Genomic DNA, 72,089 nt, shown 5'->3' with positions numbered 1-72,089 from the left:
AGAACCATGTAGCCAACATGGGATCTAACGGGTCATTCTTTTAAGATGATCACGTAAGTTAAGCTAGTGGATCCACTAAATTAAGTAAGGTCCTATATCACGGCAAGGTATAGGATGGTCCTTGGGCAACGTGAGGTAAAATGTTGTATCATCAGTAGGGCTCATAGTGGTGGTTGTCGGTTAAAGAACCTCCCACAAAAGTTATATTACTTTTATATTTAAGTAAAGTTGAGATTGTTATTGCCTTATCTTTAACGAACTAAGTTGTTTACACTGTTTTACAAGCTTTATATATTGCATGTGTCTTATTGCTTGATATTGAGTTCGGTTATTCATGAGTTGAACAGAGCCAAGGTAAGTGTTCTTTTGTACTCCTTTCAAGCTTAAGTTGTTGTTTAGCTTTCCAACTCACATACTCGTACATTCAATGTACTGATGCCAGTTGGTCTGCATCTTATGATGATGCAGACGCAGGTACCCAGGATCAGCATCCAGTACGCCGTTGATTCAGCTGAGCATTCCAGAGTCAATGGTGAGCCTCCTTGCCTTCCGGAGGACTCTGTTATTTTGTGTTCCTAGTTTTGCTTTATTAGGATGTTGCGGGGTCTGTCCTAACATCCATCTCAGTGTTATAGAGGCTTCATAGACAGTTAGTCAGTTAGTATTGAGTCTCTCATCTATGTATATATATAAATATTCTATTTTGAGACACGAGTTGCCTTTTTGGCCAGTTTTCATCAGTTAGGTGGTTTTATGACCTTTCATTGCATGAAGTTATTCTATTGAGTTAAGTTTCCGCTGAGTTAAGTAGGCCATGCCAAGGGTTCGCTTGGGGCCAGCAATGGTCTTCGAGTGCTGGTCCCGCCCAGGGTGTAAGCTTGGGGCGTGACACAAATGACATTGTTTCTAGAATAGAACAATATCATAAATAGGAGTAAGAAGATCTGCTGAGATAACAAATGGCTACCTCACAAAATCTCCAAGAAGCCTCGGAAAAGAAGAGAATATATCACAAAGGTCCGAGCTAGTAACTTACAAAAATAATGTAGTAGCAAGGGGTGAGTACCAAACCACACGGTACTCAGCAAGTAAATCTCTAAACACAAGCTAAGGGGATAGAATACGGGTACTCCTTACACCCTAACCGAACCTCCACAACTACAAACTGCATAAAATTAGCCCAACCTAACAGTTCACAATTCACAAGCACATATCTCAACAACAACATTCTAACAATCACATATTCTCAACAACAAGCTCAATATTCATCAATTACAACCTCCACTACTACAACCTGTATAAAACCAGCCAACCTAACAGTTCATAATTCACATAGCACACATCTCAACAACACTCTAACAATTACATATCCTCAACAACAAGCTCAATATTCATCAATCAAAGCTCCATAGAAAGGCACTCACAAGATCAGCAAAACACAATATCAAGTTCACTAATGATAAATATGTGCAATGCAATGGAATGTAATGTCAAGTATAGTGATGCATGTCTAACCTAGTGATACACACCCGATGTCTCTCAATCCGGGATCCATGGGGGACATATCTGTCCATGCATCCATCACGGCGCACGATACGACCCTCGATAATAGTAACCATCGCGGCGTGCGATACGTCCATCGAAATATAGTATCCATCGCGGTGCGCAATACATCCCTCGAAATGGTACATCCTTTTTAATTTCTTATTTTTTTCTCAATTCACATAACACTCATCACAACCATGTATCAGAACAATGCAAATGACATGTTCACACAAATAATGATGAGATGACCATTTTCATAACATTGCACAATTCACAACAACACAATCATGATACAACATCAACAATGATTCAACAAGCCTTTCAAACCATTCTCAACACATCACACACAAACAATTAATCACATTGTCTTTTATTACCCCTTTTTCATCATTAGAATTTATCAATGTGGACAAGTCAACCCATCACCAAGTCTCGTTACCCCCAAACACATATTACAAGGAAATACACGAATTCCATACACTTAACAAGAGTTTAGAAATCCACTTGCCTCAAATAGTCGAACAATCACTCCGAGACTTGAGTCTTCCCTTTCGTTGAACTTCCAACTCAAAGCAATCTATTCACATTAATAATTACAATAAGATTTTGAAACTAACCACACTCAGATTACTATAGGTCTAGCCTAGACCCAAAAACTCACTCAATTTATAATCAAGTTCTTAATCTTGGTGTCAATTCTCATGTTTTCCAAATTTCAAGCCTAGGGTTAAGTTTCAATATTTCCAAATATCATAAATATAATGGTCTTCATATGATATCATGCACCTAATATTTAATTACATGTCTCAATAGCTCAAAGCTTGAATCATATGTGATAATTATAAGAAGGAATTGGAGAAACGCTAGAAATCCAAATTTATGAACATCGCGATTTTGTTCACGGAAAAACCAATCCAGAACGGTACATATTTCTACAAGTTATATTCCTATAATTTATTCCCCAACAATTAAATATTCAATTATTGGCCTATAGGTAGGTCATTATTAACCATAGCTTCAACTATCCATAATACATTCTGACCACATGTTGCAAAACATATACTATATTCCAATTCCTTATCTGCTAACATATTATTAATATATATTAGTATGATATATCTCATCAATTCAATCCTACAACACTTACCACTAATCCCCATAAACAATTATCGATAGCAGCAAGAACTTGCCCTCAATTTAATATGCCGACACAACACTAAGTCTCAAATCCAATTCTATTCACGCCAAATACATGATAATAGCAATAATAACATGACTATCCATAATCATAGTACAAGATTTTGGTGTGGTGATGAATTACCTGCAGCAAAGCGGTGTCTTCGTGTTATTGCCGCACCGTTCGTGGATTAGCGGTTACTCCTTGTGTTATGCAAAATAGTAATAAACCTTTATAATGTAATTCAGTTTTACACATGGACTTGGCCCATTAACCACCAATTAAAATTAATTATTTAAAAATCACCCATCCACTAAATAATTGTAATTAACAAATAGATCAAAAATTTCCAAACCAACTCCACCGATTTATCAAAATAATTGACTCATACAATTATCAAAAAGGGTAAAAATGATAATTTATATGATACTTTCCAAAAACGACTTTACGGGTCATTACAAATTTATAACTTTTAAATTGATTATCTTTGACCAATAATAAGGGATAAGAAGGAGATTTGAATTAGCCCAAAAAGTAACAAATAAAAATCTCTCTAACATTAGACAAATATAATTTTTTTTCTTTACAAAAGAGTAATAAATAACCATAAGGTTTCAATAAACAATATGATTTTACATCTTTTTGAGACAGTTGAAAAAAATTCAAGGATGCGGTGATGCACCTTGGTCAAATGATCATATTAATTTTGGTTAATGTAAACTAAAATTTGTAGGCTAAAAATACTAAGGTGATACAATTGAGAGAAGAGAACAGTTATGCTTCTAAGTAATTAAACCTTAAAAATTGAGAATGCAGTTATGCATCAGATTTGAGATTAATAAATTTTAATAATAAAATATGTGAGCAAACTGTAGCATGTAACCGTATATCCAAAAATATTTTAAAGCAAGTAGTATGAGTTAATAAAAGCGGCCGTGCTAGAACCACGGGACTCGAGGGATGCCTAATACCTTCCCCTCCATCAGCATTATTTCTTACCCGGTCTTTTGTTTTCGCAGGCCAAATAAAGAGTCGTTTTCTTTTGATTAGGGATTCAAAAGAGTGACTTGGAACACTATAACTCAATTTCAAGGGGTGACTCTAAAACAAAAATAAACTAATCCCTTAATCAATACCGTCACTTAAATTGGAAAAATCATTTCCGCTGTCAAGAAAAGGGTGTGACAACTATCAACAATGGAAGATCAATAAAATTCTTTTTTTTTTTTGAAGAATTGCTCCAAGCCAAACTTGAATTTCAAGAAAAAAAACAAGGTAACTGATTCACAAACTAAGTGTCAACTTGTAGTAGATGTTTATTTGAAGATAGAAATTTGATTTCCTCTTTCAACCCTTTTTTTGTTATTGCGTTCTTTCTCTTCTATTTCTTACTTCCGATCAAAGTGAAACACCACTTTAAAATAGGGAGTAAAAGTGGTTCACCAGTTACCCCGTAACCATTGTCATTTCTTTTTTCAAAATTGTGTTTATCTTTATTTCAAAAAAATTATCGGGTTTGGTTGGATAGGACTAGATTGGATCCATATGGGCAATCCATGACCCAAAACTTATATGTAGTATCATATAATTCTTTGTTATTTTTCATGCTTTTTAGTCGATTGAATATCATGAAAAAAAGTTGTTTTGATATTTTGATTTGAAAAGTTACTATAGAGTATGTTTTAATAATTGCGTGTAGGCAAGAATGTTTAGTATTACTAAGTAGTTTTAGCAAAGGAAAGCAAATCCTTTTTTTTTTTTAGATAAACAGATGTATAGATAGTGGTCGGAAACGATATTTGACATGATTACCAAAAATTTCTTTGTTAAGTAGTATCATAAAACTCTTAGTTATTTTAATGTTTTTTGATCAATGTACTATCATGAAAAGGAAAAAATTGTTCTGATATATATGTGTATATAATATATTTCTTAGGAGCGTGCGATCAAGTATTAAATTTTACCTATTTACTCCTTTTATGAGAAGGTACTTTCGTCTCAAAGATCATAGCGTTAAATGACAAACCAATTATATAAGATTAAAATAAAAGAAATTAATAATGGTTCGTTAACTTACAATGATCTTACTTTATTAAGATTAAGACATTTCAATTTAAGTGTATATTTGAATATTAAAATGTGTGAATCTAGAATTATGGATACACATCTGATTTGTTAAAATATTGTATTAAAATTTGAATACTTAATAAAATAGAAGAGACGAGAAGAAAGAGGGGTTCCTTTACAGGAAATTATTTTAGTAACTAACTTCTTAAAAGAACCCTAACTAATTGATCGTCAGTATATTACCTAAATTGATTTTCAGAGTACTATAAACACTATCTAATTAAGGAAATATTATGTAATTAATTTATATAAGCAAAATAAAAGTAATATTTTAAAGTGTTGTCATTGGTTGATAAGATACTGTTAACTCCTTCCAACCATAATTAGCGTATGTTAATATTTCCATTTTGGAACCGGAAAGTCTTTTTCATATCAAATTACATTAATCCAATCCATATTATAGTTGGTCAAGGATTTCTTACTCTCTATAAATCAATTAACCATGAAGCACCCAACATATTTTCAAAGAAAACCTACCTACAATTTTCATAATAGTCTTTTCAGTATGAGTCATCGTAGTTACTTGTTTGGTTATTGTTGCGATGTCAACCAACTTTCCGAAAAACAATCTTCTCATGATCCATCTTCTTCTAATTTACCCCTTTTAAACATTAGCTCTTCTTTGCACATTCGACATGATAATTGGTATTCAAATAATGTACCACAACTTTACCGTACAGGAGTAAGAGAGGAAACAATATTGAAACATATGTCTTTCTTTCTCACCTCTTCAGTTATCTTGTCCTACGACAATTTTTACTTTGTTATTTCACAACTGTTTGGGAATTGGAAATTAGAGTTTCAAGATGTACGTGACTCTTTAGTAGGAAATATAATGAGTCAGGTGCGTAATATTGTTGAGTCTAACAAGGGTTATTGCGGAGTGTTGGAGTTATCTGTGGATGTAAAATTGGTATCTCGTGATGTTATTGAGGAAAGGATTTTGTTTCCAGGAGAAGATTTATCATCACAGTATGGTATGGTGCCAGCTAGTGAGTCATCTATGCAATCGTTATTAAAGAAGATGGAGATCGATGCAAAAAATACCAAAGGCGATGAATGTATGGTGTGTCTAGAAGAGCTTGTGAGGAAACAAGCAGATAATGAGATTCTTAGCATGCCTTGTTCTCATATGTTTCATGGAGAGTGTATCACCAAGTGGTTAGAGACAAGCCATTATTGCCCTATTTGTCGCTTTGAGATGCCCGTGGAGGAAGACAATTAAATTTTAGTACCTTTTACTATAGTGTGTTGTGCCCATTGAAGAGCACTTACTATATAAGTAGTTGTAGCAAATCTTGTTTTGAGATAAAAAAGATGTAAAGATAGCGCTAGAAAACAATATTTGACATGATTTCTTGAAATTTCTTTGTTATGCAGTATCATAAAATTCTTAGTTATTTTTCATGTTTTATTAATCAATGGGATATTCATGAAAAAATATTGTTTTGATATTTTGATTTGAAAAGTTACATTAGTTTGTTCTCGGTTTCACATACCAAAACTACCTACAATAACCTGAGATTAATTGGAATGACACTCTCAAAACTTAATTTGCACAATAGCCACTTAATTTCTTTTTGATTTAATTTGTAGGGTGGTTAGGGCTAGAAAAAGTGAAAAAGTGGGGTTGGATTGTGGGGTCATGGGCCTTTTCATCACTTTAAGAACTTGGGATAAAAAAATAAGTATATAAAATATCATTTTCATCCCAACACTTCAACATTAAATAAATGCATCCCTCCAAATAATTATATTACAATCTCCAGGAATATAAAAATTATTTAATAAAATAGGGTAAACATTTTCCGAGGAAACCTCAAAACACGTTATTAGAGAATGCTTCGTCTTCCATCAACCTGTTTTACCGAAATCATCAACCTTCATAAAACTGATCATTCTCCAACACAAGTCTTCCATCTTCCATTATTGAAAATATAAAGAAAAAAGAGATCCTATAATCATTCCTGAAAAACGAAGTGGAGTTTGTCTATTTTTCATCAATCTTCTTCCCAAGTTCAGTTGAAGCTTTTTCAATCTTATTCCCAAGTTCAGTTGGACCTTTTTCAATCTTCTTCGTCTGTAGTAAGTTTAATCGTGTTTTCAATAACTTTTAGCTTATTTGATTTTTTTATTGCGATAGTGTAGCTAAGTTTAGATGTTTGCTTAAAGTTCTGAAAATCTCACCTGTTTTAGTTCATTCTTTTTATTCGGAATCATTACTGACGTTTTGCTTTGGATAATGCATAGAAATTTTTTATTTTTTATGTTTATCGAATTTTTTATTTTTTTATGTTTATCTGGCCTATCGATTTGAAAGTTTTTACTGTATTTTGGTCGACTTTAATGGTGTTTATGTCAAGGGCATTGTCGAGTTTTGTTGGAACTGGTACTTTTTTTCATATTTTTTTAGCATTACTCTGTTTGTATTAATAAACTAGTGGTCGATATTTTGATATGAACATTATGTTTTTGTACATAATACAGTATGGCTAAAACTAGAGGCGGTATTATTAAAGGATCTGTTCCTAAGCCTTCTACAAACAAGAAAAGAAAGGCTGAAGAAGTTTCAAGATCTTCAAGAAAAAAAAAATTAGTTGAAGAACCTAAGTCTAACTCAAATTCTGATACAATGGCTGAGATCGATAACTATGAGGACAGTAGTGCCCAAGCTACTGATGATGTTGAATCTAGTGAAGATTTAATTGACAGTAGAGATGAAGAGAGTAGTAGAGATAGCTGAGATACTAGAGATGAGGATGATGATCCCCTGTCCTTGCCAATTTGTGCAAGAGAAATCTCTGGTAAGTCCTATAATCTAACTACATGGATGGATGAGTTAGGATCTTTTCCAGCGAAAATTTTTGTGAGAGCAAGAATGACTCTTTATCGTGATTTTAGAAATGTTTTAGTTCAAGAAAAAAATTATAATGACTTTAAAGGTACTTGTTTTGGACATTTAAGGCATATTCCAGAATATTACAAGTTCAATGGACAGATGGTCCATTATATGTTGTTGATATGTGTCAAAAATAATTTTTAAAAAAAATTGCATGAGATGTGGTTCTGTGTGAATGATAAGCCTGCTTGTTTTGGCTTAAAAGAGTTTGCATTGATTACGGGGCTGAATTGCTCAGCATACCCCCGTGATGCAAAAATGACAAAGTGTTTCAGAAAGGTGAGAGATTTTATTATAAAGTGACCAAGAATAAGAATATCACTGTTGAGTTTGATTAAGGGTACCAAATTGAATAAGGAACAGAAGTTGAAGTGTTCCTTAGTTTGGTTCGTCCACTCGATGTTGCTTGCCCACGATCGATCTAAGATTGTGGATTCCAACCACATTGAGATGGTCGATGATTTAGATTTTTTCAAGAGTTATCCCTTGGGGAAAGAGTGTTTCGATTTAACAGTAAAGTATTTGAAGAAGCAGAGTGAAGTGTACAATGAAAGAGGGAATGCATTATATGCTCTATATGGCTTTCCATGGGCATTTCTGGTACTTATTATCAATTATGTACTTGATTTATAATAAACTCTTATATATTTATATAGTATTTCATAGTCTCTGTTTATTTATTTATTATTTTATTAATTTCAGGTTTGGATATATGAGGTTTTTCCTCATCTTGAAAAGTATGCAAAGAAGTCATTGGATTCTCCTTTGCCCATTTCCCGTTTACTTAGATGGCACACGACAAAGAGCGATAATATTATCGAAGGTGATCCATTTAAGTACAAAGGGAGAAGTACAGAGGTATAAACTTATTTATTATTATCTAGCAATATTTGTAAATTAGTGAAGGTCTTGTACTATTTATATATATTTTTTTGTAGGTTGTGTATCCATACCTCATACCTAATATCCGTGAGATAAAACAAAATTAATATGGCAACATTAAAGTCATATACAGACGACGTGAAGGACACAATCATTGATGCCTTAAAGGAAAATTTGAAAAGTGTCATTGTCCTCACTTCTGCAGTAGAGAACGAGGAGGATGAAATATTTTGTGAGAACAATTCCAAACAACCTTGTGAGAATTCTGTTTCGAGTGGACAAAAAAATAAATATGATAATTTGTGTGAGCGTGTTACATCCCTTGAACTATCAATGATGGAAGTTGTTGCTTTTATACGAGATGAGAAATTGAGGAGAGCTCAAAAGAACAAGAAAAATGAAGGTAGACTAATTTATATACTATTTGTGTAAAATAATTTATTTGTACGAATGTTAATCCACTTATCTTCAGCAGTTAACGAAGACTATACAGCACCAACAATTGATAAAGATGGTGTTGCAGTTGAGGTTAATGAAATCCTTCCATTAGCAATAGTCGATGAAGATCTTGTTGCAGTTGATGAGTACTTTGGAGAAGAAGTTAATGAAGTTGTAGAAGAAATGAAGGAAGGAGATAAAGAACAATAGAAGGCGAAGATGGAGGAAAAAGAAGAGAAGCTGGAAGAGAAGAAACAAGAGGAGGAGAAGATGGAAGAAAAAGAAGAAGAAGAAAACAAAGAAGAGGGGATCGAAGAGAAGAAGAAGAAAAAGAAGCGGAGAAGCAGGAAGAAGATCAAGAAAAAGAAGAAGAAGAAAAAGAAGAGGAGAAGCACGAAAAAGAAGAAAAAGAAGAGGAGAAGTAGGTAGAAGAAGAAATTCCAGTGGACGTGATAGGTATTGTTAGAGAGCTCAATGGTGATGAGTAATATATTGATTTTTTAAGACAAATTGTTTTGAAGTGGGTTTTAAGACATTGATTTTTGAAATGGTTGATTTTTGGTGGTTGATGACTAAGACAATTGGTTTTTTAAACAGTTGGTTTTTGGTGGTCGACTATTAAGACAGCTGATTTTTTAGATAATTATTTTTTGGTGGTTGAATATTAAGACAATTGGTTGTTGAAGTAGTTGGTTTTTTAAGTGCCTTTTAAGATAGTTGGATTATGTAAATGTTATTTTTGTTTTGATGGATATTGTTGACAGTTATCAACTTTAAATTGTATATATAATGCATTGTCTTACCATAAAAGAAAGACTTCATTTTATTAATAGACTGTAATACCATATGAGTAAAAGATATAAGATTGTACTACTGTATCCCTTTTACACATTTCCAAAAAGCAATCACTAACAACAGACCATACAATATTATTTTAGGCCTTTCTCTTTTTCTTCAGCCAATATCAACCTTTGTTTTAGTTGATCCCTATCTATTTTGGTGTCTTTTAGCAATCCTTTAAAGTGATCTCTCTGCTCTTCGGCTTCTTTGAATAAAGTCAATAGCAAATTCCTATTTTCTTCGGAGTTTCGAAGCCTTTCTAATATTTGAAATTTGGTATGCCTTGAAAATTTGATATCTCGAGTGTCGAACTCAATTTTGATGGGCTACTCGTTGATGAATCATTTTCAAGCCACTTTAAAAAAGAGCATGCATCAATTGCACGGTTAAAGAATTGTCTACCTTAATTTGCATCGGTGTGTGAAGTCCTTAACATAGCTGAATTACCACAACGACAAACGTAAGACTTTTTTTGCATTGGATGTTTGAGACGCTTGAGACATAATTAAAAGAGATGTTTAAGTATTTTAAAATAGAATAAGATGGAGGAGTTCATGAATCCTTCTTTTTATACACTAAAAAGGCAAATGTTACCGTTGAAAAAGTAGCAATTTGTACTTTGTTACCGTTGTAAAATTTGGATAATTGAATATTGTCATTGTTGGTCAAAATATATAGCTAATTAAGACAGTCGATACTTGTTCATGTACTTGGTTTATATTGTAACAACGACATCTACACTTCAACAGTAATAAGGTATATACGGGTTGATATCATGATCCAAAAATGATCTATATTGCACCTACTAGAATATGACGCTTAAATATAGACCGTAGCTAATATAATTTAAAAGGGAGAATGATTAACTAATAACAAACTATATTATTAAAATTTATTCAATTAAATAAGTCTAAACAAGTCATTTAAGGGTCCACATACTATAACATCTGACAATTTGAAATAGTTATGAAGAGGCTTAAAAACCGGAAATAGTCATTTTTGGAAGGAATTCAAAATCTGAAAAATTTGGCCAAGTGTGGAAATCAGTGAGTTTTGGCCAACTTTGAGCAATCATAACTCCTAGCTCAGGATGAGTTAGGAGTAGTTCCAATTATTTTTAGAAAGCCCTTGGAATGATCTTTCCAACCCCGCTGAGTTTGCTCAATTCCGAGTTCGTATAAGCGAGTTATACCCTTTGAAAGTTGGGCAGTTGGCAGGGGATCCGTTCGGAAATTTTAAGGGCATTTTGGTCTTTTCCCTAGTTTTTCTTTTGGGTTTATATTGTGTGTTAGGCTGATTTTGGATCATTTTTATCCCATTTTAAAAGAGAGAAAGTTAGGGCTTGAGTGAAGAGAAGAAGAGGAGAAAGGGAAGATCAAGCAAAGATTTGTCAAGATCATCGTGGATTTTCGTCGGGGGTGATCCCTATCAAGGTATGTGAGTTCTTAGCGTTGGGTTGATCCTTTCCCCCACACACCAAACTCATTTTATTATTGAGAAAAAGGATTAGTTGTGTGTTGAAGTTGTTGGTTGTGTTGTTGTTATTGTTGATTGTGTTGTTAAAGTCCCTTGTGATTTGGGACATGTTTCCGGTTGGTTTTTGAGTTGTAATCTGTTGTATATAAAGGGTTTTGATGATGCTAAGTGTTTGGGGCTGGAAACCTTGGAGTTTAGAAGGTTTAGAGTTGGAGAAAAGAGGGAGAAAAGTCGGGTTTGGGGCTGGCGCGTCGCGCCTGCCAGCGCGCCCCAAAGGGGACTCTGAAGTCCAGCCCTTGGGGCGGCGCGCCTCTCAGAGCGCCAGCAGGTGCCTTCTGAGCTTTGAGGGCTGGCGCTCCGCGCCTTGCAGAGCGCCAAGGACGCCATGTTCTCCCTTTCTTTCCACACTTTCTCATGCATGTTCCTAGGTATTGTACCTATGTTTCCTAGTTGTTTCCAACACTCCAAAGTATTTCTAAACATCCCGAACCCATTTAAATACGTGTGATCATACACCTTGAATCCATAGTTCAATCCGAGGCAAGTTAGGATTGAAGTCAAAGTGAAGTTAGAGTCAAGTCAAGTAAAGTTAAGTAGTAAGTCCAAACAAGTCCTCCAAGCTTTTCAAGAGTCGTTATTGAACGTTTTAACTTCGTTTCAAGTTTCAAAGTCAAGCAAGAGTGTAGAGTTCCAAGTTGAGTAAAGAGTCTCGAGTTTCAAGTTAAGTCAAGAACATAAAGTTGAGTCCTTTTTCTCAAAAGCTACTAGGGAACTAAGTATTCCCAAAAAGGTTTGTAAATGTTTTTACCTTTGAGTGAGAAGGGAACCATGTTTTCCAAAAGAGCCTTCTTGGCTAAGTTTTGAGCAATTATCTCAATTAAAGAAAGATGTGTTCAAAAACACTTATGAGCCAAAGCATTTTTGGGAGTAGTATTGAGCACCGAATTGGGGACACGAGTTCATATTAACTCAACTCTCCATAAGAACCATGCGCCAACATAGGACTTGACGTATCATTCTTTTTAGATGATCACGTAAGATTAGGCTAGTGGATCCACTAAGCAAAAGTAAGGTCCTATATCACGGCAAGGTATAGGATGGTCCTTGGGCAACGTGAGGTAAAACATTGTACCACCACTAGGGCTCATAGTGGCGGTTGTCGGTTAAAGAATCTTCCACTAAAAGTTATACTACTTTTATATAAATAAAGTTGAGTTGTTATTTCTTCAATCATTAACGAAACTAAGTTGTTTGCAATGTTTTAAAAGCTTTATATATCACATGTGTCTTATATATATATTAGTTAAGTTAAGTTATTCTTTTATATATTGAGTTCAGTTAAGTTATTCTTGAGTCGTACAGGGCCAAGGTAAGTGTTCTCTTGTATTCCTTTCAAGCTTAAGTCGTGGTTTAGCTTTCCAGCTCGCATACTCATACATTCCATGTACTGATGCCAGTTGGCCTGCATCTTATTATGATGCAGATACAGGTACCCCGGATCAGCATCCTGCACGTCGTTGATCCAGCTAAGCACTCCAGAGTCAGTGGTGAGCCTCCTTGCATTCTGGAGGACTCAATTATTTTGTGTACTTAGTTTTGTTCTATTAGGATGTTGCGGGGTCTGTCCCAACATCCATCTCAGTATATTAGAGGCTTTATAGACAATCAGTCGGTTAGTTTTGAGTCTCTCTTCTATGTATATATGTAAATATCTATTTTGAGATTCGAGATGCCCTTGTGGCTAGATTTTTATAAGTTAAGTTGTTGTGTAAACTTGCATTGCATTAAGTTATTCTGTTGAGTTAGGTTTCCGCTGAGTTAAGAAAGTCAGGCCAAGGGTTTGCTTGGGGCCAGCAATGGTCTCCGAGTGTCGGTCCCGCCCAGGGTGTAGGCTCGGGGCGTGACACATACATTGGGGGTGGAGATAAATGATGTATGAGAAAGAGTTTTAGTTATACAATCAACATCCTCAATGTAATGTGTGAGAAAGCACAAGTACGTTGAGAGAATGTTGATTGTTCAACCACAATGCTTTATTGATCACCACCCATACATTATTGATCACCACCCTCAATTTGTATGGAACCTTACATGATGTTTTGGAAGAGTTGGGGTTGAACAATCACTACAACAAATGTGATATTTAACTACGAAATTATTAGGTACGATATTAAATTTGTCACTAGTTATCACTTTTTGTGACAAAAATTGTATTTCGTGTTTAAATGTATGAGCGAAATACTTTTAGTGACGAAACACACAATTTCGTAGCAAAGTTTTATCCATTTAAGTTTCCCACCAAAAAAAAATTGGCACCATTTATTAAGTACTATTAGTGACGCATTCTAAGTTATAAACGACAACTTATTTTGTCACTAATAATACACCCAATTTGTGACAAATTATTATTTGTCTTAGATGAGTTATAATTTTGGACACGAAGAAATTTTGTCCCTAAAAATATGTTATTGCAATAGCGACAAATTAAAATTCATAGTCAAATGTCGTAAGCTTTAGCCACAAAATTTCATATTTGATTGCTATCTAAATTTTAGTCACTAATAATATAATCAATTAGTGACAAACATTTTCTTGTCTCTAATCAACTTGTGACTTAGTGACAACATAGTTTTGTTAAAAAATATGCAATATTTAAATTTAAAAAATTAAAATTTGCAGCTAAATAATTTAATTATTTTCTAATTTTATTTTTAGCAAAATATATAATAATCTTTGATTAGGCTTATTATTTACAATTGTAAGTAGCAACTAGCAATATTTCTGTAAAGCGTTTTCTATAGGTAACAACAAAAAAAACTATAGAGTGATATAATGATAACGTCGAACTATACCTTAAGTAAATTTAAGTGACAGTGCTAACATAAGATCTAATGTGAGTGGGATTGTGATATCACAGAGAGCAATTATACAAAGATAACATCGACTGTAAGTCTATTTTGCAAAAGTTTTAAATATTTTATGGATATTTAACTAACTATTTTCTATAATTACTAAAAATAAGTTCAATTTTGGAGGTCTCAAGAACCCCAACTATTTGATTTCAATAAAATTATGATGTTTGAATTTAGATACAGATCTAAATATTAAGATGTGTATTTAGATCTAGATGTATAAATCTAATTATGCATCTCTAAATACTAAATAATTATGATTATTATTAATATATTAATATGTAAAATTTATCTTTATTTAAAATAATAATAATAAATTTAATAAAATGTAAAATTAATCTAATACTATATCAATAATATATATTTTTCCAAAAAAAAATTAATCGCAGTTAGTGGTGATGATGGCTAGTTGTTGTGGTTGTGGGTGTAGAGACTCTATTTTGACCAAAGATATTTTAAATTAATTAATCAATTCTTTTTCTTTTAACTTAGTTTCTTGAATTTCAAACATAGTGAAATAACTATTAATAAATGTCATTTTATTAATTTAAAAACTACTTTATTTATTAAAAAAATAAGTATTTTAAACGAGTATGTTTTTTATATTTTCAAATTAAAGCCAACTGTTCTTTAATTATGATCAGGACCCTATTATATTATTAATAATTACTTTATTTTGCTAAATCAAAAGGATTTCATTATTAAATTAATTAAATGATTATCTCAATTTTAATACATATTGCCTTTGTTTCATAAATATCTTTAATTATAAATAATTGAGTAAATTTGATTTTTACTCAATAATTGGTCACAATTGCAACGCGAATCGGTTATGTTTGAAATAATAATGGCTATAACTTAAAGATGATTGATTAATTTTTATATTTGGGTCATTTTCACTCTTAAAGATCAATTTTTTATCTTAGCTTTTTTCAACGGTCAAGTTTAGTAATGACCCTAAGATGGACTGATTTTGATAATTTTTCCCTTCTAAAAAAATTCTCTAAAATGATCTCAGTAACGGTGATCTTGATTTTTCAACCCCGCTTAATATTATTTTTCTAAGAAAAAATTATTTTAGAAAATTTTAACTTTTACCCATAAGACAAATGATTAAGATATTTTAAGACACTAAACCTTCTCAATTGACATAAAATTCTACCTAGCAGAAAAAATTAAAACTCATGTATGATATCCATCAGACATGGGTTCTAACCTTTTTTTTCGCAAGACATTTTAAAATAATAATTTGCTTAATTCAAACTTCGATCAAGGTAAATTTAATTTTTGATTTTTAAAAATACTATTATACAACATATCAAATTAATTCAATATGATTTGATAATTTTAAATTTTTATTTTGATATTTTGCAGTATGCATGAAACATTGACAACCATAGTTGGTTCAACTTTGATTTATTTATAGAGAATTATGACTTCTACTTTTAAAAAAAAACAAAAAAAATATATCATATTAACACCTTACAATCTTATATGTGTAGAAATATATGTTAAAAAAGAAATGACAAGCAACTTTTTTGTTAATCAATAATTTTGGTATTTGTTTCAATATCAAAAATTTGTAGTCAAAATTTAAACATCTACACATTTAATTTTGTACTAACATTAGGTTGTATGATATAATACTATAATTTTTTTATGTAACTACACATTTCGATATATTTATAAATACCTAATACTAAAAAAACTTAAACTGCATATATATATATATATATATATCATAATAGTGCAATCACAGTATTAAAATTTCTTACTTGATATCTAATGTATCATGTGCACCATAATATTGTGCGTTAACTCATTTAATTGGGCTACAAATGATAGATTATATCACTTTGTCAAACCCAAAATTTCATCTTATTCTAGAGGTCTAGTTCGGTGCTACATGTCAGCTGGTGTGGTACACCAAATCAAATAAAAGAGAAAATAAGATCATGTCACATATCAAAATGACATAGCATTAAATTCGATGACAATGAAAATATACAACCGCAATTGACATGTTTCGATAATTAAATATCACCATGTCATTTGAACCTGATAATTGTTCATCTTATAATTATAAATAGGAGGTCAAATTAAGAAAAGTCATTAGAATTTCAAAAAAAAAACTCATGGATCAAAAATTACAAATTCCTATAAGTTGCAAGCATTCAAACATTTGTGTACATATTATAAATACTTGAAAATAAAGGACAAGGATAAATTAAATATCAAAATATTCAGATCAAATTCACTTGTTTGTGGAAAAACCTGTTTAAGGCGGACATCAAAGTACTTATGAGAAATCAAATTCAAATCAAAATATATATCAAATCCAACATAAATTCAAGATCAAACTAAAAATGCTTGGATTGATTTTGAAAATGAAGAACTAGAAGATTTATACAGTAACACTCAAAATATTTTTATGTCTTAATTATTATTTCTTTATACACAAATTTTATTGTTGTAGCCATAAATTATGGGTAATATAATAAATATAAAGTGTGAAAATAAAATGAAACCAACACATTTCCCTGCATGACTACTAAGTGTCTTTATATTATGATAAATACTTAATTTTCTACCCAACTTTTTTTTTATATTTATAATTCCCTTTGTTTTAATTTATTTTCCATACTCCTTTTTTAGTTTATTTTTTAAAATGATTTCTCTTCCCTTATTTTGGTAACTCTTTAATTCTAATTTTTCACATGACATATTTAAAATTAGAAGATTAAAAACTATTTTTACACATTCCGCATATTTTTAGTTTAATATTACACGATTCAAAATTTTTATTTACTTTCTTAAATTTTATGTCAAGTCAAAATCAAATAAATTAAATTACTTTCTTAAATTTTATGTCAAATAAAAATTAGATAAAGGTATTTACCAAAATCAAATGAAGAAATTAAAAGAGAGTATTCATTTCCAAATTTGTAGGAAAAAAACACACGTAATTCTCTCATTTCCTTTTCCTTCTCCACAAACCTCTCTTTTAGTTATTAGCCACATCCACTCCTTATCTCCCCACGTAATACTTCTCTCCCATTATCTTTATTTTTATTTTTTATTTTTATTGAATTTTCAGTGTTTTATCATGAGATGCATACTCCTTAAATAATATGAAAATATGCAACTCTCTTTACTTTCTGCTATACCTCACTTGAATTTTCAGTGGGTTTCTTAAATTTATTTTAATTTATGAACTTTGTCTCCCTCACTCTAGTGTATTTTTAAAAAATATAGTATGATAATTTAAGCGAGTTACTTGTGTTTAGCCTATGAATTTGTTCAGCGTTAGAAATTTTTAGAAACTTTTTAAAAAATATGATTCTTGATTTTTTTTTTGGTTTGCAGACAAAGCTCAAGGTCTATATCCTTAGAAAAGAAGGATTGGCAATTTTACTGTGGAATTTGAGTGAGTATCTTTCCTATTTATTTCTCATTCTAATAGCAACTTTACAATTAAAATTTTATAATACATCATGTTTAAATCAAAATAGCAGTGAGTACACATTAAAATTATATTTTTTTCCTTTTCACACAGGAACGTTGAAAAATTGAATGAAGAGTAAAGTTATTAGATAAGTTGGCTACATTAGCATATAAGGAGTAACATTTTTATTTTCTTATTGACGACTAACATTATGTACTTCCGTTAGGATCATATAAGAATCTTTTAATGAGATTATTTCAATATTATTTTAATTGTAAAATATATATGATCATGAGAGACACTTTTTGTTATTATGTTAAATGTTTTATTTTATTGTGTTGAGTTTATATTATTATATGATATCCGCTAAGTTTAAATAATAAAGTTAATATTTGTCATGATGTTAATTTAATAATTTTTCATGTTACATATTATGACTTTAGACTTTTTCTAGTAAATTTTTATATTGATGAATTAATTAATCTTCTAAAATATGAGAAAATTTGTCACCATTTATAAATTATCAAATTAACGAGAAATTAGTGAATTATTACCATTTACAAATTTGAACATCATCAAATGTTTGTTGTTTTTAATGCTATGATAATGGATGAATTTTATGATTATTTGAGATATTTTTCTTATTTATTTTTCAATTTATGTATTCTAATTTAAAAAATAATATCAATACGAAATAATTAAATGTCATCGAATGTTTGTGAGCATCAAAAGATTAATTCATCAAAGGTAACTTTTAGCAACAACTAAATCAAACTTTTCAAGACAAATATTTCTCTCACAAATAAATTATTTCGTCATAAGTCAACTACATTTAGTGACAAAATATATTATCACAAATCATGATAATTTATAGTGACAATTATATCTTGTCAGTAAAAACTATACTTTTCGTGACACAGTGATAAATTTAACTACGAAATTGTTAACCTTTTTATAATGATAATTTTGTCCCTAATTTATATTTTAGGACGAAATAATTTTTTGTATATAAAAAACAGTCATTAGTGACAAAATTACATTTGTTCAACTACGAAATAATATAACTTTAGAGACAATTGATGTCGTCACTGACTGAACTAAATAAATAGTGACGATGTAATTTTGTCAGTGAAAATAACCTTTTTAGTGACAAAATCATACTATTAACTACAAAAATTTACACTTTTTATGACAAATAAATTCGTCACAAATATCGACACATTTGGGGACGATTTTTCTTTTTGTAGTTAATATAACTTTTTAGTGACGATGCACTAAATCGTCTTTGTAAACTTTTAGTGACGACTGACTGACGGAATTTTTTTTTGTCACACAAAATCTTTGGTGACGAAATATGATTTATAAGTGACGAAATCATTTGTCTTTGATAGTCAAATTTGTTGTAGTGAATCAACATTCTCTCAACATACTTGTGCTTTCTCACATATTACATTGAAGATGTTGATTGTATAACTACAACTCTTTCTCATACATCATTTATCTCTACCCCCAATGTATGTGGACCCTAAATGACTTGTTTAAACTTATTTAATTGAATGAATTTAAATAATATAATTTATTATTAGTTAATCATTCTCCCTTTTAAATTATACTAGCTACGGTCTATATTTAAGCGTCATATTCTAGTATGTGCAGTATAGATCATTTTTGAATCATGATATCAACCCGTATATACCTTATTACTGTTAAAGTGTAGATGTTGTTGTTACAATATAAACCAAGAACATGAACAAGTATCGACTGTCTTAATTATCTATATATTTTTACCAATAGTGACAATACTCAATCATCCAAATTTTACAACGGTAACAAAGTACAAATTACTAATTTTTCGATGTCAACGTCTGATTTTTTGACAATTTTTTAATGTGTTGTTTGGTGAAGTGTATATCTAAGTCTTACTTGTATTAGTTATATGTTTGATTAGTTATGCATAGGTTATTTATTATGCATTTTTTTTATTTTGGGCATTAAAAATAACACGCATGAGGAAAATTCATAGTTTTAGTGGGGAAAAAAATATTAAAATAAATGTTTTAGAAAAAATTACATTCTAATGCATACATTAAAATCATTGCATTACCATAAATTTCCATATATTAATTATACACACCTTAATACACAACGAGTGAACTCAATAATAAACATTAATAGACAGTGTACAAAATGTATGTCATCTGTATAAGATCATGAGTAAATTCGATAATAATTGGCATTACATTGACCAAAATATTGGGGTCCAAAATAAACAGAACCTTCATATCCAGTAGCTTAGTTACAAAAACATAATTAGTCAAATCTATCTAAGTTTTGTTGTTGTTCATACGTGTGGTTCTCTTGTGTCCGGATCTCTTACAAATTGAACAGTTGTTCCTCATCTTGCTTTTGAAATTTCCACCGACACCCTTGACACGTTTTCTTTTCTTCCTTCCAAGCCTGGTATCGACAAGGACTGGAAGAATATTCACGCTTAGCAATTCTTCTGGCACACACCATTCAGATTCGATAGGGACAACATTAATAGATTCAGAGTATGCAAGGATGTATGTTTCAGCTGTATATAAAGGCGAAGAATATTCATAGATGCTCATTTCCATGCTTCGATCTTAAAGAAGCCATTGTGTAAGCGCGTATCTTGACCAAGTCATATTCCCTACAAGAACATGACTTTTCCAGTAGGTTCACAGTGGAAGTAGAACTTGCGCCGAACACGGTGAATTGATTTTCATCCCCAGTTATGTTCTCTACGTACAAGGAGTCGCCCTCGATCATTTTTTTTTCTTGCGATCCTTTCGACAGCCAGCAGTATTTTATTACCCTTTGATTTAAGGAAATATGCATGCCTCTCCCTAGATAATTCTCCAAATCTCTTAGCAATCGAATTAAATATGGATGCTACGGGGTACTCTCTCTCATCGATCAACATAGCGTTGAGTGACTCGGCAATATTTGTGGTCATCACATCATACTTGTTGCCTGGGAAATATGCTCTGCTCCACTTTTCAAAACCAACATCATGCTCAAGGACAAAGGCTGCTTCGGAGGATTTGTCCTTGAATTTCAAAAAATGATCGTTGAACTCCAACAAAGAATATGCATTTGCTGCGTTGTAGTATAAATAGAGGGAATATCCACATTGGTGATTTACCCGAAGATTTTTACCGAGGTGCCTCATGCAATATATGTGATGAGCATGATTGTAAACTTTTACAATACCGTTGGCAATGCTCTTGTGTCTATCAGAAATAAAACATAAATCTGATTCATCGAGCACAATATCCTTCAACTTTTCAAAGAAGAACGTCCAAGATGTATAGTTCTCTTTGTCCACGACACAAAAGGCAATTGGATAAACATGATTTTCCGTATCTTGTGCAACAATACTCCCTCGTATTTACCATGTAAATGAGTGTCGTCGACCGCAATTACCTTTCTCATGTGGGAAAATCCCCTAATGCAAGCACCAAAAGCTAAGAAGTAATACATAAATCTATAAGTATCTCCGCTTACCATGATACAATAGCTAGAACCAACATTAAGAGTGTCGAACATATATGAAAAGGCCGGTAAGCATGAATATTCGTGCTCCGCTGTCTCTCGAACCATTTCTTTGACAGTCACACCTCCCTTCCAATATTTCCAATAGCTTGGACTACAATGAAAAATATTAAAAATAGTTCTCTGAATCTCTTTAACATTTGGATCCTTGCTATCGCGATAAAGATTCACACAAAGCGACGCAATGACTTTGGTCGAGAGTTTTCTATAGTTGTTGATGGCATGTTCAACACCGCAACTATGATTGCCAATATACTTGTAGATACAAAATCTATCCGAACACTCAAATTTCTTTGCCCACAACATCCACGCACAAATACAAGACACAAATTTCACCTTTAAGTATTTACTACAACTCTTCACTGTAGCAAAATCAAAAGATTTTCTCGCCACTGCTTTAGCTACTAAAATTTTTAGCTCACTCTTGGTACTGAATTTTTTATACATGTAAAAATTAGTTCCATCAGAGAAAGAATGGCTGGGTTGTGATCTCAATTTCGGCTCTCCCTGATCTTCTTCAAAATGTTCAAAATCTTCCGCATCTACTAGCTTATCTTCAACATCTAATGAATGATCATGCCCATTCATTGAATCATCACCCAAGTTGTCATTTGATTGATCACAAAAGCTCTCATTTGGTTGATCACCCAAGTTCTCATTTTCAATCGAGTCATTATCGTTAAAAGAATCTGTTGGTTCAATCGAAGACCTCGCAATGACATTATTCTCAATATAGGCCTAGAGGCATCATTAGCAATATTCATCATGTACAAGCTCACATGCCTATCATTCTTTATGAATGTGGGATGTATTTTTTCCCATAGCTTATCACCAAGTTGCCTGGCTAGCAGGTTAGCTCACCAGCCTCAATTACTCTTGCAATCATATCGTCATATGAACCATTGCGACGCAACGCAATGGGAACTATAGTCTTACTAAAAGATTTCCAATACCAGCTTTTGGGAGTCTCCTCCCATACTTCCATATAGTCACCACCAGCAACAACAAATTCAACTACTTCCATATATAGACTACACTGATAGATACTAGATTACAATATCAGTAACTAGCGGTCAATGACTGGTACGGAATCCATACAAAATGCAAATGAACAAGAATGAGTTTAGATCAAGCTCGAAATGGAGAACATGTATCTATAGTCCTTCTAAACAACTAAAGTTTATCTAAAAACGAGTTATGAAGTGATTTTGGAAGATTTTTGCTAGCTTCAAGAATGGCGGAATTTTTTTTCTTTGAAGCTATTTGAAAGAAAATGATATAAAAATGGAAGCAATGACTATAATGATGATGATTTCACCTGTGAAAGCTAAAATATAGTCGAAAAAGTCGTCGAAATCAGCTAAATCGACTGCAAAAATGGGAGCATTTTGGCTTCTTCTTGGAGAGCTTTTCTCCAGTCAATTTTTTCAATAAATGAAAAAATAAAAAACAATTCCACATTTGTGTTGGATGAGTGGGGACCAAAGTGTAGTATCAAAAACTTGAGAGTAAGGTGTTGTATGTTTTGGAAGAATATTGAGTGATGTCATATATGGCATCTAAAGTACTAACTTTTAAGACTTTTGTCTAAATGTTCAATTAAGTTTGGAGAGTGACTATTTTGCATATTCTCCCCAATAACCTGCATTTGTGATTATTTCCCACGAAGCTAATCTTATAGCTGATTTTTTGGCAAATATAGCATCTACTAGTGGAAGAAAATCTTCTATGCTTCTTTTCAACAACTTCCGAAAGAAGTCAAAGGTTTTATTCAACTAGATAAATGACAACTTTCCTCAATGAGAAGGAGATATGATAAGTCTAAGTTTTTTGTTAGTTAGCTTTTTCTTACTTATTTGGAAGGATTCTTAGGCTAATCCTTTTCTTTGGTAAGTTTTTGTTGTGAAGGTTCTTGTTGGAGGTAAGGTCCATGTCCTCCTTCAATTTTGTACACTTTTTGGATTAATAGATATGGTAGGGGTCAGGCTTAAGCCCCTCATCAATGGTTCACAACCAATTGGTGATGGATTAAATAAAAAAAAAAAATACACTCCGAGGTTATGAAGGAGTAACTTAGTAGTGTTTTCACTTAAATGACGTTTTCTTCCTTGATACCATCAAAGTATATATATACTCCGATGGTATCAAATATCAAATCACTATTAAAACTAAAGTTATGTCATAAATGGTAATAAATATAAGTAACATTAAAAAGGGTAATTAATCAAATAAAATATATTATTTAAGTAAAAATTCCTTTTAATGGGATTCTTTATTTGCATTGGTGTAATGTATGTTCCCATACTAGAAGATATAATTACAATCTATTTTATATCTTTTAGGATTTATCTACTCATTTTAAACTTATATCTTTTTTATTTTCTTGAGTTGAAATTCAAATTGTGATTATAAAAGTTAAATAACAATATTTGTGCGAACCATGACCCAACATGATTTCTATTTCAACTCATTTTAATATTTCTAATTTTAACTCAACCTGCCCATTTGACACCCCTAATTAGGATAAACCCCATTTCATATCAAATGAAGAAGTTGACTTTGAAGTAAAAAATTTACACTAGCAATAGAACAAGATGCGGAGCAAGATTTATTTGAAACTCAACAAAAAAAAAATCCACAAAGCAAAACGAGGTATTGAATATCAAAAGAAGAGCTAAAGAAGAAACATACAAAAGGTATCAAAATATAAAATTCTATACAATACAAAACAAATGCTTGATATTTTAATTATTGAAATTGCCATGATAATGTTATGAGACATAGTATTAATTAAGGGCTATTTTTGACATTTTAATTTTTAAATATACATGCAATGATTCAATTTATTTTTGGCGGTTGATTTAATAAAGGAACATGAGTTTATTATCCCTTATAAAAGGTGAAGGGAGTATTATTTTCAAACCCAAAATATTATAAGGGGTTAATATATATTTAATTATAACACGTAGTAAGTAACATTTAACCAAAGAACGTAGCGTTAGTAGCGTATATAAAAAAAGATTCATGACAACATGTAGTATATTTTTCTATTCGTAGGTTGTTCATAGTGATGGTTAAAAAATCAAATCGAACAGCAATCTAAATCAAACAATTTTAAAAAATTGATATTTGATTTGGTTTGGTTAAGTTTGATTTTAAATTTTGAAAACCGATATTATTTGGTTTGGTTTTAGTTTTACTAAAAAACAACCGCAAAAATAACCAAACTAAATCAATAAATTAGATATATAATTTTTTTAATTATTTATACTTTATTCATAAATAAAATATAAATATTTTGTTAAATTTTGATTAACTTAAGTATTTAACTTTACCATTTTATCAAGTTCAACACTAAAATTTTAGCCTAACTATTACAATCCTAAGTCCAAGTCCATCAAAATCTATTACTTTAGTATTTGCCTACCCTAACTCACATAAGATAGTCACACTTTCTCTTAATTGAGTCACTTTGTTCATGGAATAATAATTCTAGTATAGCGTAATTGCTTAATTGAACCGACAATAACTTTTCTGTGGATTGTTCATGTACTAGTTTGTGTCTCTCGTATGTATGTCCTCAAAAAAATTATTACTTTCAAACCGAAAAATACCCAAAAAACTGAAACAAACTGACGGTTATTTTTTTCGTTTGATTTGGTTTTAGAAATTTAAAAAATCTACTAGATTAGTTTGATTTTGGTTTAAACCAATAACCAATCCAAACCGAACCACCAAACCCCTATATATGCACTATACAACCTATTTATTTCCTAATAAATAAATGTTACCATAATGGGAAAATTACAAACCCAGATATTATGGGAAAAACAGACGTTTTTGAATATGTACGCGATTAGAGACTAATCTTTTTTTAAATAAATTGAGTTTCAGAGTACTCTAAACATAATGTATTTAAGGAAATATTATGTAATTAATTTATATAAGCAAAATTAAATTAATATTTCAAAGTGATGTCATTGGTTGATAAGATACTGTTAATTAACTCCTTCCAACCATAATTAGCGTATGTTAATATTTCCATTTTGGAAACGGAAAGTCTATTCATATGAAATTAGGTTAATCCAATCCATATCATAGTTGGTCAAAGATTTATTACTCTCTATAAATCAATTAACAATGAAGCACTCAACATATATATTTTCAAAGAAAACGTACGTACAAGTGTGTTCATAATAGTCTTTTCAATATGAGTCATCGCAGTTACTTGTTTGGTTATTGTTGCGATGTCAACCAACTTTCCGAAAAACAATCTTCTCATGATCCATCTTCTTCTAATTTACCCCTTTTAAACATTAGCTCTTCTTTGCACATTCGACATGATAATTGGTATTCAAATAATGTACCACAACTTTACCGTACAGGAGTAAGAGAGGAAACAATATTGAAACATATGTCTTTCTTTCTCACCTCTTCAGTTATCTTGTCCTACGACAATTTTTACTTTGCTATTTCACAACTGTTTGGGAATTGGAAATTAGAGTTTCAAGATGTACGTGACTCTTTAGTAGGAAATATAATGAGTCAGGTGCGTAATATTGTTGAGTCTAACAAGGGTTATTGCGGAGTGTTGGAGTTATCTGTGGTTGTAAAATTGGTATCCCGTGATGATGTTATTGAGGAAAGGATTTCGTTTCCGGGAGAAGATTTATCATCAGAATATGGTGTGGTATGGTGCCAGCTAGTGAGTCATCTATGCAATCGTTATTAAAGAAGATAGATATTGATGAAGAAAATATAATAATACCAAAGGCGATGAATGCATGGTGTGTCTAGAAGAGCTTGTGAAGAAGGAAGCAGATCAAGATGAGGAGATACTTAGCATGCCTTATTGTTCTCATATGTTTCATGGAGAGTGTATCACCAAGTGGTTAAAGACGAATCATTATTGCCCTATTTGTCGCTTTGAGATGCCCATGGAGGAATAACTCATCATCGAATACAAGAACACCCTAGTATTACCAAGTAGTTTTAGCAAATCTTGTATATTGAGATAAAAAGATTTTCTGGAACTGGCAAGGAGTTTTATATAACTTCAAATTTTCTGCCTCGTCGAGAAATAGAACTCGACAATTTCCAAATAAAAAAATCAACTGATAGCAATGAGATCCGTTTAATGTTTACACAACGGTGCTTATATAATAAAATTAGAAAGAAAATCTAAACCAACACCAAGGTTGGCTTCTCTAACAACGGATGGATGGAATATCAACACAAAGTTCTCGATATGATAATCATTGAAATGAGGTAAGTCATCACTCCTATCATTCACCAGGGAAAGTTATTAGCAACTACAGGAGTGCTAATATTCGAAGTTTCACCAAGCTGATTATGAGGGCTCACAGGCTCACCACTGGACTCGCTTACAGTTCCAAGTGACGATGGACTTTTAGCCGCTGTTGATCCAGGGGGGTGCAGCAACGATGGCACGCCAAAACCATCAGAATGATCCAATTTCAACTGCTTTTGACCTTGCATACCAAAACTGCCTACAATAACCTGCAACAAATAAAGGTCAGACAAGATGACATTCTGAACTGTACAACTGTAAGAAACATTTTCAACATAATTATTGAAAATATGAGAGAAGAAAGTCATGTAACAACACCTGTACAGCCGATGCAGCAGTAAGAACTCCTGCCACACCACCACCTAGAGCATGGCCATCTGGTCCAGCTAGTAACACACTCAAACCACCTGTCCTGATGTGCTCGCCACCAGATTCTGATGGTAAAAAGTGACCAGACAGAGACAGGATCTCAAACTGTCCCTGAGGAAGTAGCAAAAAAAAACGCCTTCAGAAAGGAAAATATACATCTTTCAAGCCATGGGAAGGATATAGCAAAATGAATTATTTCCCCTGGAGGTCTGCAAAGTGTCTAACACTTCACTAAATGATTCACATCATACTAAAAAAGACAACACAGTTCAATGACCAATGAAATTTGTGTGGCAAGTTCATATTATGCTTTAATATATCAAAGTGATGTCCATTGTTTGACGGTATCATAAGATACTGTTAAATCCTTCCAACCATATAAGTAGATAATTAGCATAAACTGACTCAGTAATACGAACCTCATATGTTACATTTCCAACAGACATTGCTGCTTGTTGAAGTGTCACATTAGATATGGAGCCATTAGCTGACATGATGCAGACAGCTTGAGAGGTACTTTGAGAGAATGACATTAGTTTTGCCCATACATCCTGAGAAGCAAAAAGACACTGAATAAATTTTTCAAACATATAAAAGCAACTACATCAAGACTTCTAGTTTAAAGAGAATCACAAATACTGCCCTTCATCCCAATTATACGATGCCTTTTTCTTTTGGGACATTACAAAATATGTGAGACGATTCAATCCTATACAACTTTCAAGAATCCAACATTCCATTAAATGTTTTCCCAGTAAATCTATCGAGGATGATGTTATCCCAGTAAATATAACTTCAATCTAACTTCAACAATACTTTCTTAAAATTTGTTGCTGATAATGGTGGTGTCTGAACCAAACTTGTGTGCACCCCAACTAAGTTATCGGATACATGTATCTTTCCACCGATAGTCATACAGATACTAGGTATTTTGTCTACCAACACTTGACACAAATGGGAAAACATACCATAGCATTTGCCTTTATTGAGATTCAAATGTAAGTCTCTCATGGCATTCATTCCAACTTCATTGACCTTTAGGCCACACCCATAGGCCATTACTTTACAATTTTCTTTAACCAACACTAAAATTGATGTATTATAAACACTATACATATATAAGTCCATATCCTCTTAATTACCATCATTAAAAAGGATGAAGAGAGTCCTATGTTTATTTATCTCCCCTCCCTACCCTCTAAATGGTAAACTATCTAAGTGCATTCGTTGAATTAACACGGATGCATTCATTTTGGTTATAGTAACTCCAATTTAAGCTCACAAGTCACAACAACCGGTATCACTTTATAAATATAGAAGGTTGGCCATGTAATTTAAAAGCTTGCAAAGTATAATGGCACATTCCTGTGAGAGAAAATATTAACACCACATCTCCAAAAATCTTTCTCAACTTCTAAAAAGAGCAATACAAAGTGATAATATTACCCTATTTAGCCCTCAGAAGCATAGCTACAGAATGTCTAACCAAAATAGATACTCTGTTTCTATCTACTTATTCTAAGCAGCCCTGGACAATCTAGCATCGTCGTACTACACAAAATCAAATCTCCATAAAGGCCAAGATTTGGTTTAGATGCTGCTAGGGAAAAAAAACAAGTCATGTTTTATAATTTATGCATTGCTTATGAGTAAAAGGATCACCAAATATAATAGTCAGCAACAATTAAAGAAAATAAATGGGGACCATCCCAGAAAAAGGGAAGATGATAAAGCCGTCTGCAACGTTTCCATTATAATGATTAAGAAAGTATACAGGTGTAAAGACTACAAACTTTCCATTATTTAAAGAAAAACTACAATCAGGAACTAAAGGATTAGTCCCAACAGATCAAACTTCTACACGTAAAATGAATTTCAACTTTCTTTTTTTTTTTCTTTTTTTTTTTGAGAAATGGCAAGTGTATCATTGATATAGCACGAAGAAAGTGCTATCAAACTAAATGAATTTCAAGTAGAATATTATTGATTGTGAAAGAACATCAAACATTGTTAGATGTTTGAAACAGAAAACTGTTGAAGAAGTTGGAATGTACTAGTATGATACTGTTTTATTTTTTAAGGTATTTTATAAAGTATCAGCAAAGCATTTAGCATTGAAGCTTTATTAGCATGTAAATTATCGAATATGCAAAACAAAAAGACACCTTCAACTTGTTAACTGTATTATCTAACTAGTTCACCAAGAAAACAATACATTACCTTGTATACTAATATACATGCTAAAGATATATTACGAAGTTTGTACGGAAGCAGAAAGTCCTAAGAAATTGAAGTAGGCATTTATTTAGGTTAAAAGGGAAGCCAACGAACAACATCCAATGTACTTCAACAAAAAAAAAAAGATAGTGGGTTAGGAAGGTAATAAATGCATCTGTAAGAGAATAAACTAGGTGGTAGCATCACCTCTAGTGAAAAAAGAAAAGAGGGAGAGAAAGAAATCATTCAGCTATTTCCTTAGGTCGAAAGCTGCAGTGAATAAGAAAGTCTGAGGGCCTAAACAGTCAGATAAAAAGAAGCTCCTGAACTCATACCATCTTCAGTCAAATGGGAATTACATCCGCGAATTAAACACAGATTCTTCTGCTCTCTTTTGTAAATTAGTCTAGGATTAAAAGGGAGTGAGCATGAAGCAAAGACAAACAATACAAAAGGCAAGGAGCATCCCATCCCTCTCCAATCTACTAAACAAATGCAAAAAGAATAGCAATGCAGACATCAAGATAGAAAGAGATAAACAGCAAATTAAGGCCGCACACCTCCCCTGCTTGTACTGTGATAATATGTGGTTTGAATCCAGTCCCTGCACCTGCTGATCCTGCAAATAATATCTTATCAGTAACTCAAAATTTTAGTAAAATCAAAATAGCAAAGCAGCTGAACTATGAAGCATAAATTGGACAGGGTAAATTTCACAAAGGATCACATAACTATGACTTCTTTTCACCAACATCCCCTAACTATGTTCTAGCCCAAAAAACACAAAACTATCACCCTATCAACACAAAAGTCATAATTACCGGAAAATCCAACCTTCTGATGTGTGATAACTTTTTACTATATATTTTAACCTTTTTTATTTTTAATCTTATACATACATACCCAATTAAAAGAGGACTGACATGACCCGACCAAACTTTTGAAAACTGTAGTTAATTGAATATATATTGAGAAGCGTTACATTTTGTTGGATAGTAAGAAACTAACTTTTATGGAGAAACAGTTACTACGGTTGGTCATTAGTGCATTGAAAGGTTATCAATGCATCAAAAGTAATAATCTTGTGATAAATTATTTCCAATTCATTGACTCTTTTAGTTATCTGATGGATTAGAGTGTTTTCTTGAAGTAATCATTTTTGTGCTGCAAAATCATGTAGATGATTTATGAAAGAAAGCGTTTAACGGAGAAAAGGTTCCTCCTTTATCTTGGTAAGTTAGCATATGATAAGAATATTCAGTACAACAAGAATTGTGAACCAATATAAAAAGGGTTCATCCTGTTCAAGAAGTGCTCCGCGACTAGAATGGGTTCAATATTTAAGAGTGGTCTCCACGCCTCAAACACATTACTTCCAAGTCACCAAAGAATTAACTCTACCTCGACCAATGCTTATATTAAACAAATCATTAACCTCATTCTTGGTGTTTCAATTTTTTCTTAGGCTGCAATGGTGCTACCTAGAAGGTAAAAGCAAAAAGCTAAGGGAATACCTGGTATAATTTATTTTCTTTTCTTTTTCCATTAAAAAAACTAGTGATTATTTAATTAGATAAAAAGTAGTAGCAACAATTAAATAATATTCATGTCAGAGTAATCAGCTATTCATATAAACAATTGAAAGCAAAACAAACACAAAAAAAGATAGAAGACAACATACAAATAGAGCGATATATAGCTGAATTACCTAAATCACCCAATTGTTGTTTCCTCCCAGAACCAGGTGGTCTCCCCCTTCCTTTTTTCCGCAAAGGTACATCTCCTCCCTCCGTAGGCGAAACTCCACCGCCAGACTGCGCCGCCGACGGAGGAGAGACAATCCCCGAGTTGGCAGAACCATCGGGAGCATACTTCCTCGGCCTTCCTCGCTTCCTCTTAACCGGCTCAATTGAATTAGGGATTGTTATCACTGATAGATCGGGAAGGGGAACGGTAATGCCGGGGGTGGGAACTTGATAAATCTCCGTCGTCGGAGGTGGAGATGAAATCGGCGGCATGATAGGGTAGTAGGGCGTCGTAGCACCATCGGATGATACCAAGTGCTGCATTGATGCGTGAACTCCATTGGAATCAACAAAAGACATTCTTCTGTACTGTGTTTACTTTTAAAAATCCACTTTGTTTTCACCAGTCGGTAATCCTTGAGAAAAAATACTTTTTTTTTTATTCCATCAAGGTAAATAAATACTTAAACCCTAATCAAAATAAAACGTGGAAAATACCTCCACACATGAAAAGGCCCAATTGTATTCCACAAAAAAAAAAAAAAGTACACGTCAGAAATTCTATTTATTTTTCATATTAAGTGAATTTGTGAGGTAATGCAAACTTATTAAGAAAAACATATAATGACATAATTTCAACTAAATTTTCCACTATTACCCTTTTTGAAATCATAAATATACCTTTGTAAAGGGGAAGGCAAATATGGAAAAAAATTCAAATATCTATTTTAAACTTTGAATAATTCAACTATTTTGAACAATGAAAAAAGTCAAAAAAAATCCAGTCAATACTTCCTTTGTCCACTTTTAATTGTCATGTTGCATTTTTTGAAAGTCAATTTGACTAATTTTCAAAGTTAAATTAGATTACATTAATTCGATATTTTAAATAATAAATTTGGATATTCAAAAACTATATGAAAAGTACTATAAATTTCAATTTTTTGCATATCAATATGATGAAAAAATATATCGTAAAATGTCAGTCAAAGTTATTATCGTTTGACTCTAAAAAAAATGATGACAATTAAAAGTGAACGGATGCTACCAATGCAACCTCCATGATAGAACAATATCACTTGCACTATGCTAATGTTATATATGAAATATAACATTTTTATATCTGAAAATCCAACCAAAAGGGGAGATTTGTTAGGGTTTTGCCTTGATTTTCTTACCATAATTTAAGGTTTATTTTTCCTTAAAGAAAAAATAAAACATTACCATAAATGTTTTTACGTTTCTTGAAAGGAAAATATAATATTATTTTATATTTGGTTTATTCTCTCCTTTAGGACTCCTTTTCTAGTAAGAAAAGATTTTAGGACTCTATAAATATAGGTTTGTTTTCTTCTAACACAAAACAATAACATCCACAATGTAGTCGTTTAAGACTTTTGTTTATTGAGAGATTTATTCTCTCTAAAGTTTCAATGTTTTTCTTTATATTAGTTTTGATATAATAATATTTTGATTTTTAGTATAAGTTTTTGTTATCTAATTTATCGACTATATGATTTGCAATTGTAAGCTTCCGCATGACGCCATAATCACCCCTTCATAACCCAACAATATTCAGGTCCTTAACGCAACAACTGGGAGTACCAAAGCCAATTCACACACTCAGGGAGCAGAACGGAGTGACGAACATTCTAGCTAAGGGCGGAAGGAGATCGCAAACTATAAATACTTATATTTTTGAAGCTCTGTGCCTTTCAAGCATGGGAAGCAGACAAGACTGGACATTATTATGACAGGATTGTAATATTAAACAACTCTAATTCAGCTATCGAGGAACACCCCTATTTCTAATTCTATACCGATATCAGAGTCATTAGGCTTCAAAATTAATTATATATAACTATACCTATTTCTACAATATAATTGCTTTTCCTTTTTATTTTAACATCGTCATTTTGCTTTGACATATTTGTGATAATTATCGTGTCTGTCTATATATTATTTGTAAGTATTACATGATATAGAAAAATTTATTCAGTTTCTTTATGGTCATCTACAAAGAACAATTCTTCTCTATTAGAGACGATTCATTGCAATATGGTCTTGATAGTTTATTCTGATTTAGGATTTAGCTTTGATTGTTCGACTTCTATTGTCATTTCTTCAATGATTTTTGTTATATTCTAATGCATATTATCACCTCACATTGTATCAAGTTTAAGTAAATCATATTGTTCTGCACTCTTGCCCATATTCTTTACCAATTAATGTATAATAAATCTAAAAATAAATTTTTTTGAAAACTTAGTCGTTCAGAAAATAAAATGTATATAGTTAATGATCTATTCGTTTGTCCAAAAAATAAAATTATAAATTTATTTTACCATAACATATTATTATAACGTATGCTTTTTTCATCTAATGTCATTTCGTGTGAGTTTTGTCTAAGAAAATATTTTAGTCAAACGACATTGTATTTATATTATATTGTATATAAGATCTTAGGTGAAAATGTAAGAATATTAAATGAATAGGGTAGGAATAAAAATTATCAGTTTCTATTTTCTATTTATATGTAAAATTAGACCTTTCAAATAGGTAAAATACTTATTTGCTTCTAGTGTTGTCGCATCAAATCAATAATAGTTTAGTGATTTTTGAAGTACAAATATGTATTTATTAACTATAATTAAGTGATAAAAGTGAATGTTCAAACATACGTCATAGTTCAATTAATTCGGTGTCACATTTGATGCGAACAAATTTTATCATTCAGACATTGGATCTCTAGCAAATAAAAATATAAGCATTTAATTTAAAGAAAAAGATCAAACAAATACAATCAAATAATGAAATTTAGGTATAGACTTTATCTAATCAAAGATTAGGTCGTTCAATCTAATATAAATTTTGCTTTCAAGTAATGTTGCAATGCATGTTTGATTTGAAGACTATCGAATCTTTTTATTTATTTTTTTGTATATTTTAGTTGTTTTGCAATGATACAAACACAAACAAAATTAATATATTCATCAATAAAATTATCTAATTCAGGAATTGTTACCTTTCTTCTATACAACATATTATATCCGAATTATCACACAATTTATGAACAATGGCCTAAAAATATTCTGATTATACTCAAATTTTAAACTCCAGGATATTTTCATGATTGTCCTACGCAATCTAGAGTTTTTTCCATCATTAATTCAAGTCAAAACCCTCTTCCAAGAATCGAATTACTAAGTTAGGGAGAGGAATTACCTTACCTTTATCAAATAATCTAATGGAAGACCGTAGAAAAACGTCCTAGGTCACCCTTTATCTTCACAAAAACGAATCTGCAGAATAATGAGCGATTTTAGGACTTCTCTACATAAATTTGTGACTTACCCCGCTATAACTGCAGCCTCCAACCCATTGTAGTGGTCTCGCCATAGCGGAATCACACCCGCTATAGCGGCTTACACGGAAGCAAGAACTCAGAAATACTTTCAAAACTCGTCATTCACAACATACCCTCAAACCTTAACATCCTAAACTAACGTTTTCAGTGGCGGATCCAGGATCTTAGGCATGTGGGTGCTCACTTCTCTTATTATAAAGTTACTATAAATGCATTGTATAATTGTATAAGTGTACAACTATTTAAACGTTATAGTTAAAAATTCTTCATTTCTTAGAAAATCTAAGAAATGAGGTCCAAATTTTCCTAGCTTCTCTTACCAATTATAACTAATAATTTACTCTTGCAAACTTTCCTCATTTATTTTTATGTTAAGGAAATGAGCATTGCACAACCATTAAAAAATTCATCACCTATACTATTACGAAATTCATTTTGATGTACTTCATGGATGAAAAAGCTCGTTCCACAGAAACAATAGCAACACGAAGAATGAGAGTCAAATTGATAAGCAAATAAACATGTAGCCAAGATTAATGCAGATTTGACTTCACCAATACTTTAGCAAAGTCACTAATTCTCTTCAAGTTGAAGAACCTCGTATCAAAATTACGAGCATAAACTATAAAATTATCACGCTAACAACTGAGATCTCGAAGCTTATTGCTATCAAACTCATTTTTATAATACTCGGTCAATATCATTATCCTGTTCTTATCAAAACCACCAAATGAACTAACTGAATTCAAGTTAGTCATACCAAGTAAGTCACTACTCACAACATTAAAACAGTTATTAAGCTCTTGAAGATGTAAATTAATAAAGACATAACAAATATCAACACGCAAATGATGAGAATATATAACATCAAGAGATTTACGCTTGGACTTTCCTGGAAAGTATCTACCATTAATGAAAATGTAACATCAAGAACTGCTAATTGCCGCTAAAAATACACATTTAGCAGTAATTAAGCTATTATTGTTAATTAATTGTCGCTAAAGGTTATTTTTGTTTTTGTATCTATACATATTGATACATAATTTGCAAATAAAATTTTAAATGTTATATCAGATGTTGATCACCTACTGTTAACTCACGAGTCAGGCAAATCAGTCTTTGGTAGGGGTGGGCAAAATCAGTCCAAATATTCATGATTCGTCTAATTCATCTATGTTTGGATAAGTTAATAATCCTCTTATTTTATTATATGGACTCATTTGATCTGTTTATTTCATCCCATTTTAAATTTGGGCTACTATAATGCAATTCAAATTGATTCATGAGAAATTACAAATGTCTTTTTCAAAACATTCAAATATAATTTCTCATGAATCAATTTGAAATGCATTTTAATATGATATTATAAATAATAATTTATTTTATGTACAAGAAAATACATGATGTGAATGAGAGATATGTTTCTAAAGATTACTAAGGCTTCATTAATTAATTTTCAAGAATGAGATCTAACTTCCAACCTATATTATGTTGTGTGGTCAAATCCAGCTAAAAAAGACTATGGAAGAACATTTATGAATGTTGTAAAAGGTTGAGATCTAATTATGAAAAATGTATAATTTATGGAGAAAAAAATGGGTTGTTGCTGGAGAGAATCGATCCCTCGACCTACAGCCCGCACCCACGACATTTAAAACCGGGCCCTGAACCAAAGCACCCATCAATGCTTTTGTTCAAAATCTTAATGGGTGCTCATATCTATTATATATTCATTTTTGCAGATTTTCTATATAAATATACAAAAAAATTGTCGGGGTCAATGGGTGCTCAAGCACCCGGCACGCTCTATGTAGATCCGCCCCTGAGCGTTTTCATGCCAAATTCGATATCGGGAGTTCTACTCTCCCGATTCACTTTTGAAAGGCTATATAACCTCCTTAATGTCTTTGTTAATAGGAAAATCAAATCTTACTTGGACATTTTACTCAATACTCTCCTGAATTGTCATTGACCTGCCTTGATCAAATTTTGTCTGAAATCGACCTTGTCAAAAAATTTCAAGTCAATACCAAAAACAAATCTTACTCAATTCTTTCACCATTGATTCATGCATAACGATTGGAAGGGGTCGTCACAAAAGTAATCCCGACTCTTTTTTTTGTTGGAACTTCTTTAAGAAAAAGTGATGCTTTTATTCTTTTTATGGCTTTGTGTGCTTTTTTTATTTATTCTTTTTTCATTATGAAAATTATTTATTATAACTAGGTCTATTTGAAAAACTAGAGCATATTTGTCATTTACTTTAACGGAAGACCAAATAGAAACACGTGGTGCAATCTTACAGAGGGACCCTATTTGACCAATTAATTGTATAAATTATAGGAATCACATATTATAAGTACTAAATAACATCTTATCCCTTCTAGTTTTCTATTTACCAAAAATCCCTTAAAAATGATGTTTGCGGGATGCATAGCATTGTGCACGGGATACATTAGGTTTGATACATCCCACATAACGGGATACATTAGGTTTGATACATTTCACATAGCGGGATACATAACGTTGTGCACGGGATACATAGCATTGTGCACGGGATACATAGCGTTTGATACATTCCACATAGCGGGATACATAACGTTGTGCACGGGATACATGCGGGATACATAGATAAATAAGGGATTTTTGAAAATTTTAAAATAAGTAGGGATAAATGGATATTAAGGTAAGTAAAGGAGTGTAGTTAAGTAATTTGTCCTAAATCCAAAATTTAAAAACCACCCATATCCGCCCATCAACCTGGTTAACCCACCCGTATAACCCATTACTCAGGCTTAAGCTAACCTATCCAAAAACCTAAAAGACTCTTTCGTTCATCTCACAGACCAAAAACCCTAGTTCATCACACTTAAGCGACTTACTCATCCCCTTTCTATTCTTCATGGATTCACTCCGATTTGATCATAGGTACTCACAGTTTCACTTTGCTCATCTCAAAAATCGTTGTTTATGTTTGATTTTTGCTTGTATTATCATTTGTAGTGTGTAAGAAAGATGTTGAATTTCGATTTTCACTAGTATCTTTAATTTTTGTCTAGAATCTGCATTTTATAATTATTTTTAGGGGATTGTTCACATTTATCTTAAAAATGAATTGTGCTCATTCTTTCGTTTTCTAGGGTATTACGGTAGTGTCGTTATATGCGGATTTGTTAGGGGGTTTGTGCACCTTTATGTTAAAAGAAATATTTTTTCTTGTTTGTGTTTAGATGTATTGCTCTGTGTAGTGTCGTTTTCTGTGATTTATGACATTTTTATCATCTTCTTTTGTCGATTGTCTCCATCCCTTTCTTTATTCCCTTTGTTTAAGTCTTTATCTTCTTGTTTTGTCTATTTGTTGTATGTTTGTCTACTTGTTAGGGTTCCTTATTATTGAGTTCGAAGCCAAAATGGTCACTTTTTTCTTCCAAAATGCATAAAGGGCCATTGAATTTTTTTTTATACCAAAACGGACAACACACTACTGGGACAGCGAGATCCTTTCTCAATAATGCCGTTAGCAGCATCTAAAATACATTCTTTCTCGCTCACTGAACTATTTTTTTCTTAAATCGCTGCAGGGGCAGCAATTTCATCAGATTTTTAAAAAAATAGCTACAGAACCAGTTATATCTTTCAAAAAAAACTAAAAAACAAAACAAAATCGCTACAGGGAAAGCACTACAAAAAAAACTACTAAATTGTGGCGGTTAATTTATAGGGGTCATAACAAACCCCTACTACACATTCAATTTGTGGCGTTTGTGCTAACCTCTGTAAAATAATTCATTTTATGGCGGTTTAAGTGTGGAGGTTGCAAAAGTCCTCCTCTATAAATTCAATTTGTGGTGTTTGTGCCAACCTCCGCAAAATAATTCTTTTTATGGCGGTTTAAGTGTGGAGATTGTAAAAGACTCCCACTATAAATTCAATTTGTAGCATGTGTTTCAACCTCCCCAAAATTATTCTTGTTGTGGCGATATTCTTGTGGGGGATTTTGCACTACAAATGAACAGAATGATCCTGGCGATTTATTTCACATATAATGACGGCTTATAATTAACAATCATAATTTTTTTGCTATTGATAAATGACTTATGTAATTTGTATTACGGTGATTTAAAATCGACATAAAATGTTTATTTTATATAATATTATCACTGTATGAAATAATATTTTAACAAATTTGACCCTAAACAATCAACAATCATGTAGTCACAAATTTAGATCCTATTTTGCACTTTTTATGAAATCAATAAACATTCATAATAACTTTAACACTTTAGCCTCATTTGTATTCATTAAGATTAAGACGTCTGAATCTAAATGCACATTTGAATGATTAAGATCTTATTTGTAGATCTGAACACTATATATATATATATATATATATATATATATATATATATATATATATAAAGGAGAAACATAGACAAGGTGATGTGGCACCTCTCTATGGCCTCCATTTGCATTTATCTTTTTTCTCTATTTTTTGGCTTTTTAAAAAAAAATGTAATTATTATATTGTAAAAATAAATTACTAAATTTATTACAAATAAATAATTTATTAATGAAGGAACATTTACAACAAAAATTCTTTACATTCTTTTTTTTATTTGTTTGTCTCACTTATAATAAAGAAGAAACATAATTTATCTTTTTTTCCTCTTTTTGGCTTTTTTTTTTAAAATTCAAATTAATTATTGTATTGTAAAAGTAAATTACTTAATTTATTACAAATAAATATTTTATTAATGGAAGAACATTTACAACAAAAACTCTCCACATTCTTTTTTTATTTGTTTGTCTCACTTCTATCATGAAATGATAATAATTTTTTTTATATTTTAAGTATTTTTCTCTTTATTTTTTTAATTTATTCACAAGGAGATCAGCTATATTACCCATGACTTACCCCTCTTCAATTTTTACTTTTAATAATATTCATAACTTTCATAATTTTTATGTCTATAACCTCCAAACATAAATTTTGTCTATATAAATTCATATTTAGTTTATGAGGATTCACATACAAAATTATTATTTCTCTTCTTTATCATATTTGTTTGTGAATTAACTAACATGTAACAAAAAAGAAGTACACGAATGTAAGAGATATTTCATTCTCAACTCTTTCTTTTTATTTCTATGTACTTAGACATGCTTTTTTTTTTATATATTTTTTTTATGTTTGTATTATCATTCATCAAGCAAGTATGATTTTTAAAAAATGACTTTGTAATTCTTAACAATGATGTATTGTAAGTATGCAATTATTCTTTCTAATAGTCAGTTTTCCAAATATAATATAGTTTGATAATAATATTTGTTAGATTTCAAGAAATGATTATTATGTAGTATTGTTAGTACTATTGATAAAATCATGTACAAATATATTACATATAATTTAATTTTTTTGTTTCTTTTGATATAATTATTTTAAATCAGTATATAATATTTTTTTTATTCAATAGATTGCGTATTATGAAGAGTTTGACATATGGAGAAAAATATGGTGGCGGATCTAATTGCAAATGAAGATGATAGAAGAGGAAAAAATGAAGCATAATTAGAGATTATTTTTTTAAAAAAATTGACTTGTATTAGTAACTTAGCTACTTTGCTAGAATTTTTTTAAATTTTGGTTTGTATAAATAATGTAGGTAAATGTATTGTCAATGTTAATCATTTGATCCTTTACTATTCTACTTTTTCTTTGTTATGAAGCACAATTAATATAATTATCCTATTTGAACAAAAAAAAAAATTATGATGATTAGGAGTTTCATTTTTATTATACTTGCAAAAAAGTAATTGAAAAATAAAATGTTAGTTTCATGATGCAATTTTTTTAGCGTACGTAACAATTTATTTCTGTCACCGTTCTTTTTGTTTGAAATGTATTTATAATTTTTATGCAGTCACCAATTATTATTAATCTTCATAGTCACTAAGAGGAAGATATTACTTGGGAAATATCTTTGATAGATCTATTATATTTCATGTGACTTTTAACCAGTTGGCCAGCAGAGATAGCTGACATGAGAGATAGCTCACCAGCAAGAACAAATGTTTGGAAATTATTGTTAGTGTAAGTATTGGGGTGCCTATACTTAGAAACTACCTTTGAATATAGTCTTAAGACTAACAAATATTGAGGCCAGCACTAAAATATTGAGGCCAACACTAGATGTTTCGATAGAGGAGGTAGTTTTTACTTTTTAGTGTTATATCCAACATATAAAGATTAAGCTTTTACAAGACCAAGTTTCTAATAATTTTGTGGAGTGGTGTGGGGTTAAGACAACTTCATTATAAGAAAAAAGTACAAAATGGACAAAGATTCTAATAAAAGATATACAAACAATAGTGGAAAAGGAGAAACCATAAGAGTCCACCAAAGAGAAAAAGATGCAAGTGCTATGTATGAAATCTATTTGAGAAGATAAAATACACATTATGTAGCTCATAAACAAGAAAATCTGGTAAAATCAATTACTTCTCTAACAACAGATCGTCAAACACAAATGAGTTGCATTCTAATTTCCAAGTGATGCTTTCAAAAGTCGGAAATCTTGAATAGATGAAGGAATTAGGTGTTTACTAATTGTCAACTGTTAATAATGACTGAAATCTCTCTATAATGACACTAAAGAAATTTTAAATTATTTCTTTTCGTGCTAGGCAACTGAGGAAGCTCAACATCTAAAAATGTTGATACAAGACTATACTGCTTCTTTCATCAAAGTAGGAGATAAGGTTTGGTGCTTCTAAATTTCTAAAGTTCAAGTACAATTGTTTTCTATAATGTGTTTGTGTCCATCTAGTATTGATACTTAGCTTTAATTTTATGATAATTTGTTTGTGTCCATCGAGTGTTTGTTTAGCATAAGTACCAACATTAGTTGATCCTATTGATGACAAAATTGATTTTCTTGCAAGATCAATTTGTGTCCATCTAGTGTTGACAGTTAGATTTAATTTAGAAATAATATATTTGTTAAGCATAAGTACCAACACTAGTTGTTCCTATTGATGACAAAATTGATTTTCTTGCAAGATCGATTTGTGTCCATCTAGTGTTGATACTGAGCTTTAATTTAGGAATAATGTGTTTCTTAAGCATAAGTACCAACACTAGTTGATCCTATTGATGACAAAATTGATTTTCTTGCAAGATCGATTTGTGTCCATCTAGTGTTGATATTAAGCTTTAATTTAGGAATAATGTGTTTCTTAAGCATAAGTACCAACACTAGTTGATCCTATTGATGACAAAATTGATTTTCTTGTAAGATCGATTTGTGTCCATCTAGTGTTAACACTTAGCTTTAAATTTTAGAAATAATATATTTGTTAAGCATAAGTACCAACACTAGGTGATCCTATTGATGACAAAATTGATTTTGCTGCATGATCAAATTGTGTCCATCTAGTGTTGAAATTAAGCTTTAATTTAGGAATAATGTGTTTGTTAAGCATAAGTACCAACACTAGTTGATCCTATTGATGACAAAATTGATTTTCTTGCAAGATCAATTTTTGTCCATCTATTGTTGACACTTAACTTTAAATTTAGTTTTGACTTGTTTAGTTGGTAGATTTTGTTGTTGGAATTAAGTCAAAATTAAACTAGTTAAAGTTAAAAAGTTGTTAAGTTGTTTAAATAAGTTAAAATAAATAATGTGGTTTAGTTGGTGGATTTAGTTGTTGGAATTAAGTCAAAACTAGTTAGACTTAAAAAGTTGTTTAAATAAGTTCAAATAAATAATGTGGTTTAGTTGTTGGATTTAGTTGTTGGAATTAAGTCAAAATTAAACTAGTTAAAGTTAAAAGTTGTAAGTTGTTTAAATTAGTAAAAATAAATAATGTGGTTTAGTTGGTGGATTTAGTTGTTGGAATTAAGTCAAAACTAGTTAGATTTAAAAAGTTTTTAAGTTGTTTAAATAAGTTCAAATAAATAATGTGGTTTAGTTGGTGGAATTAAGTCAAAATTAAACTAGTTAAAGTTAAAAAGTTGTTAAGTTGTTTAAATAAATTCAAATAAATAATGTGGTGTAGTTGATGAATTTAGTTGTTGGAATTAAGTCAAAACTAGTTAGACATAAAAAGTTGTTAAGTTGTTTAAATAAGTTCAAATAAATAATGTGGTTTAATTGGTGGATTTAGTTGTTGGAATTAAGTCAAAATTAAACTAGTTAAAGTTAAAAAGTTGTTAAGTTATTTAAATAAGTTAAAATTAATAATGTGGTTTAGTTGGTGAATTTAGCTGTTGAAATTAAGTCAAAACTAGTTAGAGTTAAAAAGTTGTTAGTTATTTAAATAAGTTCAAATAAATAATGTGGTTTAGTTGGTGGATTTAGTTGTTGAAATTTAGTCAAAATTAGTTAGACTGATCAAAATTAGTTATAAAAGTGACCTCCGGAAGTCGGTATTTGTAGGTCGGTATTCACTGTTTTTTTAGCAGTGATCCATCTAATGTTCTCGACTTTTCCTTTATGAAGCTCTTCCCAACAAACCTCGCTATTATGTAAGAGGTCTTGTTCTTCTAGGTAGTGAAGCTTCTCTTCCCAAATCTTAGCCTGAGCTATTATGTAAGATCGGTCTTGTTCTTCTAAGTAGTGATGCTTCTCTTCCCAAATCTTAGCCTGAGCTATTATGTAAGAGGTCTTGGTCTTCACTACGCCTGATCAAACGCATTTCCAACAACTTCTCTAGACCAAGTACTAAGATTTTTGCTAAGCAATTTGAGCTTATAACATAAATTGACAAGTATGGTTGTTGTTACAATTGATTTGTGCTTGCTTATCATTCTACTTTTTTATCAACGTAACTTACAATATCTATTCTGATAAACCTTGGACCAAAACTCAATGGAGTAAAAATAAAAGGAAGGAATGTCGATTAGTATATTGATTTAAATCTCCATTTCTCCTACTCTTTGGAGGTTCTTTTGCTTATGTTTGTTTATCTTATTTTTAGAGTATCTAGACTATGATTCTCCTCCTTTCTTATGTCTTTATTGTTGATGTAGTTAGACTCGAAGAGGTGATGTTTGGGAGGCTGCTGGCATGATGCAACACTTCATTTGTAATTTGTAATGTTTGTCACTCTAGTTATTTTTTATGAAATTTGATTCATGTTATTGTTTTATTAATCCTGTAATTTGATTTTAAATATAATTTTTTTTCCAGCAAAAACATTCTGATATTTGATGAATATAAACTGCCACTAATTACTTTTTAAATTTATTTATTTCTATGATTAAATTGCTAATAAAAAAATTCAGCAACAAAAATATTGTGGCGAAATTAAACTGCCACTACTATTTTTTTTTTAAAAACATTCATATCATATTGTAGCGTTTGTAAATCCCCACATTCAAGAATTGAAATTATATTGTGGGGGTACTATAGACCCCAACAATATATTATTTTGGAGCATTGGAATTATATTGCGGGGGTTTATAAACTCCCGCAATTTTTTTTTTTGAAACATTGATATCATATTGTGGAGGTTTATAAACTCCCACGGATGTATTTTTTGAAATATTGATATCATTTTGTAGAGGTCATAAACCGCCACTCATTATCCATAAAACCCCCCACAAATTCACAATTCATTTTGTGGCGATCGTCGTGGAGGTTTCATAAAAACGCCACAATTATGCTCGTGGCAACAGTAATTGTGGCATTTTCAAAAATTGCCGCAATTTTTTTTGTCGCAGTCAGAAACCGTCACAAATTGTCAAAAAATCTGCCACAATTTACCAGTTTTTTTGTAGTGAAGTGATATACTTAATTTTTATTTATTTGTTTGTTTAGTTGAGTAAGACATAACGTTATGTATTCTAGTTATGAAGTAATAAAAACTTTCTATTAATATTTGATACCATTTTTTAAAGGAAAAAATGATATTTTTCTTTGAACAAAAAACGAACTTAGGACATTATAAACTTGGATATTCATGATTTCATGTAGGCCTAATTCAATTGTCCTTAATGTCATAGGTTTGTAACAAGAAATATTGATATATATATTTAAATCATAATTTTATCATTTTCTTAATTTTAGAAAGCATTTTTTTAGTTTTTATGTTTGATCATTTTATGTCACATAAAATGAAATGCAAAAAATAAACGTATGTTTCTTACTACGTGGGCAAAATATAATATAAGCTTCTTTAGAAGAAACTACCTGTCTGTTTTGTTATTATTAGTGCATTAATCATTATTTTCCTTTTGTCCCACAAAATTTTTATCAGTTGGAAAAATTCCCTTATGTTACTTGGCTTCATGCCATTAATTTAATTATCCAAAAAGTCTCTCATTTTCCCTTATGTTGAATAATTTGCTTCATATATAGTTAAATTTCTTCTTACGTTGTTTGATTTGTTTTTTAATTATTAAAATAGAAAATTGTTATCATTGAGAATATTAAAATATAATATAACATAAAAAATAGTGTTACCAAAAAAATTGACTATAATATATTGTAATATTATTACAGAGAACGAATTTTATATAAGAAAAAAAGATTTAAAGTTTGACTATTAACCAAAAAAACGTGTTACAATTGGGAAGAAAACAAACGCATAAATTATTTTTATTTTTTTGAAAGAAATTGCTGCCAAACGATTTGTAAAGAAAGAATATTTTAAAAAAAAATGAAATGATTGAGTTTAAGATGCAATTAATGGTTTTTTAAAATTGAGAAAGGATCTAGCTGCTTCAATAGCAAGTTGTCTGTTTTGGTATAAAAAAATTTAGTGGTCCTTTATGTATTTTGAAAGAAAAAAGTCGTCATTTTGGCTTCGTATTCCCCTATTATTTATGATTATTTATTGTCATTCTTTAAAGTTAGGTAGGTCCATAAGAACTAGACAAGTATATAACTTATAGTTGATATTATTGACATTTTGTAAAGTTAGGTAGGACCTCTTGTTTAATTTTAATTTACATAACTTATATGTTAATTAGTATTGTGTAATTAGCTCAAAACTTAACAGGGACCACTTGTTTAATCTTATTTTACTTAGTTAATTAATTAGTATAGTGTAATTAACCCAAATACTTAACAGACTTAAATCTTTCATGTTTGACCATCACTTTTTATTTTTTCTCCTTTCTTCCTTATATGAGTACTAACTAATGTAATGTGACTTGTTAAATCCTTTCAGATTTACTTATGCTTACTAGTGTGACTTATTTACTTACGTATGCTTACTAATGTGACTTACTAACTTACTAATGTGAGTACTTACTAACTAACTAAATAACCTTATGCTTTAAGACTTAAATAGTTCACCTGGCTTATCGGTTAAATGCTTCCTTTGACATGTCACTTTTCATATTTTTTTCAAACTTACTATGTAATGTGACTTGAACATGCTTAAATTTACCTTGTTTGACAGTCACTTTTTTATTTTTTCTCTCCTTTATTTCTAATGTAAGTACTAACTTATGTAATGTGACTTGTTAAATCCTTTAAGATTTACTTATGCTTACTATTATGACTTACTAACTTACTAATGTGAGTACTTACTAACTAACTAACTAACCTTATGCTTTAAGACTTAAATAATTCACTTGGCTTATCTGTTAAATGCTTCCTTTGACATGTCACTTTTCATGTTTTCTTTTTTCTCTAAACTTACTAACTATTTAACGTGACTTGAACAGGCTTAATTTTACCTTGTTTGACTGTCATATTTTTTTCTCCTTTACTCCTAATGTGAATACTAACTTATGTAATGTGACTTGTTAAATCGTTTAAGATTTACTTTTGCTTACTAATATGACTGACTGACTTACTTATGCTTACTAATGTCAATATGACATACTAACTTACTAATGTGAGTACTTACTAACTAACTAACTAACCTTGTGTTTTAAGACTTAAATAATTCACTTGTCTTATCTGTTAAATGCTCCCTTTGACATATTATTTTTAAAAAAAAATTCAAACTTACTAACTATGTAATGTGACTTGAACAAACTTAAATTTACCTTGTTTGATTGTCACTTTTTTTTCTCCTTTATACCTAATGTGAGTACTAACTAATGTGACTTACTTTTTTTTTATTATTAGTTTTCATTTTTTCTTCTTGTTTCCTAATATGAGTACTTACTAACTAACTAACTAGAGAAGAATTGGCATTGGGGATACCTTTAAAACTTAATTCACTCTATAGCCATCTAATGTATTTTTGCTTTATTTTTTAGGGTTGGGCTTTTTAAGAAGGAAAAAGTGTGGGGTCAAGGGTATGTTTGGCTTTTTTAAAACTTGGGGTATATTTGTGAATGTGGGGTCAAGGGCTTATTTATAATTTTTAAAACTTGGGAAAAAAATATAACACTACAAAAATATATTATAATCCCAATACATTTTTTAAAATATTAATTATTTATGAAAATCGAGGCGACGTTTCTTCTTCTCCAAGTGCAATGTCCCGCTTTTCATCTTCATCTTCCCCATACACTTCTCTTCTAGTCTAATCATACTCTACTCTTCCCCATACACTTCTCTTCCATTAACTTATACAAACTTTTCTCTATTTTCATCGTCCTAAACCCTCTCAAATCGTCATCTGTTTTTTTAAAGCTTCTTCTCCAAGTTCAAAGCTTTCATCTTTGGTAAGTTGATTCTTCTTTAATGATGTTTTTCGGTAATTTTTAGCCGTTTGTTTATTTTGTTATAGTAGTGTTATGATTAAATGAACCCTTTTTCTGGACGGTTTTTCTTCATGTTCTTGTTTAGGATAAAAAAAAATTCGCCGTATTCCATGAATATTAGTGGTCTCTAATGACGTTTTTGTTTGAGTATAAATATTTGACCCTATTTGGTTGCTTATTTTTTAAAAAATAATTTATGTTTATCTCGCCTGTTGATTTTTAAATTTTGGCTTTTGTTGTGGATTGTTGTTTTTCTCCATTGTATTTGTTTGCTTTTGCTGGTCTTGTTTTTTCTCATTACATGTGTTGTTACACGAAGTCAAAGTGCAGTATTTTTCATTGCCCTCTTTTAGTGGCGTTTTATGTCACTCGCATTGTTGATTTCTATTATATCTGTTATTTATTTTTCATATTTTATTGTAGGTTTACTCTATTTATGGCTAAAACTATAGGTGGAATTGTTAAAAAATTTGTTCCTAAGCCTTGTAAAAACAAGAAAAGAAAGGCTGAACAAGTTTCAAGATGTTCAAAAAAGAAAAAGTTATAGTTGAAGAACCCAAGTATGACTCGGATTCTGATACGATGGATGAAATCGATAACTATGAGGACAGTATTGCCCAAGCTATTGATGAGGTTGAGTCTAGTGAAGAGAACAGTGACAATGGAGACGAGGAGACTAGTAGAGATAGCCGAGATATTGAAGATGAGGATGATGATCCTCTGTCCTTGCCAACTTGTGCAAGAGAAATCTCTGGTAAGTCCTATAATCTCACTACATGGATGGATGAGTTAGAATCTTTTCCAGTGAAAATTTCTGTTAGAGCAAGAATGACTCTTTTTCAAGATTTTAGAAATATTTTACTTCAAGAAAAAATTTATAATGACTTTAAAGGTACTTGTTTTGGTCATTTAAGGCATATCCCAGAATATTACAAGTTCAATGGACAGATGGTCCATTACATGTTGTTGTGTCGTGTCAAAACTGATTAAAAAAATTTGCATGAGATGTGGTTTTGTGTGAATGATAAGCCTGCTTATTTTGGCTTAAAAGAGTTTGCATTGATTACAAGGCTTAATTGCTCAGCATATCCCCATGATGCAAAAATGAAAAAAGTGCTTCAGAAAGGTGAGAAATTTTACTATAAAGTAACCAGGAATAAGAATATCAGTGGTTCAAAGTTATTGAGTTTGATTAAGGGTACCAGATTGAATAAGGAGCAGAAGTGAAGTGCTCTCTAGTTTGGTTCGTCCACTCAATGTTGCTTGTCGACGATCGATCTAAGATTGTGGATTCAAACCACATTAAAATGGTCGATGATTTAGATTATTTCAAGAGTTATCCGTGGGGTAAAGAGTGTTTTGATTTAACACTGAAGTATTTAATTTGAAGAACAAAATTAATTTGAAGAAACAAAGTGAAGTGTACAAGGAAAGAGGGAATGCATTGTATGCTTTGTATGGCTTCCCCTGGGCATTTCTGGTAATTTTTATCAATTAGGGACTTGATTAATATTAAACTCTTATATATTTATATAGTATTTCATAGTCTCTGTTTATTTATTTGTTATTTTATTAATTTCAGGTTTGGATATATGAGGCTTTTCCTCATCTTGGTATTTATGCAAAGAAGTCCTTGGATTCTCCTCTACCAATTCCCTGTTTACTTAGATGGCACACGGCAAATAGCGATAATATTGTCGAAGGTGATCCATTTAAGTACAAAGGGAGAAGTACAAAGTTATAAACTTATTTATTATTATCTAGCAATATTTGTAAATTAGTGAAGGTCTTGTACTATTTATGTTTATTTTTTAGGTTGTGCATCCATACATCATACCTACTGTCCGTGAGACCAAACAAAATTATATGGCAACATTAAAGCCATATACGGACGAAGTGAAGGACATAATCATTGATGCTTAAAGGCCAGTTTGAAAGGTGTCATTATCCTCACTTCTGTAGTAGGTAATGTGGAGGATGAGTATTCAAATGATCACAATCCTAATCAACCTTGTGAGAATTCTGTACCAAGTACGTCTAAAGATGAAAGTCTGTGTGAGCGTGTTGCATCTCTCGAGCAATCAATGGTGGAAATTATTGATTTTGTACAAGAGGAGAAATTGAGAAGAAATGAAAAGAAAAAGAAAAAAAAAGGTAGATAAATTTATATATTAATTATGTAAAATAATGTATTTGTATTAATGCTTAGCCACTGATCTTGCAGTAGATGATGACAACTTTTCTTCACCAACAGTTGATGACAATATCCTTCCATTAGCTGTAGTCGATGAAGATCTTGTTGCAGTTGATGCATACTTTGCTGAAGAAGTTGATGAAGCGATGAAGGAAGAGGAGATGAAAGAAGAAGAGAAACAACAAGATGAGGAGAAGATGACAGAAAAAGAAGAAGAGAAAATTGAAGAGAACGATGAAGAAAAAGAAGAGGAGAAACTAGAAGAAAAGAAAGAAGAAGAAGGTGAAGAGGAGAATCTGGAAGAGAAGAAAATGAAGCAAGTGGAGAAGAAGAGAAAGAAGAGGAGAAGATAACAGAGAATGCAGAAAAGGAAAAGTTGGAAGAAGGGGGCTTTGCCACTGATGTGGCAGAAGTGGAAAAAGAAATAGACGTGATGGGCATTGTGATGGAGCTTAATGATGAGGTTGGTGGTGATGAGTAAGGGCAGTTGTGATTTTTGTGATGGTTATTTCCTGGTGTTTTAAGACAATTTTTGAAGTTGTTCATTTTTTATGACAATTGATTTTTGTGATAGTTGGGTTTTCCCTGGTTTGAAGACAATAGGTTTTTGATAAGTTGATTTTTAAGAACATGGTTAAAGTACATTGGACAGTACATTGGTTTTTGACAATTGCTGTTTTTGATGACAAAAGTGTACATTGGACAGTACATATTTTATTATGAAGGGTTTTTAGATTTCTTATTAATCTATGTCTTAATAAACTTGTATGTCTAATACTATAAATTGTTATCATTGATCTATAACATTATCAATCAAAAATAAAAGATATAACAATGCAATAAATAGAGATAAATACTTTATTTATTCAACACTACATTCATGTTACACACTTGTTACACATTTCCAAAAAGCAAACACCAAAAATAAACCACACAATATAGCTTTTAGGCATTTTTCTTTTTCTTCTGCCAAAATCAACCTTTCTTTTAGTTGATCTCTATATATTTCAACATCTTTTAGCAACACTTTGAAGTGATTCCTCTGCTCTTCGGCCTCTTTTAAGAAAGTCATTAGCAGATCCCTATTTTCTTCGGATTTTCATAGCTTGTTAATAATTCAAATTTGACAACGCCTTGAAAATTTGATGGGCTACTCGTTGATGATTCATTTTCAAGCCACCTAAAAAATGATCATATGCCAACTGCACAATTAAAGAATTGTTGACCTGGATTTGTATCGATGTGTGACGTCTTCAACGTAGCTGGATTACCACAATGACAATTGTAAGACTTTTTTGCTTTGGATGTTTGAGATGTTTGAGACATTGTAAAAATGGAGGTTTTTGAGTTGTTTATGAGGAATTTCCTTCCTTTTATACTAAAAAATAAGCAGATGTTACCGTTGAAAAAGTGGAATTTGAACTTTTGTTACCGTTGTAAAATTTGTATATGTAAATATGTACTGGTTGTCAAAATATATAGACCTCTTAAACAATCGATGCATATCTATGTGTGTGGTGTGTGTATGATCATTGAGATTTATAATCTGACATTAGTAAGGTATATTTGGGTTTATGTCTATGTTAAAGCATTGTCGATACTGCAGGTACTAGAATATGACACTTATATATAAACCAAAACTAGTAGGATTTAAAAAAGACAACAATTAATTAATAATAAATAATATTTTTGAAATTTATCCAATTAAATAAGTTTAAACAAGTCATATGATCATTTAAGAGTCCACATAAATTGGGTGTGGTGATTAGAGGTGTATGAGGAAGAGGTGTAGTTATACAATCAACATTCTTATAACAATATACTTATGGTTTCTCAAACATTGTTATAAGAATGTTGATTGTATAACTACACCTCTTCCTCATACACCTCTAATCACCACACCCAATTTATGTGGACTCTTAAATGATCATATGACTTGTTTAAACTTATTTAATTGGATAAATTTCAAAAATATTATTTATTATTAATTAATTGTTGTATTTTTTAAATCCTACTAGTTTTGGTCTATATATAAGTGTCATATTCTAGTACATGCAATATCAACAATGCTTTAACATAGACATAAACCCGAATATACCTTACTAATGTTAGAGTGTAAATCTCAATGATCATACACACACCACACACACAGATATGCATCGATTTTTTAAGAGGTCTATATATTTTGACAACCAATACATATTTACATATACAAATTTTACAGCGGTAACAAAAGTGTATATGCAAATAAGGATTCGTTTAATGGTAACATCTATATTTTAATGGTTAAAAAAGTGTATATGCCACTTTTTTTAATGGTAACATCTATATTTTTGACAATTCATTAAGGATTCGTTTGGTAGAGTGTATATGCCACTTTTTTTAATGGTAATATTTCTTAAGCATTGTTTGATTTGGTGCATTAAAAATTATTGGTATTTATAATTCTAATATCATTCTAATTTATTCTAATTCTAATTCATTCTAATTCTAATTCTTAGTCATATTCTAGTTCATGCATTAGAATCATTCCATTACAAATACCAATAATTTTCATGTATTAATAATACACAACTTAATAGACAGTGTACAAAATGTATGTCATCTTTTTATTGATCTATATTAGATCATGAGTAACTACGATAATAGATGACAATAAATTGACGAAAATGTTGATAGTTGCTTGGTTACAGTAGCAAAAAAAAAAAACAAAAGCTTGATTACAGTAGCAAAAAACAAACAGCAGCTTCATTACAAAATCAAATTCAATCAAGCTTGTTTAAGATTTATTGTTGTTCACACATGTAGTTCTCATGTGTCCGATTCTCTTACAAATTGAACATTTGTTCCTTCTCTTGCTCTTGAAATTCTCATTGATGCCTTTGATACATTTTCTTTTTTTTCTTCCAAGCATGGTATCGATAAGAGGCGGAAGAATGTTCACATTAAGCAATTCTGGAATACACCATTTCGACTCGAGAGGGACAACATTAATAGAATTCATGTATGCAAGAAGGTACGCTTCAACTTAATACAAAGGCGAAGAGTACTCATAGATGCTCATACCATACTCATTGACATGCTTTGATCGCAAAACGGCCATCGCGTGAGCACAAGGTATCTTGATCAAGTCATATTCCCTACATGAACATGACTTTTTCAGTAGGTCCATATAGGCAGTAACACCCGCACCGAACACGATAAATTGATTGTCGCCCCCGGTTATATTCTCCACATACAAGGAGTCGCCCTCTATCATTTTTTTTCTTGCAATTTTTTCCACAGCCGGTACCATTTGATTACCTATTGATCTGAGGATATATGCATGCCTCTCCCTAAACAATTCACCAAACCTCTTAGCAATCGAATTAAATATAGATGTCACGGGATACTCTCTTTCGTCTATCAACATACAATTGAGTGACTCAGTGATATTTGTGGTCATCACATCATATCTATTGCCATGAAAATATGCCCTGCTCCACTTCTCAAAATCAATATCATGCTCAAGGATGACGGCTACCGCGGAGCATTTGTTCTTGAATTCTACAAAATGATTGTCAAACTTCTCCAAAGAAAAAGCCTTTGCCGCATTGTAGTAAAGATAAAGGTAATCTCCACAATGATGATTTACGCGAATATTTTTACCGAGGCGCCTCATACAATATCTGTGGTGAGCATGATTGTAAACGTTCACAATACCGTTGGTGATACTCTTGTGTCTATTGGAGATAAAACACAAATTTGGTTCATCGACCACAATCTCCTTCAATTTCTCCAAGAAGAATGTCCAAGATGCATCATTCTCTTTGTCCACGATACAAAAGGCAATCGGATAAATATGATTCTCCGTATCTTGTGCAACAACGCTCAACAACACGCCCTCGTATTTACCATGTAAATGAGTGCCATCAACCGCAATTACCTTTCTCATGTGGGCAAATCCCTTAATGCAAGCAACAAAGGCCAAGAAATAATACATGAACTTATGACTATCCTCTTTTACCATGAGACAATAACTAGAACCAACATTAAGTGTCTCAAACATGTAAGTAAAAGTCGGTAAGCATGAATATTCGTTCTCCGTTGTCCCTCGGACTATTTCCTTAGCAACCACACCACCCTTCCAACATTTCCAATAGCTTAGACTACAATGAATAGAATTAAACATAACTCTTTGAATTTCTTTAACAATTGGACCCTTGCCATCATGATACATATTTACACAAAGTGAAGCAATCACTTTGATTGAAATTTTTCTATGGCTATTGTTGGCATGTTCAACGTCACAACTATGTTCGCCAATGTACTTATAGATACGAAATCTATCCGAACACTCATATTTCTTCCCTCGCAACATCCATGCACAATTGCGAGATACACATTTCACCTTTAAGTATTTAGTACAACTCTTCACAGTAGCAAAATCAAAAGACTTTTTTGCCGCCGCTTCGGCTAATAACAATTGCAACTCATTATTGTTACTTAAAGTTTGGTTTATACATAAATTAGTTCCACCGGAGAAGGAATGATTGGATTGTGATCCCAATTCCTTTTGTACCTGCATTTCACAATATTCGGGTTCGGGATCTTCCGCATCTACCGACTGATTTTCCACATTAGTTGGATCATCATGTATATTCATTGAATGATCACCCAAGCTCTCATTTGAATTATCACCCAAGCTCTCATTTGAATGATCACCCAATCTTTCATTTCCAATCGAATTATTGTCACCGTTAAATGAATTTGTTGGTTCAATTGGAGGCCTCACATTGACGTTTATCCTTAATGTAGGCCTAGAGCCATCAATACCAATATCTAACATATACAAGCTCACGTGCCTATCATTTTTTAGGAATGTGGGATGTATTTTTCCCCTCTTATTCATTTGATAGCTAATCACCAAGTCATTTGGCTCGCAAGTTAACTCACCAGCCTCAATTACGCTTGCAATCATATCGTCATATGAACCATTGCGACGCAACGCAATGGGCACTGTTGTCTTACTAAAAGATTTCCAATTTCATCTTTTGGGAGTCTCCTCCGATACTCCCATATAATCACCACCAGCAACAACAAATTCAGCTACTGCCATTATCGACTACAAAGATATATCATAGATTACAATATCAGTCGTTAACAATCGATGAAGTCTAACATCCATATAGAAACGCAACTGAATGAGATCGTGGTTCAAAATGCAGCTCCTGCAATGGCGAAACAGATCTTTAATGCTTTTAAACTACTAAAATGTATCCATAATGAGTTATCACATGATTATTATGGAAGATTTCTCAGATTTCTAAAATGGCGGAAAAATCATTTTGAAGCTCGGTTTTTGAAATAAAATGGAGTAAAAATGAAGATGGAGTAGGGGATGATGATGATATTACTTTGAAAATGGATATTTTGGCCGAAAAAACGAGTTGCTCTCTTCTTTCCCGTTTGTTTTTTTTCTTTGTTTTTTAATATAACTTTTAAAAAATGTAAATAGATATATATTATTCCAAATTAGTTGGAAAAGAAGGGGGGACCATAGTGGAGATATGGAAACCTAGTGAGGTCTTTTGTTTGTGCCAATTAGGGCACATGGATGATGTCATTAATAGTGGCTATACCACAAATTATTCAAGACTTTTGTCTTAATGTTTAATTAAGTTTGGAGAGTGGCTATTTTGCCAACTCTCCCAACTAACTAACCTTATGTTTTAAGACTTACATAATTCACATAGCTTATCTGTTAATACTTCTTTTGACTGTTACATTTCAATTTTTTTCTTCTCGTTTCCTAATATGAGTACTTACTAACTAACTAACCTTATGCCTTCAGACTTACATAATTCACTTAGCTTACTAATTTGACTTACTAACTTACTTATTCCTTTTTCCTAATGTACTGACTTATGTGATTTACTAACTTACTTATTCCTTTTTTCTAATGTGACTTATTTACTTAACAGTTTATTTAGTAGTAATATACTCTGTTTTAATTTATTAACATGGTTGAAATTACCAAATACTTTCATCATGGTGGTGAGCTTAACAGTCCAGAACCACATTATGATAAAAGATGGGTTCATTATTGAAGAGGGTATGAACTTGATCTTATATCTTTTTTTTAGTTAGTCAATGAATACACAAATAAGTTAGCTTTTGTTGGTGTGCAACAACTTATTGTACTTTCTCCTTCTGAAAAATATTTTGAAATAGTAGGTGATGAAGGAGTTAGGACATTATCATCTTTTATCTCTAATGATTATAAATCCATTCATTTGTTTACTACTGATGACTGTGAATTATTTGTTGATGTACCTAATATTGTCATGCAAGACAATTCATTTTTACTTTTACCAATTATTTATGAAGGCACATACTATAGTGAAAGTGAAATGAAACGGTGTTTAGTGGTACAGATTATGATACTGATGAGTTGAAAAAATTTGTTACTAAAAAAAGAAGAATATAACTGATAGTTTGCAAGATTATAAGAAGATTGTTAAAGGTATGTCCTTCAAGGACATAACTGAAGCAAAATATTTCTGCAAATTTTATGATATGGCTAAGAAGGTAGAATTGGTTGTGATGAAGAGTGATAAAAAATATTGAGACATAAGTGTGATGTTAGTGTTGAAGAGTGTCCATTTATATATCTGATTTCTGGGGATCTGACCACTCATGGTGTTAGTGTCAAAACACTAGTAGATCATATAGAGTGTGGGATAGCATATGACAACTCTTTAATGGATTACTCAACAACAACTCAGTATTCTGAGGAGAAATTGCTAAGTGACCCTAAGTACAAATTCTAAGAAATGAAGGCTGACTTACGTACAATGTTTCATTTAAATGTAAGTGAAGCAAAGTGCAAGAGAGCTAAAGGGGAGTTACTAGAGACTCTGGATGGTAGCGTTGTAGACTCTTACAATAAACTAGAGGGTTATGCTACTGAATTGAGAAGTTGCAATTTAGGGGTCTGACATTGTGATTAATTTGTCTAAAGAGGCATTATCTAATGGTAAGAGAAAATTTCTTTGGATGTATATATGTTTCAAGGTAATAAAGTTGGGTTTTAAGTCAGGGTTAAGACTATTCATTGGGTTAGATGGTGCATTCCTTAAAGGAAAAATCAAGGGACAGGTATTGGTTGTTGTTGGTCAGGACAATATAAACTCTTTCTACCCTCTAGTTTGGATGGTGTAAGTAAAGAGACTAAAAGGACTTAGGCATGGTTCATGCAACATTTGTAGCATTCACTCGAACTTCAGAATGATGAAGAAGTGGCATTCATATCAAATATGCAGAAGGTAATATTATACTACTAAGTTGCAATTTATTTACCATCATTTAATACTATTATTTTATTAATTTAGTTATTTTTATTTGAAACTCAAGGGCTACTTGATGCAGTAAGGACAATTTTACCTGAAGCACATTAAAAATATTGTTCAAGACATATTGAGGTAAATTGGTGCAAACGATAGGGTGAAGGTGAGATGAAAAAATTGTTATAGTGGGCTACATGGTCCTCATTTTCAGAGGAGTTTGAGGACCAAATTCAACATATCAGAAAGTTGATGAGGAGGCTGAAACGGGTTTACTAGACAAGTATCCTCCCAAAACATGGTGCAAAGCCTATTTAGATACTGTGTGTAAAAAGATATTATTAATAAATTTAAGCGAAAGCAAGTCGCAAAGCATGGAAAAGAAACTGGTAGGGGAAAGAAGAGACAGCCTAGAAGAGGTTTGATTGATGATGAAGAAGCTTCTGAGGAAGACATCAACTGCAGCGTCCCCCAACCAACACAAGAAAGTTAGCCTGAATTTCATGTTGTTTCTAGTAGTTTTATTTCAGTAGCTGAGGAAGATGATGAAGACTCTCGGCTAGAGCCAAGAACAATTTCTGAAGAAACTTATTTAACAAGTATGAGAAAGAGACAGAACTCACAAGAACTAATTGAAAGTAAAGTAATAAGCTTCAGAGGTGACAAATTTGGTGTTAGTGAACCTACAATTCTTCCCAAAACACCAATTGACTTAATTAGGAAGGAAAAAGATGTAATTACTACAAACCATCTACAAGCACAGATGATTCAAAAGTTCAAGAATGGGATGATGAAACTGTTAGTACTATTGTTTTGTATATGTTTGTGCCTTTAATGATGTTAAGGCTAATCTTATATTTTCGCTAGACTAACTAGTAGCTTGTGTTTTGGCACTACTGTTTGTATAGCAAGTGTTTTTTAATGATGTTAAGGTTAAATTTGTGTTTTACTAGACTAACTGGTAGTTTGTGTTTTGGTAACTGTTTTGTATAGGCTAAATTATAAGCTAAACTTGTATTTTTGCTAGACTAAGTAAAGTATGACACGTTTAATATTCTATGTTATATAAGTTAAGAACATATGTTTGTTGATTAATATATTTTTAATTGCACAATCAAATGGTACATTTGTAATTACACTGTGGCAAACAAACAAGTCAACGTAATTACTACTGTAATAATTACACCAATTTCAATTACTTGATGACTTTTCAAACAGACCTTAAGGGGTCGTTTGGTATGGAGTATTAGGAGAAATATTCCATGTTTTATATATGATATATTTAGTACTATGTTTGGTAGGAATTTTGGGCAAATGTATAACTATTCAATGGATTAGTTATACACCCTACATGGTATTATAGGGTGTATAACTAATACCTTCCCTGTGGTGATATTAGTAATACATAGGATTTAATACCATGAGATTAATCTATGTAAAGACGAAAATATTCCTCAATTTTTTAAATCATTTTATTTATTTTCTTGATTTTATGCTTTATATTTGTATTAGTAAATTAATTTAAATAAATAGCTTACAAATTTTATCATTTAGAGAGAGTTATTTGTTGCTAATTAAATCCAATACAAATCAATCACAATTTGAAATTTGAATTGTTTACCATTTACTAATTGAAAAAAGAAATAAATCACCACATGACATTTGTAATCTTAACTGAATATATTATTATTGATACATACATGGTTTTCTAATTATTTGTATGTTGAACAATTTATAAAATTGCATACACACTAGAACTACAACTTGTAATTTTTATGTGTAAACATAAATTGTTTATTAATATCGCTTACCGTCTTTTTAATTTTAGAAGTAGATGGTCTATCTTTTCAAATTGAAAATTGATGTTTTGTAAGTGATCAATTTATTAAGATGACAATTATTCATTCAAGTGAGAAAATAGTAAACATGAACAACATTATTCTTCTCCTAGCTAGTTAGAAGGCCATAAAAGTTATCTATCTTGACCAATTACATAAAATAGAAAATCTCATAATAATTCAAAAATATAATTGAAAATATGCTTTTTTGTAAAGTTTTAATCCAAACACATATTATGTGAGAAGCAATAAACATGCTTTTTGGACTCAAATGGTGTGCACATAATGGCTTTAGAACTAAACTGGGCGAAACAAACTCTTTACTGTTGGTTAAATGCATAAACAGAGAATGGAAAATTCCTTGAAGAATTTTCAATTTCATAAAAGAAATTCAGAGTTTAGTTGAAGAACATGGGTTCGAGATCAATCATAGCTATAGAAAAACTAATCAACCTACTGATGGATTGGCAAACTTGGGTCATAGTATTGCGGGAACCCAAGTGTTCAACTCTTTTGCTGAGCTTCCAAAACACATTAGGGGGGCTTATTAACATGGATGGATGGAATTTACCATCTTTTCGAGTTAAACATACCAAATATGCCCAAATAGCTTATGAACCTCCTTGAATCTTGTATAAAAGGGGTTGAGTAGGCTAGACTAGTCTCATCTCGATGATCATGTACAAAGTTTGGTATACCAAACTCAAATATGTAACTTTTTGCACATAAATGATCCATAGAGACAATGTCTTTGAGTAAAAAAAAAAAAACACTTGATAAAAATAAATTCCGCATCACTAATTCCGATACCAAACGACGCGGAAGTATTATACAAATATTTCTTTCTCTAACAAAAAAAAAAATGTTTTCTCCCGTCCAAACAAGTCCCTAAAGTAGGGTTTAAGACCAAAGACGTGAAAAATCCTACACTAGCCGAAGCCTAAACCCTTGTCAGGTAAGTATGGCTGCCGTGGAGATAGACCTTGGAAAGCTTCCATTTGACATTGATTTTCATCCATCCGATCATCTTGTTGCTGCTGGACTCATCACCGGCGACCTTCTCTTGTAAGTATTCTTTTTGTTTTTTCGGAGTTGTAGTTTATTGATTGATTGGCTCTGATGTGTTGGGCTGCTTTAAACAAAAGAAAAAATTATGAAATTTATCTGTCTCGTGCAGGTACCGTTACAATGCTGATTCTCTGGCTCAGAAGTACTGATAAATTTCCCTTTTTTTCTTCTTTCAGTTCATCTTTGGGTGTTTTTGGTTAATGGGTTATTCTGAATTGTTCAATTTGTTTTGTTCAATTATAGGTTGTTGGAAGTAAAAGCTCATAGCGAATCATGTAGAACTGTCCGGTTTATCCACGAGGGCCGTGGTAATATATTCAAACATACCCTGCTGTTCTCTTTTAGTTGCTTGCAATTCGAATTTAAGTTTCTGTGTTTACTCTTGTGGGAATTGGCACCCTTTATAAGTTGTACATGAAGCAATACTAAAGTGAACTAGAGAGCTCTCCTCTACCTTGACTTAGTAAACAGAAGATCAAGGATTTCTATCTGTGGGATTATGTCCTCTTGAGCCAGATTTTTCTTTGATTCTATTATTTCCATTATTTTCTTTTTCTTCTTGCTTCAATTTAGTGATTTATTGCTAATTTGATTTGTTTCTTAAATCGAATACATGTGCAGCAATTGTGACGGGATCTCCAGATTGTTCTATTCTTGCAACAGACATTGAGACTGGCTCAGAAATTGTTCGCCTGGAGAATTCCCATGGGTGAGTGCTACAGATTAAGTGTTTGTGAAACAGCTTCGTTTTAGGCATTTATTGAAAGTATTGCTCTTTGATGATCTCACACAAGTATCACTTTGATTCAGGGCTGCTGTTAATCGAATTGTAAATTTGACTGAGTCAACTATTGCTTCTGGAGACGATGAAGGATGCATTAAGGTAAAGTTGGTGTATTCATTTTTGTTTCCTGACCAAAGAAGGCTTAGATAATTAGAGAATCAGAAGATATAAATCCTTTTGGTTGTATCTTCAAATTTGAATTTTTGAAGTAACTAGTGAAATAGTCAACATTCTATCATTCAAATTGTACCATGCTTGATAGTTTTTTTTCCCGTTACACTATATTAGATTGCTTCATTCACTATTGTAGAAAGTAGCAACAGTTTTGAGGTGCACACTATGCACAAGGTTGAATGGACACCACCGTTATTTAAAAAAAAAAAAAAAGGAAGTAGCAAAAGTTGGTCTGCCTTATGCATTTTCTGGATTCCATCATCATAATATACTCTGTTTTGTCAGCAACCTTGCAAATCTGGTGCCATCGAACCATACATTTTCTTATTCTGTAAAAAAGAATTATGAGGAAGTAACAAAACATTGAAGTGTTCAAGCCTCAGTTCCTTATTTCTCAATAGATAGTGTGTTAATATTGCTCCTTCATGTTCTTCATTAGAAAATTGCTCCTTCATGTTCTTCATTAGAAAATTGCTCCTTCATGTTCTTCATTAAAAAATTTGCCCCTTCATGTTCTTCATTAGAAAATTGCTCCTTCATGTTCTTCATTAAAAAATTTGCCCCTTCATGTTCATGAGGATTGTTGATCACTCTTGCTTTTTCAATTTTCTATAACTTTGTGGATGGATTATGAAGACGGACAAAACCACTGGTGTTTTTTCCATAATAATACTTAAAATACAATTTAGGGCTTCATTGGGGTTCTTGAATGCCATGTTGAGATTGCAATCAGTAAATTTTTTGCTTTTAACGGTTTTGTGACTAACAGAAACTTGAATCATGTGATGTTAAAATTCTGCTAAACCTTTATGATGTTGATACTTTTATTCCATGAAACTGATCCCATTAGTGGCATCTCCATCACGCCATGTGTGCTTCATTGTGCCAAGCGCCATATCCATAGAATCTAATTAAGTGTTAGTTAGCCTTTCCAAACAACTTATCTTGGAAGATCCATCTTGCAGGTATGGGATACCAGACAACGCTCATGCTCCCATTCTTTTAATGCACATGAAGAATACATTTCAGACATTACCTTTGCAGCTGATTCCATGAAACTATTGGCAACTAGGTACGTAATTGAACCTGCGTCTCTCAAAAGCATGCATGTCCTTGGTGACTGTATAATGTAACTATTTAAGTGAGATCTCCTGAAAAGGGTGAGAACAAACACTCAAACTTTCATCCCCTGCACTACCATCTTGTTTGACTTCTCATCAGCCTTACTAGGAAATGACTATATGTGACTCTATTTCTGGTTTTACCTTTGAATTTAAGTATGTAGATTTGCTGAGTTAGTCACATTTTGAATTATTGGAAAGTAATACACTAATTACCACGGCATTTATAATTATAGGCGAGGAGGAATGAATTTGTAATCTTCTATTGGTTCTGAAGATACCACGTCAACTGATCTTTCTAAAGCGATGAAATGAAAATCAGGACTCTTTTTGTTCTTTTGTCAAGTCAATTTTTGCTGTACATTAATCTGATTTTTAGACAGTTTCTTGGACTGGTTTTTGTTGCTCTATCATCCTGGACATTTTTTTACTATGCTATTCCCAAAAGGTGAAAGGGGTTCCTGATTTAGGGTTTACTTGATGCATTTGAAATTCAGTCATAGTTTATTTAGATTGTTTGAATTGGTTATCCCTGGTTTATGTTTTCAAGTGCTCCATTATTTATTTTACCAGTGTGTTGCATTTTTCCAAACTCCGGCATTTGTCTTCTAAACCACCAAAAATTAAGAATGTTGTCTTTTAAGTCAGGAAAATGATATACTTTCTCTTTATTTTGTTACGTTTGGGTTCATGTGCTGCTAAGTCTGGCTCAGGTTAAGCAGCTCAGTCTCATGGGGTATAAGTTAAGAACTCAGTGTATTATCTGAACTGCTAATCTTCTTTTTCTCTGTAGTGGCGATGGGTCACTTTCTGTATGCAATTTAAGGAGCAGCAAGGTAGTATGCTTGTTTTGGTTGCTCTTAAACTAAAAAGCTATCATCTTGACACAAGTTCTCTTCACTATAAAAGTTGATACATTTTCTATATCTCAATTTCAGATCCAAACTCGCTCTGAATTTTCTGAAGAGGAGCTGCTCTCTGTGGTAATTATGAAGGTAATAAATCTTCTACATGTAATATGATGCTCTTTTCCTTTACACCTTTCTCTTGTTGAGCTTCAAAGACTTCTTTATAGAGAGTTGTTTCTCATCTTATATTGTTTCTTCTTTAGATTTTCTGGTCAATTTTAATCCACAAAAACTTTCTCTAGACATGCTTCAAACTCATTTGGTTGACTAGATTTACTGTTGCCACTGTGTGGGAAGTACCCTTAATACATACAACTGTTAACTTCTCACAAACAAAAGATTTATAGTTTCCATTTTTGTCATTAGAATGGTAGAAAAGTAATATGTGGTACTCAATCTGGAACTCTGTTACTGTATTCATGGGGATTTTTCAAGGATTGCAGGTATGTCTCCTATTCTCCATTTTGCTTCTTGAACTTTTTGTCTGGAGTTGATTCCAATATATTCCATTTCTTGTCATTTTCAGTGATCGCTTTGTTGATCTATCACCAAACTCTATAGATGCATTACTGAAAGTAAGTGTCTATTATAATTTTTTGTTGATAAGAGTGTCTACTGTAATTTTCTTTCACCAATAATTGAAGTCTGAATTCACATGATAATCATACATTGAAAATTAAAAATATGTTCTTTTTCTTCTGGATAAGCTTGACGAAGATCGAGTAATAACTGGGTGTGAGAATGGGCTTATCAGGTGAGAGAACTCTCTACTGTGGTATAAGACTATATTTTTCATTTGACAAATGAAAAGCTATTTTCCTTGAACTAATGGTTCTTTTTGGTGTAGCCTGGTTGGCATATTACCGAACAAGATTATTCAGCCAATTGGCGAGCATTCAGAATACCCCGTTGAACGTCTTGGTATGACTTTAAGTTGAAATTTTGCAGTCTATTTTTGATGGCTGAATCTTTATATGTTCCAATGTATGGGCTGGACATCTATATTATACTTCTATGCTTCACATTTCTATTTGTTAGCGTTGCTTAGATATGCATCTTTCAATAATACATACTTATATTGACAATTTCCTTTTACGTGGTACGTTGTCATGTTGCAGCCTTTTCTCATGATAGAAAGTATCTTGGAAGTGCATCACATGACCATTTACTGAAAGTCCGTAAATATCTCTGTTACCTCTTACAGTAGTTCCTTTGAAATTCTCAAGAAGATCATGCATTTTAGGAAGTTGGACCACTAATAGCTATACTCATCCTTTCTCATATTTAGTTGTGGGATCTGAATGAGCTGGTGCAAGATTCTGAGGATGGTGCGAAGAATGATTCAAGTGCTGAAGATAGTGATAATGATGGGATGGATGTTGATGATAATATACCAAAATCTTCCAAAGGTATACAATCTTTCACATCTCTGAATGGAGAAGTTATTCTTTCACGTGTGGCAAAGGATATCATAATCATATTTGAATGTAGCAGATACACGGTACAGGGATCGAAGGTCCTGTATTCCCAATTATTAATGAGCTTACTTCCCAAAGATTTTGTATAGACCCCCTTGTCAAAGTGTTTATACATGCCATTTTATTGTGAACTAGTTGAGTTTCATCTGTGCTAACACTATTGAGCTTGGCTCATCTGGTTTCATCATGCCTTTTTCTTTCTATTTCAAATAAAATAGTATCTTAAGAAGTCTTTATAATGTGAATTTTCTTACAAATTTTTAGATTTGGTACCACCTTCCTTGTGTTCTGGTGGTTGGGGAAACCATTATGGATATTATTATTGTTTCATTAATGTATTCAAATAAGACCTCCATTTCACACTGTTCATACTGATTGTCTATAAATATTTAAAGGATTGGAATGTGAAGGCACAAGTACAACTTTTCTAGAGTCTTTACTGTTTGGTTAGTGGATAGTCTGAGGTGATATATTATTAGTTCATTGACTAATGTCATTTTCAGTATTGTTGTTTCATTGCTGTTCTTGCTCTGAAGTAGAGTACGTGAAACTTATAGATGCATCCCTAACATTAGTGAAATATGTTTTAGGGCGTCATTTATTTTTTGTGAGTTTGAGAACATGGAATTGCTTCAGTTTAACTGTTGCAAGGAGCGAAAAAACTGCCATTCTTGTCTTGCAATAAATCTTATATCTTCACGTTATTATTTGGTAGACTTATTAACTATAGAATGGTAGGTACTTGGTGAATCACTACAAAGTAAAAACTACTCTCAACCCGTCCCCCACTCCCCCTTGTTTGTGTCTTTTTCCATGCTGCTTTTTCCAGAAATTTAGTCTACCCCATAACCTATTATTTTGGTCTTTCTGCAGGGAGCAAGAAGAAAAATGTAAATAAAGGGCCAGATCCTGGGAGTTCGAACAATTTCTTTGCAGAATTATGATATGATGTTTCATTGGTCTTGGAAGGGCAGAGTCATGGTAATTCAAACAAAACAATCCTGCCGTTTTGAGTGCTTTCTTCTGCGTATTATAAGAACCAACAACCTGGTAAGAAAGGAGGGGTATAAGTTATATGGTGATGATGCCCTATTCCCTGCAGGGTTTAGGAAGCTGATTAATCGATTCTCTGAGGGTCTGATGCTTTTGGACGCGTGTATTATACAAGCTTTTGGATACTCCATAGGTTAGCTTTCATTTATTTCCTTGAGGGATGTTGCCGCGATAAGTAAGTATCATTTCTGGTTTTAGGCTCGTGTAATATTGGTGCATATTATCCATATTTCATAGTCATGTACTAGTATAAACACCATTGATCTCTGAGTAAATATTTTACTTGGAAACATTTAGACAACTTTGTGCTTTCTTCATGCACACTAAACTCTCGCTATGCAATGCGCAGGTTCAGACGAAAAAGCATTAGGTCTATTTAGGGGTGTGCATTCGGTTTTTGATTTTGAAGAAGTGTAACCCAATTCGAACCAAAATAAATTTGGTTTGGTTTTTCTCTTTTTGGTTTGGAATTTTTCGGTTCGGTTAATCGGATAATTTGAAACATAACAAAGTTATATTTGCTATTTGAAAATAATATATATATATATATATATAAAATTTCTTAAATATACTTTTAATATAAATCACAAGTAAAACGTAAAACACAATACAGAAATGGTTAACTCCAACTTAATTCTTAACATTATATATATATATAGTTTGATTTTTTTTATTTTTCGCTTTTCATTTTTCTAAATACGAAACCAAACCAAACAAAGTAAATAATAAATTCAAAATCAAACCAAAAATTCAAATTAGAATTCGATTTAATCCAAATAATGCACACCCTAGATCTATTCACGTTTCATTTGCATTTTTCTCCAAGGAATTGTTTGAAATTTCAACGATAACCCCTTCATTACAGTACACGACAACATTAATTGATAACCTAGATAATTGGTGAATATCATGCATGTTATAACATTTTAAATCACATTTATGTAATTTCTCTTTTCTTACTCTTTCACATTTACTGTATATGACTCAACTCTATATTTTAACTTTAACTATATGATTTGATTAACTGTATAATTAATGTGAGTAGCTCGGACGACCAAGACAAATCTGGAATTTAGGACCCGTTTTTTTTTTTCTCAAGGTTTTCTTACACCTTATTTGAAATTCAACGTTTGACCATGGAAATTATTAATACAATTTGAAATTGAAAAACATTCAAATATTTGTCTTCAATTTCCCAATATTTTTTCTTTGGGTCAAATTTATCCTTTTTTTTGTTATTATTATTAAAATAACCAATTTTGATTATATTTCAGATGTAGATCATGCTTATCTTTTTAAGAAAAGTATATATTCAAACAATGAAATGTAATTTGTAATAATTTGAATGAAATACAACTCCATTTTTAACTTTAATTTCAAAAATATCAAATAAAGAAAATAATTTGTAATAGTATGTAGTAACTTGTATATATGATCTAATTTATAAGATTATGTGACTATTTATTATGAGATATTATATTTTAGGACAAATTTGGTTGTACATTTCAGATAAATTAGTCAAGTTAGACGATTTTGCTAGTTTTTTAAAAATTGAGAATATAAATCATATTTAGAAAAAGAATATTCAAATTTTCAAATATTTTTTACAAAAAATAAAGTCAAACATAGTTAACTCCAACTTTATAAATTTCTAATAAAGTAAATAATACTCCCTTCGTTCCTTTTTAGTTGTCATGTTGCATTTTTCGAAAGTCAATTTGACTAATTTTCAAAGTTAAATTAGATTATTTAAACTAAAATTTTTTATGTTAAAAAACTATACAAAAAGTACTATAGATTGCAATTGTTTGCATATTAATATGATGAAAAAAATACAACATAAGATATTAGTCAAAGTACTTATCGTCTGACTCTAAGAAAGGAAACCGTGACAACTAAAAACTAACTGCGAAAGTATTTGATCTCTATATTAACAAAGTAATATAGAACTCTTTTAGAGAGTAGTTGTACTATTATTTTTTTTAGGCAAAACGGCATGGGGGAAGAGAAAAATAAATGTAGCTTATCTAAGTTATGATTATTAAAGAAAATAGATAGACAAAAAATGTTGTTGGTTGAGAGGATGCATGTGGAATTAATTGTCTTGTGAAAAAAACTAGTACTACTTATCTTGATTTAAGTTTATTCTAATGAGATCTTTAATAGTTCTCCAACATGTTATAGAAGAAGCATTTTCTGGGGGGTATTATTTTTCTTTGTTTTGTATTTGCTAAAGTTCTCATAAAAAAGTTTGAGGGTAACAAATATATGTTGTGTTATTATTGTTTCCTTCTTTCTCCATATTCCTCCTTTTACTTTTCTCTATATCTATAATTTTTTTATGTTTTTTAGCATGCTAGTTCTATATTTGTTGCATTTATATTATAAAATTTTATTGGTAGAAATAATTACTCCACTTTCTCAAATATTGTGAATAATTAGTTATTAATGTTGAGTTCTGACTTATATAGTATTTTCTATTATCAATTTTGGTAGTATAGATTCTTCAAATTTTTTAAAGAGATATCTAGTCTACAAGTCAACATAGTTAATGATTCATAATATTTTAGAAAACGATTATAGTAAAAAAAAAAAAAAACTTGTTTAAGTTTCCAAATAATAATGCCTTCATATAAGAAATAAGACATAAATATATCCAGACTGTGATAAAATTATCAATTGAAGTTCATTCTTGGACTTCATTGTTTGTGACAATACTATCTTTCTTAAAATTAGATTGATCGGAAATTATAAGGTTTCAATATTTCAACTTTACTGATTGGGGGTATTATAATTCCAATAAAATTCTTGTGTCTTTTTGATAAAAGAGTATAGTTAAGGGTTTTCTTCGTATTTTCTCTTCTAAATATATAAAATATATTTTTTAATTACATATTTAAAATATCATTGCGCATTATTTTATTTTTTTTCTAAATACTATGTCTTTTGTATCTTTTTTTTTTTATAATTGTTTTGATACGTGTAACTTGAATGAAAAGTCTTTCAAAAATAACATTTTTACATTCATGAGGTAGGAATAAGATTTACATATACTATTTTTCCTTACTATTCAATATTATTAGCGTTTATTACCATCTATTATAATAGAATGTAACGTAATGCTTACTTATAAAACATGAAAAAAAACTATATTCAAATTTTATAAAATCAGATTATTTAAGTATTATTATTTGTGTTTATCATATCAAATGGAATAATAAATGACATGTAAAAAGCAAACAACCTATTAAAATAGATTTAAATAAAATGATAGAGTATCTACAATTTAGATCCTTTCAATATCAATATTGCAGTGGTAGGCTCTATTTTTTCGTCTCTCCATCTTGGATTACTATTGTTATACTCCCTCCGTCGACTGTCCAACAATATTCGTTCATTGTTGATTTTTACATTCTTTAAGAAACTATAAATAAAAGGCTAATTTTAAAATATCATCCTTTGAATATAATAAGTACAATATCTTGAAAATATAATAGAGAAATAACTATAATTAATAATAAAGAATAAATTAGAAACTAAGTGTAAAATTATTCATTAATTTCATAAAATGGCCACAAATATTATTGGACATTCCAAAATAGTATTGTGAACGGCTATTATTGAACGGACGAACTATATTTTCCAATTTTGGCTCTTTCTTTATGCTATATATTATATATTATCTTGATGATGGGGGAACAGAAGTAATTGAAGGCTGCCTCATAAATACGATTATAAATTAAGCTAGCTAAGCAAGAATATATGAGCATGCACATGCACGTGTTTTATTATATATAAAAAAATGTTGGTACAAATTTGAAACTATGGAGGATTATTTTTTTTATTTACTAATTCAACAATCGACTAATAAAAAGCAAAACAGTGTACTTGTTGATTGAGCCACTTATTTTAATTATTAAAAATAGACCATATAAGAAGTGTAGCTTCAAATTGACATTTCAAATGTACATTGGTATCTGCGTTCAAGATTCACTAAAATTTAACTAGAATTTTAACTTCTACATTCTGAGGATAGTAGAAGTTCAAATTTACTACCTGAAATATTTTAATTTCATTTTCCCTTATATTTAGAATTTATTCATTCCCCACTAGAAAGGATAAAGAATAATTAATTTTGAGATTAATTTCATGATGAGTTTATCTCATACTCTCTCTCTCTCCCTAATTACTTGTCCACTTTTCCTTTTATAGTTGTTCCTAATTACTTATCCATTTTGACAAATCAAGAAAAGACAATTTTTTTTACCTATTATATCCTCAATTAAATGATTAATTACTTTGAAAAATGTAGAACTTTTCACTTCATAATTAATAGGGGTAAAATGGTAAACTCACTATGTCATTAATTGTTTTCTTAATAGGTGTGTCAATTCAAAAGTGGACAAGTAATTAGGGACAGAGAGAGTATTTGATTAGAATAAAATCACAAAATAAATTATCTCGAAATTAGTTATTTTGGGATTGCAATATTGTGCTTATACCCCACCCCATATTAAAGATGACCTATTATAACTGTTACACAACGTAGATACATTATTTATATATGATTAGCAAAATTGCAAATGCATTAGCAAATAATATACCTGCGTAAAACCCACAAAATATATCAAAACCCTATGAAACTATACCTGTTTTACTAATTTTTATTTAAATTATGAAGCGTTCATAGTATAATTTTTCTATTTAAAACTCCCCTTTGAGTGCTAGGTGGAAAATGACTTCACACTCTTTATGATGTGTGAGAGCAAAAAGATAACAGCGACATGGTTATTTTTGTTTTCTCTTATTAATATAATTAATTATTCTGATTTCTTCTTTGATTTAATCTTCTTTTTTTTCACTTTGATCTCGTTTTCTTATTTAAGGATAAAATGTAGAATACAATTTGGGAAGAAAAATCAAATATATGCTAAACGTGTCTTGAAAATTGATTTCACATTTAAATTAATGTGGCGATTTATTATACACTCATTCTGGTTGAAAGTGAAACTATTATCCCTCTGTCAATCCATAATCTAACGTGAATCATACACGCTTGTAATTTATTTATTTATTCATTTTTAACGAGAATAGATGTGTGATATATGTCACGTATTTGTTCTTTTCTTTCTTTTTCTCTTATGTTTTGTTGATTTTTCTTCTTCTTTGAAACCCAACTTTTTTTTGTTAATAACAATAATCCAGTTGAAAACTCGTATACTTAGAATAACAATGTCTATAAAACAAAAATTAATCAGTGACAGTAAATAATTGAATTGCAAATCATGATATACTATAATCAATAATAGTAAATTCAGTTGAACTTCATAACCCTAAAATACCAGTAACACAAAGAAATGAACTACAATTTGGAATATTAAAATGTATAACCAAATAATAATTTTAAAAATTAACTCTTTAAAAGATTCAAATTTTATGTGTAATAAGTAAATTCTTTATCAAAAAAGCTTTATTTTTTGAAAAAATCATTTCTTCAACTAATCTACTAATTGTCTGACCTGAAAATTTTGTTTAGGATATATGCAATATTTTTATTTTTAGTTTGATTGTCAGGATTTAAGTCTAGAGGTAATCAATTGAAAAAATTACAGGGGTATATAATAGAAACACTCATATATTTATCCCTTTTTTCTTCATAAATTCATATATTTACTGAACTAAAAAGAAAAAAAATATTTTATTTTTAAAGACCTTTTTTTTTTTGTTTCTTTTCTAATTATGAAATCTCTTTAACTGATAAAAAAAAGGAAAGTAATTTTCTTGTTTTTAACATCATTGTATCAATTAAAATAGAATAGTTAATATACATTTTTAATTTTTAATATAGTTCATATATATAAGATCATAGTTACTCATCATTAATTTTCGTTTAGATTTTTATAAAATAAAAAATATTTTTATTTCTTAATATTTTTATTGCTTGAAATCACATACTGTAATATCTTTAAAAAAGTACAAGGGGTCTTCTATTTCGCTGAAATTTACTGATTGCTCTATACGAATTTTCAATGCAAGATTACATGTTCTTGGTAAGATTATTGAAGAAAAGGTTGATCATAAATGAGATTAAAAAATCAAAAATTAATTCCCACTTTCTATTAGTTATTAAAATATGATTTTTTAAAAGAAAAGAAACAAGAAAAACATTCTATAAATATAATATTTTTATTAGGTAAAATAATATCCATGATGTTAATAGTTTGGATAAACAATGTTCAAACATCAATAGAGACGTTTTTAATTAAACTATTAATAACAAATGCACTTTTAGACTAAACTATTAAGGATGTTGGCATTACCTAACAATTCCCCTCTCAATACTTGTCTCATGTAGAATGTTGTTCTTGGGAATCGAACCCACAACCTTGACTCCGATATCACTTGTAATTAGATCAACACTTATCATCATGCCAAAAACTATAGCTCAGAGTAAATGCACAACCTTATTTCTTAACTAAGTCCACCAAGCACGCGATATGTTTGATCATGACTCCGACCCAGGCCATCCAGCCCCTCGTGGGCTTTGCCATAGGCAGGATGTTGACATTACCCAACATCTCTATCTTTAACTCAATCTTATTGCGCACATAAGAATTTAAACTTTCACCTTATTAATAAAAATTTCATTTTTCATATACCTTATAATCTCCTCATCCATTTTCCATTTCCGTGCTACATATATTTTAGAGAAAAAAAAAAGAAGAAGAAGGACTTGTTGCATAATTTTCAAATCTTGGCTGTCTTTATTTTATCATTTGTTGATGATTAATAAACAGTGAGTCATCAAAGGGGCCAGCCTCGTAATTAAAAACTAAATATATATTATATAAGATAGAGGTAACCAAAAAGGAAAAATGGCCATGCACATGAAATTGACTCATAATTGTTTCATCATGTGTTGTACTAATTTGAAATTATACATAATTACTCCTCTAATTTATTCCATTAGGTCCAAATTGTACCAATTTAATGCAACTCTCCCAAACAAAGAATTCTTATAGTCACCTTTGGACTAAACAGTTTTTTTTTTTGTCTTTTTGTAGTGTTTGGAATTATAGAGAATTATGTTTTGTATTTTTAGATAGTTGTTTAATAAATCAACACAAAATGTGTCTGGGACAGG

General features: G+C 31.1%; 4 protein-coding genes and 1 pseudogene across 4 annotated transcripts; 3 read left to right on the top strand and 2 right to left on the bottom strand.

The window, feature by feature from the left end:
- The first annotated feature begins 5,354 nt into the window (after positions 1-5,354).
- On the top strand, positions 5,355-6,074 carry LOC125834532 (NEP1-interacting protein 1-like). The gene has a single exon (XM_049513661.1). The coding sequence runs from the start codon at positions 5,355-5,357 to the stop codon at positions 6,072-6,074; it is 720 nt and encodes a 239-aa protein (XP_049369618.1).
- Positions 6,075-25,530: 19,456 nt separating this feature from the next.
- On the top strand, positions 25,531-26,269 carry LOC125834605 (RING-H2 finger protein ATL77-like; annotated as a pseudogene).
- Positions 26,270-26,343: 74 nt separating this feature from the next.
- On the bottom strand, positions 26,344-31,350 carry LOC125834604 (AT-hook motif nuclear-localized protein 10-like). The gene is made up of 5 exons (XM_049513742.1): positions 30,926-31,350; positions 29,778-29,836; positions 27,420-27,551; positions 26,950-27,111; positions 26,344-26,840 (listed from the first exon to the last, which is right to left on the bottom strand). Exons 1-5 carry the CDS (start codon positions 31,320-31,322, stop codon positions 26,610-26,612), a joined length of 981 nt encoding a protein of 326 aa, XP_049369699.1. The 5' UTR covers positions 31,323-31,350; the 3' UTR covers positions 26,344-26,609.
- Positions 31,351-52,224: 20,874 nt separating this feature from the next.
- LOC125834531 (uncharacterized) lies at positions 52,225-54,156 on the bottom strand. Its single transcript, XM_049513660.1, has one exon. It carries the CDS (start codon positions 54,154-54,156, stop codon positions 52,225-52,227), a length of 1,932 nt encoding a protein of 643 aa, XP_049369617.1.
- A 5,046-nt stretch (positions 54,157-59,202) lies between these two features.
- Positions 59,203-65,201, top strand: LOC125834603 (WD repeat-containing protein 55). The gene is made up of 15 exons (XM_049513741.1): positions 59,203-59,424; positions 59,537-59,569; positions 59,671-59,735; positions 60,049-60,136; positions 60,238-60,310; positions 61,351-61,457; positions 62,300-62,342; positions 62,445-62,501; positions 62,781-62,857; positions 62,941-62,989; positions 63,122-63,168; positions 63,262-63,335; positions 63,533-63,588; positions 63,703-63,823; positions 64,766-65,201. The coding sequence occupies exons 1-15, from the start codon at positions 59,321-59,323 to the stop codon at positions 64,834-64,836; spliced, it is 1,065 nt and encodes a 354-aa protein (XP_049369698.1). The 5' UTR covers positions 59,203-59,320; the 3' UTR covers positions 64,837-65,201.
- The last annotated feature ends 6,888 nt before the right edge of the window (positions 65,202-72,089 follow it).

This window comes from Solanum verrucosum, unplaced genomic scaffold (genome assembly GCF_900185275.1).
Source record: "Solanum verrucosum unplaced genomic scaffold, falcon-dt-bn FXZP01000287.1, whole genome shotgun sequence".
In the NCBI taxonomy this organism is placed as follows: domain Eukaryota; kingdom Viridiplantae; phylum Streptophyta; class Magnoliopsida; order Solanales; family Solanaceae; genus Solanum; species Solanum verrucosum.
Note: the sequence above shows the minus strand (reverse complement) of the source record. Positions and strands in the feature narration are given on the sequence as shown.

Excerpts from the sequence above, each read along its gene's own strand:
- LOC125834532 (XM_049513661.1), top strand. The coding sequence starts at position 5,355 with ATGAGTCATCGTAGTTACTTGTTTGGTTATTGTTGCGATGTCAACCAA.
- LOC125834604 (XM_049513742.1), bottom strand. The coding sequence starts at position 31,322 with ATGTCTTTTGTTGATTCCAATGGAGTTCACGCATCAATGCAGCACTTG. Across the intron at positions 29,837-30,925 it reads ACAACAATTGGGTGATTTAG|GATCAGCAGGTGCAGGGACT; the intron begins GTAATTCAGCTA and ends TATTATTTGCAG. Across the intron at positions 27,112-27,419 it reads TTGGAAATGTAACATATGAG|GGACAGTTTGAGATCCTGTC; the intron begins GTTCGTATTACT and ends CTACTTCCTCAG.
- LOC125834531 (XM_049513660.1), bottom strand. The coding sequence starts at position 54,156 with ATGATTGCAAGCGTAATTGAGGCTGGTGAGTTAACTTGCGAGCCAAAT.
- LOC125834603 (XM_049513741.1), top strand. The coding sequence starts at position 59,321 with ATGGCTGCCGTGGAGATAGACCTTGGAAAGCTTCCATTTGACATTGAT. Across the intron at positions 62,502-62,780 it reads TCTCTGTGGTAATTATGAAG|AATGGTAGAAAAGTAATATG; the intron begins GTAATAAATCTT and ends TTTTGTCATTAG. Across the intron at positions 62,858-62,940 it reads GGATTTTTCAAGGATTGCAG|TGATCGCTTTGTTGATCTAT; the intron begins GTATGTCTCCTA and ends TGTCATTTTCAG.